Consider the following 70,625-nt stretch of genomic DNA (forward strand, 5'->3'; position numbering starts at 1 on the left):
ATTCCACGATTCAACACACTAAGTATTGAATGTACATGATCTAGCTCCAATTGCTTATCAAACAAACGGTTTATTAAGTCATTAGTGAAGTGGATTATGTGTGTTGAGCTATGTGAATTACCACAAGTAGGATTAAGAGACACTGCTCTAGGAATGAATATATTGGCAAAACAGAGTCCCCAGAGTCAGTCCTGTCAACACTATACTTTGCAGTTTTTTTGTGTTCCTCCAATATGACAGTTTTTTACTTAGTTAATGAACTGAATCTGGTATTATAAATGAGGAAAAGCACTAAAATATGCATGACATGGGGTCTCAGTGACTGGGTTGGAGTCTCTGTTTGTCGTTAAGTTCAGATGTTCACTGTTTTTGACTAACAAAAGTTAAGGGGTTTGTTGACAGGTTAGACAGATACATGTCTCAGGATTATGTATAACTTGAGCATTATTTTAATGTCAGTGATAGCCTATCCATGTTCTGTATGCAAAATCTATTGTCATAAACTAAGCAAACGGGTCCAGGTTCCATTCTTGGGGTTCTTATGCCATGCACATTTTTTTTCTCCATTTTAAAACACTTTTTTTACTCAGCCCCACTCACATTGATCTTAATTTGCTAAATAGGTCAATCAGGTTTTAGAAAAGGTAAAACACAATGTGTGATATAGGATCCCCAGGACTGGTATACGGAACCCCTGAATTAAACAAAGTCATTACTAATTTTGCTTACCCTCTTACAGATTGGACTTTCTGATTCAACTCCTGTTGTGCTGAGACACGCATGCTGTTCACATGTCGCAGACACTGCCCTATGCAAACGTATAGTGGCTTTGCTTTTTCAAACTGCACATTTTTCTCAGCTCAGTGTGCCAGTTGTTCCCCCTGTACACAGCTGTACTGAAACTGAACAGTGCTGGCACAAACCTTGGACAATCGTAAGTTTATAATAATCACACTAGATGAATGATCTAATTTAATGCACTTCTTCTTTCGGCTATTCTCTTTCAGGGGTCACCACAGCGGATCAAACTCCTCCATCTGGCCCTGTCCTGAGTGTCCTCCACTGACACCCCAGCCACTCTGATATCCTCTACCACTGCATCCATAAACCTCCTCTTAGGTCAAGAACTCCACTGCTGTCTCTCCCAAACATTTCCATGCCTCCACTGGAATATCATCAGGTCCAACTGCCTTACCACACTTCATTCTCTGAATTGCAGCCCTTACTTCCTCCTTGCTCACCTGAGGCACTTCCTGATTCACAACCTCTACCTCTTCTAACCTTCTTTCCCTTTCATTCTCTTGATTCATCAGCTCCTCAAAATACTCCTTTCACCTTCCCAAGACACTCTCCTCACCAGACAACACATTTCCATCTTTATCCTTTATCATCCTAACCTGCTGCACATCCTGCCCATCACAGTTTCTCTGTCTGGCCAATCTGTACAGATCCTTTTCCCCTTCCTTAGTGTCCAACTTCTCATACAGCTTGCTATATGCCTTCTCTTTAGCTTCTGCCACTGCTCTCTTTGCCTTGCGACACATCTCCTTGTACCTCTGTCTACTTTCTTCATCTCGCTGAAAATCCCAATTCTTTTTAGCCAACCGCTTTCCTCTCAAACTTTCCTGAACTTCCTCATTCCACCACCACGACTCCTTGTCTATCTTCCTCTGTCCTGAGGTCAAGTACCTTCCTAGCCACATCCCTCACTGCATTTGAAGTTTCATCCCAGGTATCCAGAACACCACTACCATTACCCAGTACCTGCCTCACCTCATCCCTGAATTTTACACCACAGTCCTCATCCTTTAACTTCCACCACCTGATCTTAGGTTCCGCTCTCACTCTCTTCCTCTTCTTCACCTCCAACATCATCCTACATATCACCATCCTATGCTGTTTAGCTACGCTCTCCCCGGGTAACACCTTGCAATCACTAACCTCTTTCAGGTTTCGTCTCCTACGGAGGATATAGTCGACCTGTGTGCATCTTCCACCATTCTTATGTTACCCTGTGCTCTTCCTTTATCTTAAAGTAAGTGTTAACTACAGCCATCCTTTTAGCAAAATCTACCACCATTTGTCCTTCCATATTCCTTACATTAACACCATATCTACCCAACACCTCCTCATCATCACTGTTCCCTCCACCAACATGTCCATTTGAATCTGCTCCAATAACCACTCTCTTCATTAGGAACCTGCAAAACAACTTCATCTAACTCTCTCCAGAATTCTTCTTTCTCCTCCACATCACAACCTACCTGAGGAGCATAAGTACTGATGACCTTCATCATCACCCCATCGATCTCCAACTTTACACAGATCACCCTGTCACTTACTCGCTTTACCTCCACTACACTCTTACTAAATTCATCCTTCAGGATTAACCCTACTCCATTTCTCTTCCTGTCTACACCATGATAGAAGAGTTTGAAGCCACCACCAATGCTCCTGGCCTTGCTCCCCTTCCACTTGGTCTCCCGTACACACAGTATATCTATCTTCCTTCTGTCCATCGCATCAGCTAGCTCTCTCCCTTGACCTGTCATAGAGCCCACATTCAACGTACCAACTCTAACCTCCACTTTCCTGCTCTGCCTCCTCTCCTTCAGCTTCAGAACCCTCTTCCCCCCTCTCCTCCTCGTCCCAACAGTAGTCCAATTTCCGCTAATGCCCTGCCTCGACCGACCCGGTATGGAATTTCTGTTTTTGATCCGCATCATTTGATTTGGCGCAGTTTTTACACCGGATGCCCTTCCTGACGCAACCCTCCCTATTTATCCAGGCTTAGGACCGGCACTAAAATACACTGGTGTGTGCACCCTAGTGGCTAGGTTATCTAATTTAATGCACTGCCTGAATTAAATTACAGCAACTTTTGTCCATATTATTAGGGTGTAAAGCCAGGAGCAATCAACAACATGGTGATCACAAAACCTGTGCCAAATGGAACATCTCAAGGTGGAGTTAGGTATGATGCTTAATTACTTCTAATTAGACATGCAATTGTGCAGTTTAGCTGCTCTATCACAAATGTATAGTTACAATTAACTTTAATTTAAATATTCTAATTTAATATTAAACTAAATGCTTATAGTTTGGGATATTGTCTGTACTTGAATTTGTAGGAGTGGACTCTACAGGGGCATGGTGACCACTGTAGGCATGGCATCCCACAAGCCAGCTGTGCAGTGTGCATTTGGTATGGTGCAGGAAGGCATTGGTCTGTCATATCAGCAGCCTGTTTTACCATCACGACACATCACTCTCCACCCTGATGTGCCATCAACCCCACTTCTTCCTCTAAAAGACCACCACCTTGATGCACCCACCTGTGCTTTTGTGTGCACTGAACAGGAACTCTTTCACCTGAAGTCTTTGGAGGTGTCACTTGATATGGCTCACAGAATTGAGATGTCAACTCTGGCACAAGCCTAGAGTAACAGCGTCACGTTTTCGTGAGGTGTGCCATGTCAGAGGGCATAGCTCTGCAGAGTCCCTTGCTGAACGCATCATCAGAGGTACCAGACGGACGGCTGAAATGAAGAGAGGTCTAGAGATGGAGTCCGGAGCAGCATCTGAGTATTGCAGGATACTCAATGTAAATCACACACCATGTGGCCTCATCATCCACCCAGATGCTCCCTGGCTTGGTGCAGCCCCTGATGGTGTCGTATTTGACCCCACTGAATACCCCCAGTTTGGCTTGGTCGAGATTAAATGCCCTAATGTGAAGAATTACATTGACTGTAAGTATCTGTATATGGAGTACGGATGTTCAAAACTAAAAAAAGACATGCGTATTACTGGCAGATTCAAATGTCAGTTACTAATCAGCCGGCTTCACTGGTGTGATTGTGGTGTGGGCTAAGGAGGATTTTTTTTTTTGTGGAGCGTGTTTATATGAATGCAGATGTACAGAGACAAATTCGTGAGAAGACAGATTTATTTTACTTCTACACATATATGACAAAATATCAGTCATTGAAATGTTAACATGTTCTATACAGAATCTTTTTTAAATCAAATGTTCCCTTATTTAACAGTATTTGAGCTTTTCTTAAACAGCACAATGTGTTTTTGATGTAAAGAACCTGGAAATATGAAAAAAGTTTATGAAAAAAATATTTACAGTTACAAATGAAACTGAACAGTGCTGGCACAAACCTTGGACAATCGTAAGTTTATAATAATCACACTAGATGAATGATCTAATTTAATGCACTTCTTCTTTCGGCTATTCTCTTTCAGGGGTCACCACAGCGGATCAAACTCCTCCATCTGGCCCTGTCCTGAGTGTCCTCCACTGACACCCCAGCCACTCTGATATCCTCTACCACTGCATCCATAAACCTCCTCTTAGGTCAAGAACTCCACTGCTGTCTCTCCCAAACATTTCCATGCCTCCACTGGAATATCATCAGGTCCAACTGCCTTACCACACTTCATTCTCTGAATTGCAGCCCTTACTTCCTCCTTGCTCACCTGAGGCACTTCCTGATTCACAACCTCTACCTCTTCTAACCTTCTTTCCCTTTCATTCTCTTGATTCATCAGCTCCTCAAAATACTCCTTTCACCTTCCCAAGACACTCTCCTCACCAGACAACACATTTCCATCTTTATCCTTTATCATCCTAACCTGCTGCACATCCTGCCCATCACAGTTTCTCTGTCTGGCCAATCTGTACAGATCCTTTTCCCCTTCCTTAGTGTCCAACTTCTCATACAGCTTGCTATATGCCTTCTCTTTAGCTTCTGCCACTGCTCTCTTTGCCTTGCGACACATCTCCTTGTACCTCTGTCTACTTTCTTCATCTCGCTGAAAATCCCAATTCTTTTTAGCCAACCGCTTTCCTCTCAAACTTTCCTGAACTTCCTCATTCCACCACCACGACTCCTTGTCTATCTTCCTCTGTCCTGAGGTCAAGTACCTTCCTAGCCACATCCCTCACTGCATTTGAAGTTTCATCCCAGGTATCCAGAACACCACCACCATTACCCAGTACCTGCCTCACCTCATCCCTGAATTTTACACCACAGTCCTCATCCTTTAACTTCCACCACCTGATCTTAGGTTCCGCTCTCACTCTCTTCCTCTTCTTCACCTCCAACATCATCCTACATATCACCATCCTATGCTGTTTAGCTACGCTCTCCCCGGGTAACACCTTGCAATCACTAACCTCTTTCAGGTTTCGTCTCCTACGGAGGATATAGTCGACCTGTGTGCATCTTCCACCACTCTTATGTTACCCTGTGCTCTTCCTTTATCTTAAAGTAAGTGTTAACTACAGCCATCCTTTTAGCAAAATCTACCACCATTTGTCCTTCCATATTCCTTACATTAACACCATATCTACCCAACACCTCCTCATCATCACTGTTCCCTCCACCAACATGTCCATTTGAATCTGCTCCAATAACCACTCTCTTCATTAGGAACCTGCAAAACAACTTCATCTAACTCTCTCCAGAATTCTTCTTTCTCCTCCACATCACAACCTACCTGAGGAGCATAAGTACTGATGACCTTCATCATCACCCCATCGATCTCCAACTTTACACAGATCACCCTGTCACTTACTCGCTTTACCTCCACTACACTCTTACTAAATTCATCCTTCAGGATTACCCCTACTCCATTTCTCTTCCTGTCTACACCATGATAGAAGAGTTTGAAGCCACCACCAATGCTCCTGGCCTTGCTCCCCTTCCACTTGGTCTCCCGTACACACAGTATATCTATCTTCCTTCTGTCCATCGCATCAGCTAGCTCTCTCCCTTGACCTGTCATAGAGCCCACATTCAACGTACCAACTCTAACCTCCACTTTCCTGCTCTGCCTCCTCTCCTTCAGCTTCAGAACCCTCTTCCCCCCTCTCCTCCTCGTCCCAACAGTAGTCCAATTTCCGCTAATGCCCTGCCTCGACCGACCCGGTATGGAATTTCTGTTTTTGATCCGCATCATTTGATTTGGCGCAGTTTTTACACCGGATGCCCTTCCTGACGCAACCCTCCCTATTTATCCAGGCTTAGGACCAGCACTAAAATACACTGGTGTGTGCACCCTAGTGGCTAGGTTATCTAATTTAATGCACTGCCTGAATTAAATTACAGCAACTTTTGTCCATATTATTAGGGTGTAAAGCCAGGAGCAATCAACAACATGGTGATCACAAAACCTGTGCCAAATGGAACATCTCAAGGTGGAGTTAGGTATGATGCTTAATTACTTCTAATTAGACATGCAATTGTGCAGTTTAGCTGCTCTATCACAAATGTATAGTTACAATTAACTTTAATTTAAATATTCTAATTTAATATTAAACTAAATGCTTATAGTTTGGGATATTGTCTGTACTTGAATTTGTAGGAGTGGACTCTACAGGGGCATGGTGACCACTGTAGGCATGGCATCCCACAAGCCAGCTGTGCAGTGTGCATTTGGTATGGTGCAGGAAGGCATTGGTCTGTCATATCAGCAGCCTGTTTTACCATCACGACACATCACTCTCCACCCTGATGTGCCATCAACCCCACTTCTTCCTCTAAAAGACCACCACCTTGATGCACCCACCTGTGCTTTTGTGTGCACTGAACAGGAACTCTTTCACCTGAAGTCTTTGGAGGTATCACTTGATATGGCTCACAGAATTGAGATGTCAACTCTGGCACAAGCCTAGAGTAACAGCGTCACGTTTTCGTGAGGTGTGCCATGTCAGAGGGCATAGCTCTGCAGAGTCCCTTGCTGAACGCATCATCAGAGGTACCAGACGGACGGCTGAAATGAAGAGAGGTCTAGAGATGGAGTCCGGAGCAGCATCTGAGTATTGCAGGATACTCAATGTAAATCACACACCATGTGGCCTCATCATCCACCCAGATGCTCCCTGGCTTGGTGCAGCCCCTGATGGTGTCGTATTTGACCCCACTGAATACCCCCAGTTTGGCTTGGTCGAGATTAAATGCCCTAATGTGAAGAATTACATTGACTGTAAGTATCTGTATATGGAGTACGGATGTTCAAAACTAAAAAAAGACATGCGTATTACTGGCAGATTCAAATGTCAGTTACTAATCAGCGGGCGTCACTGGTGTGATTGTGGTGTGGGCTAAGGAGGATTTTTTTTTTTGTGGAGCGTGTTTATATGAATGCAGATGTACAGAGACAAATTCGTGAGAAGACAGATTTATTTTACTTCTACACATATATGACAAAATATCAGTCATTGAAATGTTAACATGTTCTATACAGAATCTTTTTTAAATCAAATGTTCCCTTATTTAACAGTATTTGAGCTTTTCTTAAACAGCACAATGTGTTTTTGATGTAAAGAACCTGGAAATATGAAAAAAGTTTATGAAAAAAATATTTACAGTTACAAATGAAACTGAACAGTGCTGGCACAAACCTTGGACAATCGTAAGTTTATAATAATCACACTAGATGAATGATCTAATTTAATGCACTTCTTCTTTCGGCTATTCTCTTTCAGGGGTCACCACAGCGGATCAAACTCCTCCATCTGGCCCTGTCCTGAGTGTCCTCCACTGACACCCCAGTCACTCTGATATCCTCTACCACTGCATCCATAAACCTCCTCTTAGGTCAAGAACTCCACTGCTGTCTCTCCCAAACATTTCCATGCCTCCACTGGAATATCATCAGGTCCAACTGCCTTACCACACTTCATTCTCTGAATTGCAGCCCTTACTTCCTCCTTGCTCACCTGAGGCACTTCCTGATTCACAACCTCTACCTCTTCTAACCTTTCCCTTTCATTCTCTTGATTCATCAGCTCCTCAAAATACTCCTTTCACCTTCCCAAGACACTCTCCTCACCAGACAACACATTTCCATCTTTATCCTTTATCATCCTAACCTGCTGCACATCCTGCCCATCACAGTTTCTCTGTCTGGCCAATCTGTACAGATCCTTTTCCCCTTCCTTAGTGTCCAACTTCTCATACAGCTTGCTATATGCCTTCTCTTTAGCTTCTGCCACTGCTCTCTTTGCCTTGCGACACATCTCCTTGTACCTCTGTCTACTTTCTTCATCTCGCTGAAAATCCCAATTCTTTTTAGCCAACCGCTTTCCTCTCAAACTTTCCTGAACTTCCTCATTCCACCACCACGACTCCTTGTCTATCTTCCTCTGTCCTGAGGTCAAGTACCTTCCTAGCCACATCCCTCACTGCATTTGAAGTTTCATCCCAGGTATCCAGAACACCATCACCATTACCCAGTACCTGCCTCACCTCATCCCTGAATTTTACACCACAGTCCTCATCCTTTAACTTCCACCACCTGATCTTAGGTTCCGCTCTCACTCTCTTCCTCTTCTTCACCTCCAACATCATCCTACATATCACCATCCTATGCTGTTTAGCTACGCTCTCCCCGGGTAACACCTTGCAATCACTAACCTCTTTCAGGTTTCGTCTCCTACAGAGGATATAGTCGACCTGTGTGCATCTTCCACCACTCTTATGTTACCCTGTGCATGTAACCCATGTAGCCTATCTGTTGACCTGGTGTGCTAAACCTTAAGCACATTCTCTGCCTTACACTCATTTAGAAATTCTAAAACACACTTTTTGCAAAACATTAAACACAGTTGTTCACATAAGACATTCAAACATTCAAAACTGAAAATCATGTGTTTCTTTTGGAAAACACTGCCACGCAACTGCTACACTCACCTACCAAAATCCATACCCAGTCCTCCTCACACGTTACAACACTTGAGCTATGTATGTTTAAATCAATAGTGGTTTAAATTGATGTCCACACACTCAGTCTGTATTGTCTATCTTTTTGCAGGCTTCTACCCAAGACGATTGCATGCAAGCACCTACAAGCACCTGGGAGATGGTCTGACTTGCCAGTGGATGTACTGATGCCGGGGTTGGATGTGCCATTGCCACAAGAGGACGTGCTGATGCTCCTACCTGAGGCCCAACATCTACACCGAAGGGACTGTGGGAACTAGAACCATAAATGTAGAACCACCTTTTGTCCACAAATACGGACTTGTGCCAACAGGCTGCCCAATGGAGGATGGGTTCCCTTTTCAGTCTTGGTCCTCCCAAGGTTTTCTTCCTAATTTTTTATTTATTTATTTAAACTTTATTTTACCAGGGAAAAATCCCATTAAGAACCTCTTTTTCAAGGGAGCCCTGGCCAAGATGCAACAACAGCAATACAGTTACAGCCAACAAATAAAATTACAAAGTTAATTAAAACAGGTGCATGTGAGGGAGGCTGTCTCTCCCTCACTTCCTAATCCCCACCATCATCGTGGGTTTTTCCTCGCCACTGTTGCCTTTGGCTTGCTCATTAGGGATCTGGAGCCATACGATTGTAAGGCTGCTTTGTGACAACATGTGTTGTAAAAAGTGCTATATAAATAAATTTGACTTTGACTTTATGATCACAGTGTACCCTTCTTCTGATGGCTACTTCCAGCAGGATAACTCGCCATGTTATAATTCATGATTCATCTCAGACAGATTTATTGAACACAACAATGAGTTCCCTGTACTCCAGTGGCCTACATAGTCAGATCTCAATCCAATAGAGCACCTTTGGGATGTGGTGGAACGGGAGATTCGCATCATTGATGTGCAGCCGACAAATCTGCAGCAACTGCGTAGCAATCACATGATGCTATCATGTCAACATGGACCAGACTCTCTGAGGAATGTTTCCAGTACCTTGTTGAATCTATGCCACAAAGGATTAAGGCAGTTCTGAATGCAAAATGGGGTCCAACCTGGTACTAGCTGTAATGGTGGTGAACCCGAGGGTAGAGAAGGATCCATTAGCAGGTGTAAAGATGTTGAATTTTAATATAGAAAAACAATGAACTGAAGTCCCAAAAGGGGACGACCCCAAAGGGTAGACAGGCAGCAGCACAAAAGGGCAAGACAAAAACGGGAGAGTCAAAAACCAGAGAAGACTAAGAGCAGCAGACAAAGGTAACAAAAGGGCCAAACAGGCAGGAGGATCAAAAACACAGAGCAAGGATCAGAAACCAGAACATCAATCAGAGAAATACACAGGATCACAGCTTGGTAAAGACACTCAGAGAGGCAATACTTCGCACTGGCGACTTGTGAACAGAGTCCTTAAGTAGGGTGTGGTGAATAGTAAATTAGAGTCAGGTGTTCTGGTCAATATTCCAGCGATGGCGCCCTCTGGCGGTCACGGGCGTGATTGCCATTCCTGACACTAGCAAGGTGTGCCTAATAACGTGGCCGGTGAGTGTATATAGCCTACTATATATACTATATTATATAGTGTATATGATTGTGATGGAAATTGTGTTATACTGATTACAAGAGAATTGTGAAGTGTGATTCAGTATGAAATCATGTGCTCATGTGTATGTGTGTATTATGACCTATGTTAAAGGAATGTGCAGAGGTAGAAAACACTCTTATCTGCCTTGACCCGCGGACCCATCAGCTGTTTCTATAAGCTGCTGCTTATGCTAAAACATGAAAACTACTGTCAGGAGAGAATGCACATGTAAGGCAAAAACTGTCTACTGTGCATTCTGCCTTGTTTCTCAGTGTGCCCAAATGTAGTGTAAACATGTGATAAGAACCCCGCCTACTAAACGGTATAAAGGAGGGGGACGGTTCTCTCTCCTCTCAGCTTCTGTTCTAGACTGAACTTTCATGCTTATTTTGTCTATTAATAAATTTCTCTTTTAACCACGCCTGAGTCCTCGTATATTTCAGAAATTTCCACGACAATGATAATGAATTACATGAATGGTTTATACCTATTATTTTTACATTTTAATTATGACCAAAACTGCTATATTTATTTAAAATATCATGGGTATACATTCAACATAATACTAATGCTACTCCCACCACTAATAATAAAACTACTGTAAATGTTTTGTTAATTTTCCTTAGCTCAAGGACAGTAACGTTTCACTGGGGGCCATCCCGTTATTTACCACTAGGTGGAGTATGGATGCCATGCAGGGCTAAATGATCACTTAATTCTACATATTTTAAATCTATTTTAATTATCTAACAATAAAAATGAATTATTGTAATAATTTAACCATCAAGCTAAAAAAAGTCTAGATCTGGTACCATGGAAATGTCTTCAGAAGGTACAAGGTGTGTGGAGCACAATGCTAATAAATCTTTTTTTCTTTTAAACTTTAGATAATTCTCCAGTGGTCTGTTTCTGTATTCATACAAGTGCTAGAGCCATCATAAGCTCTTTTTTGAGGTTCTAATTTCTGTAATCCATGTTAAATTAACTTATTCCGACAGATGCACATGAAGTCAGAATCACATGCCCACTCAACAGGCAAACAGACCATCTTTAGTACAATTAACAGCCTTTAAAATAACTTGGATGCTGGCTGCAGTCAGCTTCTAGGAATACTCATGAATTATCATTTGTGTAAGTCAGATCATATGGTGGTCTGAATGCCACCCTCACCACACAGTCCATAAACCACATACAGTGAATTAAGTGTAAATGGAGTTTGTCACCATACTGGACCAGTAAGATAACACAATGCAACATAATGTAAGCATATTTTATTCATTCTGCTTTAACTGGAGACTGGAGTGACTCTGGAGTGTAACTGGAATCTTGGAGGTTAAGCAACAGCTGAGCTGGAAGACAAGAGACAAAAAGGTCATTCACTCACTCAAACACTAGCTTTCACCTTCAGTGCTGTAAACCACCTAATAGGTTTACCTGGTAGGTTCTGCAGATGCATCCTGGTATCCAGGATGTCCTGGAGTCTGTTCATCAGCACAAAGTAACGTAGGAGAAGCTCCTTGGGCCACAACACCTTCTCATCCTCCATCTGGAGCTGCATCACCTGCATGTTCGCATACTGGGAGAAAAACTTGATGTTTTTCATCCACTCCCACAATCAGAATTAGAGAAAATAATTTCTTCCTTAAATTGTGCTACCTGCACACTAGACTCGGTTCCATCAAAGTTATTAAAAGAGGTATTACCAGCGGTAACTGAACCTCTTCTAACTATAGTTAACTCATCCATTACAATAGGTCACATGCCCAAATCATGTAAATTAGCAGTTATTAAACCTCTGATTAAGAAACCAAATCTTGATCCTACTGTACTATCTAATTATAGACCCATTTCAAACACATCATTTATATCTAAGATCATAGAAAAAGCTGTTGCCCAGCAATTATGCCTATATCTGCATAGGCATCACATATTTGAAAAGTTCCAATCTGGTTTTAGGCCCCATCACAGTACTGAAACAGCATTAGTTAAAGTAACAAATGACCTCCTCCTTGCTTCAGATCAAGGTTATGTATCGCTGTTAGTGCTTCTTGATCTTAGTGCAGCTTTCGACACAATTGATCATAGGATCTTGCTAGAAAGGTTAGAACGCTGGGTTGGAGTCTCTGGCACAGCCCTTTCATGGTTTCATTCTTACTTAACAAATCGCTATCAGTTTGTAGAGCTCAATAATATTCCATCCAAACGTACAAAAGTTAAATATGGGGTCCCGCAAGGCTCCATTCTAGGACCACTATTATTTACATTATATATGCTACCATTGGGCACAGTTATAAACAAACATGGTGTCGATTTTCACTGCTATGCAGATGACACTCAACTTTACATATCAGCCAAACCTGATGACAAACTCAGTTTAAGAAAAATTGAGGCCTGTGTAAGAGATATTAAATGCTGGATGTCTCTAAACTTCCTCCAACTTAATGAGGACAAAACAGAAGTTCTCCTTCTGGGCCCTAAGGCCTCAAAACAGAAAATTCCAGATCTAATGCTTAATCTCGCAGGCTACCTCATTACACCTGGCACAGTAGCCAAAAACCTAGGCGTCATACTCGACTCTGACCGATCATTTGATAAATACATAGATAATACTACAAGGATAGCTTTTCTACATCTCCGTAACATTGCTAAATTAAGAAATGCATTATCACAGGATGATGTGGAAAAATTGGTGCACGCCTTTGTTAGCTCTAGATTAGACTACTGCAATGCACTACTGTCAGGATGTTCAAATAGGAATCTAAATAAACTTCAAATAGTTCAAAATGCCGCAGCCAGGGTTCTGACCAGAACTAGAAAATTTCAGCATATCAGTCCAGTCCTATCAGCCCTGCATTGGCTCCCAGTTAAATTCCGTATTGACTTTAAAATTCTTTTATTAACTTATAAAGCATTTCACGGGCTTGCTCCTGAGTACCTTCAAGAACTTATTTCCTATTACGAACCCCCACGCTCACTAAGATCACAGGGTGCTGGTCTTTTATTAGTTCCAAAAATTAATAAGGTAACAGCAGGGGGAAGAGCCTTTTCTTGTAAGGCCCCCCAGCTTTGGAATAATCTTCCTAAATGCGTCCGGGACTCCGACACAGTCACAATCTTTAAGTCTAGGTTGAAAACCCACTTATTAAGTTTAGCGTTTGATAATTAATATCCCCCCTTAGATAAAGGTACAGATCCAGGGGTTCACAGGCGAAGGGTTTTATGGTAGACTGGGGCGCTGGTGCTGTCGTCCTGTCACTGCTCGTGGTCACTCAAGTTTGTTGACAGTGCAGTGGACGGATGCCATTGTCTCAGAATGCCCCCAAGCCTATGTTACCTTCTGGTTCTGCCTTTTTAGCTAGGCTGTAATAATTTAACTAAATGCCGGAGATGCTGCCACACTCCGGAAATGTTTATAATTTCACCTGTTCTGTATATGTCCTCATACAGAGCTAATTTTCCCTGTTTCATTTCTCCACATGGCTGCCCGCCTGCTTGAGGAATAATGAGATGAGGAGACCAGCGATCCATCCTGGGCCAGCCACCTCCTGCCTAACCGGATGCATACATCATGATGGACATTATTACATATTTTTCCTTTTCTTTCTCTTCTTTCTGTCTAAATTGTTGTTGTTGTTGTCATGGTGACCGGTGTCGGCCAGAGGAGGATGGGTTCCCCCCCTGAGTCTTGGATCCTCTCAAGGTTTCTTCCTCATGCAAAAAACTAGGGAGTTTTTCCTTGCCACTGTCGCCTTTGGCTTGCTCACTGGGGGCTAGGACTCGGCACTTGTAAAGCTGCTTTGTGACAACAACTGTTGTAAAAAGCGCTATATAAATAAAATTTGATTGATTGATTGATGTTCTCCTCCACATACGTCTCCCAGTCTAAAATATCTTCTTCATATACAGTGGAGTCTCCTGGGTGGAAATAGACTCCTCATCCTCCTCAAGTGTAGTAGGAAGTCTGGACAAAGAGCAAAATGCAGTAACCAAAAAATACCTATATAGTAACCAAAAAGTTGTACATTGTATTTTGGACTAGGGCTTGTCATGGTATGCCAGCCCTGTAGCCCAAGGGAGACGCCCACACACATCTGCACACACCCTTCACTTATTCTACACAAGTGACTGTAAGGAAGGAGTGAAGCTACACAAGCCTCCCGCTCTTCTGAAGTCACAGCGCCAGGGTCTCAACTTCTCGAAACATGCATGTTCAATCTCCTGAATACTAATGACCTCCACCTGTCCCTGTGTGTCCCCACCCTCCTCCACCTTTCTTACACTACTCACTCACCACTTTACATTGTGAAGTTTTGCCTCTGACGTTGCATAGTGAGCGTTCCTTGCTCGTTTTTGCCTACCGTTGTTGTGACCTTTGCTTCTCCCTTACACCTCATTCTCAGCCCGACCCCTGGATTTGTAATGGACTCTGGACTGTATGGACCATGCTGCCCTGTGTTCGCTTCTTTTTGTACTGTGTGTTTTGTGTGTGTCTTGTGCTGCTAGCTACAGTAGATTGTGTCTGGAGGATAAAGAAGCACTACGCTGCATTTAGATCCTTTTGTGGTTTTTCCAGCACATATTACAGTCACAAATGTTACAGGTTTTGCTTCCCATCTACATGGGACCATTACTTACCCACTAACTAGAGACTGGCTTAATCTGCTAAAATCAGAACAAAAAACAAACAAAACTTGGCTATTAATTTGTCTATTTGCATGCATAAAGATTGCCTGAGCAAATTAAGTAAAAAAACTACAGCATGAAAGAACTACTCACCTGCATTTCAATTCGTTGTTGCACTTGAGAGTTCGCTCCTTACAGAACCGAATGTATTTTCATGTGTGGGTATGCAACATGGATTTGGCTTATTAATATTGTTCATTAAATGACAATGAATGAATTCTTCTGCCCTTGCACAACTTTACCATCTGCATATTTCATTCAGCACAACTAATGACTTGTAGTGTAACCTACCAAAAATGCCAATTACAATGTTCAGGAATATGAAGGAGCGAATACAAATCCACAGAACGATGTAAATGCTGCAGGTGATGCTGTCCAGCTCTGGAACCCTTTGTACTTCTGACAGCAGGACACACCAGTGAGTCATGGTGAGCAGCGTGAACAGTGTGATAAATGCATTGTGCAGATCTCTGGAGAACACAACCAGCACGCTCACTTTCAAAGCAAACACTGGCAATTATCAAATACAATGTAAAAACTGAGGAGTCCAAAATGACTGAGGAGCGACATTAGGCAAACAGCCAGAGAAAAGAACCAAGAACTATTTACTACTAATGTCACGGCCTTTCCCGACAAAGGGCAAAATTTTATATTTCCCTTAGCCCAATCCCAACCACTACACCTTGGGGAGTCGCAAGTTGACAAATGCAGAGAGAAGATGGGAATTTGCACAATATATTTATTCAACAAAAGAATTTTATATATAAAAAAAAAAAAAAAAAATCCATCAACTCCAAGTGCACCCAGTCCCAGTCCAGAACCTCGGCAGCCAGTTCAAGGAGGGACACGCAACAGTCCACTTAGTGTTCTGGATAGCAATGCTGCAGACAAAGGACAGAACAAAAACAAAACGCAGTCACCACTCAAAATAACTGAAATTGTAACAAAGAAACACACAAACCCACAAAGACGCAACACAAAAATGGAGCCCAAAGAATATAGAATATTTTAGCCAAACAAAATGTTCCCTAATAGGCTAGCACTGGAAAAAAAAACTACTTAACACCACAGCAAACCCTCCAAATTATAAACCCCAAAATAAATCAAACCAAACAAATCCAAATCCCTTACACACAACCAAAAATCAAATAATGAAATAAACCTATAGCAGTACCCAGCCTAATAGAAAGCAACTTAGCTATTTATAGCAACGGACTCCAACAAACTAAAACAAAAATGAAAAATTAAAATGTACTGCCCTAAAACTACGACTGGTGGATGGCAGAAGGTTAAAATTCTTCTAAAAAGGTAGGGGGTTGCACTTAGCTTTTTATCAGCGCGCTTCTCGTGCACAGACAGCACCAGCAGCAGAGTCTCTCACGTTCTCGCTTTCACCAGCAGCTCAGCTGTATTTACTCCGGCACGTCCCAACTTCTCAGATCAGTCGGACAAAACAGACACCGCTTGGTTCACTCGGTTCACCCTTCAAACAACGGAAGTCTTTCCGCTTTGTTGCGTACTTGCCAGAGTCGGGAGCAGTGTCCGCCTGTGTCACGCCTTTTCTGGCCTTTAACACATGAATGGTGGAGAAAATCAAGCGTTGACAGGTCATCTAGGCTACATGCTGTCTAAAGTGACGTCATTCATGAATAGTCATTTTTTATTAGAAAGCCTTTTATCTACTAAGATTTGGAAGAAAAGCAAGGGGCTATTTACACAATTCCCATAGAAACGCAACCCATTAACAGATATAACGGATATAGCATTGAAGTGATGATCACCTTTACAGCTTGTTATTTAGCAGTTGCCTGTAGTCTGCTGGTCTGAATCATGTTTAACTAATTAATTGTAATGAAAATACCATCTAAGCATTAATCATTTTAAAATGGTAGTCTGTAGCCTTATCACACAAGGGGGGAGGAGTGTTAATGTTGAACAAATAATAACTCACTTGAAACTTACCAGTAATATAAAAAGATGTAATATACCACACATACCAGTGTGAGCGGTAATTTAGGAAGGAAGTTTCTAATTGTGTCTAGCCTTATAATTTTGATTGTAAGGGCAGGGTAAAGGTTAGGTTTCTGCCAACATGTAAAATCTTATGGAATTTGTATCTGTCCCCATGGACCGAGGTATTTATGTTCCCAAATCTGAAAGGCAGAAGCCGTTCTTAATGAATTATCTCCTACGATTGGACGACAGGAACAGACAGAAATAGACCTGAACTGAACTGAGCAGATGTGTAGCCTGTCTTGTTAAGTGTGGATGTAGGTGCTTACATGTGTATCCTGACTTAGTCATGGCATGGAGTTGGGTTTAGGGGGATACTGCTGCTTCTCCCTGGTCCACCATCCACGGGACCACGTTCTTCTCTCCAGCCCCACTGGAGACAACAGCAAAACAGGAGCAGCTGGAATTCAGCCAGTTCTCTATGTGTTTCAGCAGATGTACCTGAGTTAGAAGGTGAGCTACTACCTTTGCATGTAGAAAAGCAGGTAGGCTGTTTTTGCCCTGCTCTTAAGGACGGCTGGCTCTGTCTTTTTTGAAACCTTTGAATCGTTGAATTTTAACCAGCACTCTCCTTTCTCCTCAGCTACGTCGCTGATGTAGTGCCCTGTCAGGGTAGCAAGATGTCATTAGTCACTTTATAGTTTCTACTGCATGTTTGTGGATATTATCAGACTGCTCACCACTGTCCATGCTGCCACCCAAATGAGACACCACAGCGTGGAGTCTGTAGATGTCTGTGTGAACAGTTTCCTGCAAACAACAAGTACATCTGTTTTTTCATATGATTAAGTAAGAATGCATCTTAGATCGTTGATATGGGTCTCTCTCATATCTATCTATCTCTCTCAGCCTGTCTTTCTCAGTCTCTCTCAGCATCTTTCAATCTTCTTTTTCATCTCTCTCTCTATTTCCTCACCAGTGGGCTGACGTGCTGTACTTTCTCTCCCTGTCCTTCTCTGCTCTCATTTACTACTAATGGGTTGAGAGAACTACATCATTATGGCAGGTACGTATAAACGTAGACAGGTTGTAAATCCAAAATTTAATTGATCACTGTAGGAAAATGGCTGATGTTTACCTTGTTCTGGCACAGAGCTTTTCTCCAGATTATCCTCCTCATGTCCTTTGTCCTGGGTGTATGCTGGTCCACTGTGGACACATCACAAAGCCATTCAGTTAGCGTCTCATTGCTAATTGTGAAAGGGTGGACAGAGGTGAGAGAGCGTATGCTCAGGCCGTTGTACAAGCTGACCTTAACGGTTGCCCGAGTGAAGCCACTCCAGGGAGGACAGAGAGGTCCAGCTCTGAGGGGATGTCCATTAGGTTTGTTAGTTTCTTGCCCAGCATGTCAAACCTCTTAATGTGGAGGATCAGAACTCTGTTCCAAAAGGAAAAATGATGTAAGAATTGGAAGAGTGTGAGATGACTGCTTTAAAACTCATTGTTTGTGGTAATTCACATAATGCGAGACTCACCGTGGGAGTGTGAAGAACTCCACCACTTCACATGCCTCGGTGCCTTGACCACATTCACATTTGAACTCCAAAACCGTTGACTGAAAAAAAGTTTTCATTGAGAGTGACAATGGTTAGGATGGCTCCCTAACTTAACAAACTGGCAAAAAAGTGTTGTCCAGTAGGGGTGTGTGAGGTGACAGACCTTGAAGTAATTGTGTAGGCTGTCAGTCAAGGTAGAGCTCAGGTTAACAGAGAGGTGGTTGAAGTCCTCCACTCTGGAGCTCTGCAGTCCACAGCTTTCAAACAACAGAAATCAACAGAGAGGTTACAACATTCACACAGAAATAACCCACATTATCCCATACCAAGTGTGTGCATACTTTGTGACAATGCACACTCTGAAGAAACACATGTTAAGAACAGTTGATTTACAAGAAGGAGATGTGGTGATATAGCACAGAATTACCTGCTGCAGGTGCGCACAGATTTGAGGTGAAACTCAAAATTTGCCACAGGGCAGATGTAAGAGAAGGAGGAAACCCTGAGTGTCTCTCCCTCCTCCTTCAGCTGAAGCAAACACATCATCAGGAACTCATGAGCATCCTGTGGAAGACAGTACATCAGAAGGGCAATGCTCCTGGACTTCAGCAGCAACAGAGTGAGAAAACAAAGAAGGTTGTGTGCAGTTCCTGCAGGCTACTGCATGTGGTTCTGATGTGTTCTGAATGGCTCAGAGGGTTGTTTAGCTGAACCTGTCCGTAGTCCTCTCCAAACGCTGGGCATCTGACTGAAATACAGGCATTCAGGGCTCTCAGGAGCTTCTTCTTCTGTGAAGAGCTACGACTAGTGAGCCTGCCTTGCTGCAAATCTGCAAAACATCTACGCAAGGTAACAGGGAGACCAAAGTGGTTTATTTCTCTCAGCATCACAACACCTCCCTAAGCACTCATATTTGAACAGTTCATTTAGACAAGTGAATCCTCTGTTCCTGATTGGCTACCTGAGCATCTGGCAGCTGGATGGATCCGTCCAGCTGGAGCACTGAGCTCTGATGGGGCTCCAGAAGCAGGAGAGACTCAGTAGACACTGCAGAGTGGCGTTCTGGAGGCGGGAAGGGAAACTGCAGGTGTTCTCAATACACACCTTGACTAGCTAGCCAGGTATTTTAAAATGAAATGAAATGTGCAATGTGAAATGAGCACACATTTCATTTCATTTTACCTGGCTAGCAGAGGAGTCAATTCCAGGTTCAGAAAGTAAAAGTCCTCACCAGGATTTTGCTCAGGCTTCCTGGATTGTGTTGATTCCACTAATTTTAATTGGAATTGACAACCTGCTGGCTAGCGAGTCAACATGTGTATGAACACCTGCAATTCTCCTTCCCTTAATAGTTTTAGTAAACAATTCAGTAATGTGTAGTGTCTCCACCAAATTTCTCATGGATTTTCGTGACTGGATATGGTGACGGATTAAATCTGGTGGCTTGAAGAATCCCGTTCACCACTGTTAACGACACACTACTATAATTTACCCAGCTACAGTTTATGTATTATGCATTGATGTGCATTTACAGCACACTTGTAATATAGTAATATAATTTTCCCAGCTACATTTGATTGTCACGTAGGGCTACTCCCCCCTCTCCTAGCTGTCACTCCGGTGTCCTGCTCTTCGTGTCTTTGTTGTTCCTTGCTTGTTAATCCCGCCTTGCTTGTCTGTTACCATAGTTTCCCTCTGTCTGCCATGCCCATGTTGTCATTGTCTTCACCTGTGTCTAGTCTAGTTCTGTGTATTTATATCCCTGTGTCTCCCTAGCCCGTTTTCGGTTGTTCTGTTCATTTGCTCCGTCGGTATTTGCCAATGTGCTCCGCGATCCTTGTTATTTGATTTCGTGAGTATTGTTCCTGTTCCATTGTTCATTCCTTTTAGTGTTCTCCCCATTGCCCTGTTCGTTCTCTTTGTGTGTCTGATTATGCCGATCAACTTGTCAAACCTGGATGGCTCACCTGTTACGACCCCTGCCTGTTGTTACGACTATGATTATGGAATTCCTTCTAATAAATCTCGCTCTCCTCAGCGTTTGTCTGCCTCCTAGCTGAGGAGGTGCCTGCGTTACATTTGTACTTTTATTTTATGTTGTGCATTTGTAGCACACTTGTACTATTTAAAAGCTAGTCATTTAAAATGTTTATTTTAAAAAATGAAAATTTCCACCAGGGAAATTTTAGTAAGCACCAATGCAAACTGTCTATAAGAAACTATTTCTACTTTCTTTTGTTTCCCCTCTCTTGAAGCTACATTTTATTTATTTGTAATAATTTAGGCTGTGTGTTTCCAGTGTAATATTCCTCTCTCACTATAGTTTACTAAATTCAGGTATCGCATGGTTAGTGTTGCTAGCTGGGAAAATAGTGAATCACTCAAATATCATAACTGGATACATTCAACCTAAAACATAATTAGTCTATAACTCACTAATGATTAAGTCAAGTCAAGTTTATTTGTATAGTGCTTTTCACAATCTTTACAAGATTAACAATCTTATGGGTCCAAATCCCTAATGAGCAAGCCAATGGCGACAGTGGCGAGGAAAAACTCCCTATGATGGAGGGGAATAGGAAGAAACCTCGGGAGGACCAAGACTCAAAAGGGAACCCATCCTCCATTGGGCGGCCCGTTAGCACAAGTCCGTGGTGCGCAGGGTGGTTCTACAGTTCTACAGTAGTAGTCACAGTTCTCGTTCCCCGGCCAAGTAGTCACAGTCCATTCAGTGTAGATGGTGAGCCTCTGATAGGAACTAGCATCCGCACGACCTCTTGTGGCAATGGCACGTCCAACCCTGGCATCAGTACATCCACCGGCAGGTGCTTGTATCCGGATAGGTGCGTGTATCCAGCAGGGACCAGTCCCCTTCGGGTGGCCTGGTTAAATACACAAATCACACAAAAACACAAAATCAAATTATACAGACTAATACACAAGTCACACACAAACCACACAATCAGACTAAGCATACTGATGATTACATGAGTAACACCAAAGGTAAAATACAAGACAGTATGACTCCTTTGCAATTAAAACACAATCACATTACTGATAAATATTTATAAAACAATAATAACTATTTCACTAACAATTTACAAAATCATTTACATTTACGGCATTTAGCAGACGCTCTTATCCAGAGCGACTTACAAAGTGCTTTGCATTCAATCACAGAATTCATCCTAGGAAATAGTACGAATAGGCCAGAATTCAAGATACCATTGAGTCAGACTACTACTAAACTACAGGAGTCAATGTCATTACCTAGTGTTTTTGCAAGTTAGACATTTGCCAAGAAGCACAAATAACCACAGACAGACATACCATTTAAAGAACCACGGCAAGTGGTATCAGCTGAGTTAGTGCTCTGGTAAGAACTCAACAAACAGGTGGGTCTTCAGTCTACGCTTGAAGATAGCAATAGACTCTGCAGTCCTAGCAGCTAATGGAAGATCGTTCCACCATCTTGGAGCCAGGACGGAGAATAGTTTGGAGCTTTGTCTTCCATGAGACTTTAAACATGGAGTTTCGAGTCGAGCCAAGCTTGAGTTTCTGAGTGTTCGCTGTACGGATTGGCTTTTGACCATGGACATCATGTAGGGAGGGGCCAGTCCATTTTTGGCTTTGTAAGCAAGCATCAATGTTTTATATCTGATGCGTGCCGCTACTGGAAGCCAGTGAAGAGAGCGTAGCAGAGGAGTCACATGTGAGAACTTAGGGAGATTGAAGACCAGTCGTGCTGCAGCATTCTGAGTTAGTTGTAGAGGTCTGATGAGGATGACAGGAGCACTGATAATCTGCTGTTGATAACCAAAAATCCCAAAATGGTCGAATCTGTAATCCTGATGGTTGTCCACGGTGATGATGAATAGTCCACGAATGGTGATTCTTTCGGGCTTTCCTCACAGTTCCTTGCACACTGACGATGGTGATTGTTCTAATAATCCCGACGATCGGTTCTTGATGCCGTTCAGTCCTCTGGTCTTGTCTCTGTTCTCTGGCGTGGATCATAAAGTCTCTCATCATCCTGATGCACATCTTGTCAAGGCTTATTATTCTGTCCTGGTCCACAAACTGCAGTAGTCCTCTTGTCCTGGGAGCCTGCGTGAAATTCAGGTTGCACAGCTGTCGGTAGTCTCTAATCCAGGAAGAAGCACAGGAGACCCACATGATGGACAGAACGAAAGAGACAGAAAAGCAGAATAAAGACTACACACAGCTTTATGTTTTCATGAGAAATCTGGAAGATGAGTTAGGGTTACACAAACCTCAAAAGATGAAACAGAGTGTTGGGGGAAAGAGAAGGGGCAGATGTAAAACGCTCCAGGTGGGTGATCAGTCCATGTGATGTTCTACCTCTGTGTCCCAAAAGACCAACATCTAGTCCTCATGTGGTTATGGGAAAACCTTCAGCATCTGAAAAACACACATGCAAGCAAAAATATTAAATTACGTAGAAAAATAAAACGCATGCCACACAGTGAAATTATGAATTTATATAAGAATTCAATTCATGTGTAGGTGTTTAAAAGCCTGGAGGTGGTCGTTGAGGGGGTGCTCTCGGTGGGGATGGACTGCTGGAAAAAACAGCTGGGTTCGGTGTCTCCAGGGTCTGGGTGTGACTAGATTCGGATGACCTGAAAATGTCATCCGAACCAATGGAGACACCCTTAAACCAAGTGGACACCACCGTTTGCTACAAAACACACACAATAAAAATGCCTTTAGATATCATTTTCTAAAAACCTCACCACAAATAATTCTAAATGCAATCAGAAAGGAGGAAGCACTAACCAGAAAAATATTCTGCACCGACGTTGTTGTTGAACAGGTGCGCAGGTAGATGGTGGCGTCTGTGATGCTGGATCCCCTCCGCTGAATTAACAGAGGACATGCTGATGAGTGTAATTCAGAATGGGACAAGCTAGTGAAAGATGCTTATAGTCAAGACTCTTTGTTACCTTGATGCAGGCCACGGCACTAGCGCTGGCAAAGTGGTGGAGGGTAAGCTACAAATACAAGGAAAAGATTAGGTTGAAGGGACATTTACAGTAGCATGTCCATTCTTACTGAAATTGTGAACCTGTTCCCATGACTCACCTCTGCACCTATCCAGTAGAATTCATTGTTGAGCACCCACCAGTGCTCACTCTCCAGCCCACTGTAGATGGACTTGTGCTGGAGCTTCACCTCCACCACCTGCAGTCAAGCAGAAAAATAACTTTACCACTGAAATGGACAAACCCCTTATAAACCCTCAGGTAACAAAATATTTTTGTGCCTGTGATACACATTAAAAACTTAAGGGAACCTGTGTAGCTGAAGAACCCATTCGTGAGAAGGTGAAGGCAAACATCCTATGTGCTCTGTCCAATCCTTGGCGAGTCTGTATAAGCCTCAACTATGGAGAAAACCAAATACGTGTTACTTTGCGACTAGACAAGTATGTGCAAGACCTGCATTTTACAATTATTGTGACCAGCATGCAAATAAACAATGCATGCTACAGTTCTGCACAGAAACTTCCCTAAATCCTGTACATGTTGTGACAACGTGTTGTGAAAAGCGCTATACAAATATATTTGATTTGATTTGATTTAATCAGAATGAAGCTGGCTAAGAAGGATTTCACCAATAATAGCCAACTACCTCTCGGATCGGGGTATGGAGCGTCTCAAAGATGCCTTCGTCCAATGCAAAAGGCTCCCGATCATGTCCTAAGGAAGATGTTTAAAAAAACACTGAAATATTAAAAACTTTGATGCAACCTAGTTTAAATTTGCCGTTAAAGGGTAGCCAATTTAGTTAGGCTAAGTAACATAGTGATAAGTAGCTAGTTTAATGTAGCAAACCAGCTTGCGAATATAAGGGTGTGTTCGTCGCTAGCTCCCTAATTTACCGTCGCAGGTGTCGGTATGAGCTGCAGCTTCGACTTCCGTCTGTTGATCTCGGACCCGCCGCCTGTAAACGAGAAAAGACCAAACAACGGCCGAAACTCCAGTGGCACAAAGGAGCACTGGTCGCAGCCCAGTGAAAGGCAGGGAAAACAACATTTTAAACAGGTTAAACAAATTAATTCGAGATATTAACTCGTTGAATATGTTAATTCGAGATATTAATTCGGTAAATATATTAATTCAATATATTAATACGTTGAAGATATTAAATTGAGATATTAATTGTTTGAAGATATTAATTTGTAGATATTTGGAGATATTTGTTGATTTTTTTCCACAGCAAATGCAAAAGTGTCTTGTCTCTTTGGGGGGTCGGTAAACGACTGAGGGATTTTAGATATTTTGTTTGGAGTTTCACCTTGGCGATTTACCTTCATATCAAAACATGTTTTTCTCCATGACTCCGATATGCAGAAACACTTAGCAACGTAAAAGGGGGAAAGCAAACGCTAGCAAAATAATTACCTTTTGCGGAGTATTGGACTAAATGACCCATAATACCTTGTCGTTTTATTTAACTGCTGTCAAATAAATATTCTGCCACATGAATTAAATTAGCAGTAATGTATGCTTGTCAGAGTTAACCACAAAACGTGACATCTCTACTCATTGGACGGATAATTGTCTACAAACGAATGTTATTTACTTGTCAGTCTTAAAGTTCGTTTTATTTGAAGATTAGCGTATTGCCTGCAGTTCTTATTTCTGCCGTTAGGTGGCAACCGTAATGCACCAGTTTATAGCTCGCACATATGGAGTACATAGAGGCAGCGGCACGATGTGGCTGTTTTTCTAATTAATTGTGTGTCCATTGATCGTGAGTAACATTATTTGTTAGTGATGGGCACAGCAGTTCTTTTAGATGAACGGAATCATTAGAATCAGTTCACTAAAAATATTCGTTCAAAAGATTCGTTCACCGAATCGTTCAGTGCTTGGCATGACTCCAACCCACATGGGTCCACTATAATGATTCAAATTGGACTTTGACATTTTCAAATTTTTTGCTTAAATGTATCATTTCTCTGTGTACATCACAGCATTAAGGATATTTTTATCAATCACAAAATCATATTTTCTCATCTCAAGCATTAGCTCTTTATAATTATTGGTCATTTTTTCAAGATCTGGGCAATGTTTTTCTTCAACCCCATTACGTACACAGTGGCAGCTCTCTGAATATGATCATAAAATGCATTTCTGAAGAAATCAATATTTTCATATTAATCAGATGTCCTCAACATTAATACAATAATTGTGAATACAAATACTTTTTGCAATACTAAGGTCTGAAATGTCCCTTTTCATGAAAGTGCTGCTATCTACATTATTACTGCCGTTTGGCCTGAGTCTTGGTGTTTCTTTTTACCATGGATAATGAAGCTTTCAGTTTGCAGCCTCTGCCTCCTGCCACCTCTGTACATGCGTCACACCATGAAGGAATTCTCCACACAGGTGTACACACATCTGGAAGTGCCATTCTGATGGTGTATGTCTCCAAAATAATAAGGTGGTCTGCATGTAGAGACTACAACATAATGAACATAATCATACATTTTGATAAATGTCATATTATTCCGTTTTTATGTCATGTCAGACAAAATGTTTTCATAATGTAACATAGACTTGATATGCAGACCAGGAAGTGATGGCAGTACTTCACATGTACTGGGAGACACTGGAAGTGTTATATAGTGTGGTGATGAGGCTGTTGGAACACAGGTGAATGAGAGGAGTATCCATGGAGACCAACAGTATTCAGGGGATGAAGCTCACTAGTGGCCAGAATGGTGCATGCGGCCGCTTCCCACACAGCATCCCTGAAGCAAGCAGAGCCAGTACAGTTTGTTTGCTGTGCACAAGGAACGCAGGACTGCAGGTGGAGAAGGTAGACATTAACATTACCTTCTTTCCTTATTATCATTTATTAAAAACTGCTTTAATTACCTAAGCTTACCAAAGTCTTTAAAAATGTATCACTATATTTGCCAACTGCTGACTAATAGGTGTTTGAGGGAATGCATGAGATGGGCATGGGCGAGGATCTGTACTATGATTAGATCAAAGGAGTTGGGACGAGATCTCCACAGTGGCATGGGTCCTCCACAGGATCATCATAGCTATAGCATAACTACTGACATTTAGTTAATTAACGGTGTTCAGTGTGAGGTTGAAGCGTGTACAGACTAAACTCCTAAGAGTTCAAGAGGTATAAGTGTATATTCTAAACTTTGCAGCAGTACACGGGCATTAAAGAATGTTAAAGGGAACCCCGGCTGGTAACACTTGTAAGCCTTAATATGATGTCTTAATAATTTAGATTAATTACATGTAAAAAAAAAATCACAAAAGCAGCAAATTTATTTACAAATCAACACTTTTATTCGAATTATTTGACATATGGGCGCAGCCATGTTTTCTGACGCGCAATGCCTGCTGGGTAGATGACGTCAAATGGTTGCAGCGCGCTAAACTTGACTGCGGTTGGAAGGAGTTAATGTTAGTTAGCTGAGCTACCTTAAAAAAAACCATGCCACACTGTGTTGCCGTTGGATGTTATTTCCAGTCGAAAGGCAGTGGGAAGACTGATATTAGTCTTCACAGTTTTCCCAAAGATAAAAAGAGGAGAAAAATTTGGGAAGCAGCGTGTGGACGAACACAGCTACCAAAAGACCCGCGGCTCTGCTCTCTTCAGTCCCGATGCGTTTGAGTCATTCAGTAGAGCCCGACTGGTGAGAGTTGACGGGTGCTGTTGGTTTTAAACATAGACTAAAACACAATGCAGTGCCCACAGTTTTCCCACACAGAAAGTCCAAAAGCCCCAGAATGTGGAGCGAGAACCGCACGAAGAAACGTGAACATAAACATGCGCTGGATTCTCTCTGTCACTCACTTGGTGGGTGTTGTAGCCGCTGATGTCAGAAATGTTGCGTTCTGGCTCAAGCTGAAAAGGCTGAACAGTAGCCAGGTCTAGCTAGCTGTGCTCAAGCGCGACGGCCAGTCACTGCAACCATTTGACGTCACTACCTGCTGCGCCCGTCAGCAGTTATAAAAATGGCGACCTACGTGCAGCGGGATTTTACAGAAAATCTAATGAATCTGCTACTTTTTGTGAAATTTTACAACGTGTCTTAATAATTTAGAGTAATTACACGATATTAAGGCTTACATATGTTATCAGCCGGCGTTCCCTTTAAGACCTGGAAATACCTAGAACAAGCAAGCATCATATAAATAAAAGTTAAGATGATTCATGTGTGCGTTGCTCATGGGATAATGAGACATACAGCAATTTTTCCAGCTCTATTCACTCCTACAGAACAATGTTTACAGAGTCCCTTGGCCACACTGATTGGGAAGTTTGGTCTCTCAAATGGATCCCTTGACTAAGTTGTGGTATTGTTTTTATTTAATTTATTTTTTACTAAATAAACAACTAACCCTGACATACTAAATAAATGAACCATACTATAAAACAAATGTAAATTAATTATCTAGCCTGTTCTTGAGGTCATTGATGATCTGGGTTGTTATTAATATGCAGCATCTTGTCACTCACCCGGTTAACGTTTTCTAGGGTTCCTGTCCAAAAGGCCCCTGTATTTTTTTCCAGCAGGAAAGGTTTGGCTGGGTAGCTGATATCATGACCCTCAAAGGAGAAAGACACGTACAAACAGCTGATCCTGCCTTTCAGGCTCAAATGCAGTGGTGGACTCGTCCGATACCACATCACATGTAACGGATGTTGACGTGCAGCTTGTAACTGAAAGTGGACTGAGAGTGATGGTTGTGGGCTCAGCAGCAACCTGTCTTTCCTCCTCATTCTGCTTCTTAACAGCACCCACAGAACCTCCATCAGGACCATCACCAGATGCAAACATCTTGGTCCGTTCTCTCTTCCAGGCTTTAAGCGAACTGCCTCGGAAAATCTGGGTAAAGAACTGCCGTTTCTTGCTCCTGGTCTTTTTCTTCTCCAGTAGACACACAGTCCCATTGAAGATGTCAAACTCCCCACCACAGATTGGTGTGGACAGCGCACTACCCTTATTCCCAGGTTGGGAAATACATTTTGTCAACTGTCTCTGAATTATTGGATCTCAACTGACAGGATGTGGAATTGTCACCTAAGGAAAAAAAATATTGATTAGTGTAGTGTTATCTAAATTTGATAAGAACAAGCTCTTTAGGCCTGAACCAACATTCAACAATCATTCCTTTGGTTTTCATTACATTACATTACATGTGCATTTAGGGACTAATTAGGTTAATTAGGCTGTGAGCGTGAATACAACTAACAACTTCAGCAAAGGACTGCTGAAGTTGCTCGCCTTAAGTAGGCTGCAAACGCCTGCAGCCTATTGTGCCTGATTGCCCCCAGGTCTAGCTCGCGGGCTCCTCCTTGTGGCGACCGGAGGAACGGTCCTGGGTCCAACCCTGACAGTATGGACAAGGGAAGCGTGGATTAAAATCTATTATAGCTTCCTTATTAATATTTTACATGGTGAGCATATCTCGATAGGCTGATATCATACATCAAATAATGCTTTCCTTATCAAATCATGCTTTCAGTACATGTGTTTATGTACATGTGTTTCAGTACATGTGTTTCAGCTTTCAGCCGTGTGTTTATGTTGTCTACGTCTAGTCGTAGACAGGATCTCCGTCGGTGTGGTTGTGTCTGAGTGTGTTCATCAGTCTCACCTGTGGCTCATCTCGTGAACACTCGGCGCTTATGTGGTTTGTCTATTTAATGTGCGTTCGCGCATTGTCCCGTGCTCGTCTTTGTTAGTCATTTATGTCAGTCTTATACGTTCATGTGTGTAAGCTAGGCCTGGGCGATATGTCGAGATTTTGAGAAATATCGATATATTTTCATACGAGATATAAGATGAGACAATATCGTTATATCGATATAGTCTATGTCGCGTTAGTTACACGTGTTGTGGGTTGCGTACGAAACCGCTTACTTCCATACTGAATAGTCAGTGTTGTGCCAGTTCACAGCTTTTCTGAACTAGTTCAAGTTCAGTTCATACATGCTCAAAGTGAACAGTTCACGTTCAAAGTTCACAATTTTAATTATGAAATAGTTCAAAGTTCAGTTCATTTTACTTTTTTCGTGAGATATTCAAATGCTTTTTTTTCACGATTTGGCTGTTGCGCAATCAAGGGGCGGACACAAATGCGAAGTAGAGAGTACAATCTCATTCGATTTTATTTCACATCTTACATTTGCAGATGACACGCGAGTGGACCGCGAATGACGTGGCATGATGAATAGAGAACTAACGCTTAATATACTAAAAGGCAGCGGAAATGACAAGGGCACAAAACTAGACCAAACAAGAGTACAACTAATTGTTACATACACCGACATGAACAAACACACGGGAAGCAAGTAACGGCCATACATGAACATGAAGACTAACAGAACATACATGTATTGCCAGGCACGATACCACGTTAGAGAACACAGAGACCAAACATGAACTGAAAACCTAAAACACTACGAACCTGAAAATGGAACAGAGACTTTAACCACACACAAACACGAAGCTAATCAAAACCACGAATCACAGATAAGGCGTGAATACGGCCGTGCACATCCAACTAGGAAATAAAGAAACGACAGTGATCCCCGAAGGTATAGTCTGGACATAGGCTATATATACACACCAACTAGGAGATAAAGAAACGACAATGATCCCCGAAGGTATAGTCTTTACATAGGCAATACAAACACACACACACACACACACACACATTTGTAAAACTAAGACGAGCTAACACGGAACAGCTGAAACAGAGGGGCGTGACAAGAACAAGGAAAACATAAAAACGACGAGACTAGAAGGGGCGGAGCCAGACGTGACAACTACAAGCTAGAAATCACTATACGTACTATACGTGCTATGCCTACCCCGCTCTGCTGCAATTCATCACGGGTAACGTCGTGCGGAAGCCAGTATGTTATTAACTAGCCAGTATGTTAACTATTCTCAGCCGGACACTACGTTGCCCACAATGCATTGCGCACACAACGTCAAAACCATTTGTCTGGTGATACATGATTTAAGTGGCACCAGCGAGGGATGAACTTTCTCTCATTGCGTTTCAAAAGAGAAAACAGATGTCACTCAGTTTTCAATGGAAAACAAATTCCAACGTTCATTTACAGCAGTGGTTCTCAAACTTTTTCAATAATTCCCCACCTCAGAAGATGGGGAAATTCTATGCCCCACCACCAAAATGGCGCGCCCCACACTTTGAGAAACGCTGATTTACAGTGATGTCTACCGTTCATGACACAACGTGAACTAATTCACGTTCAAGTTATTAAAAAATGTGTTGCGTTCAGTTCAACGAACACAATGAGCGTGTTCAATGAACGCATCTTGACTTATTACTGCCTCTTTGTTATTACCTTTTGGGAAGAAAAAATATCGAGATATATATCGTATATCGCCATTCATCTTAAAAATATCGAGATATTATTTTTGCTCCATATCGCCCAGCCTTAGTGTAAGCTATACGTGCGCTGTCTGGACTATTTTTGTATTAAATAAAATAACATTTGTGGAAGACCATTGGACTCGTGCCTCGTCCGTCTCCCTGCGCCCAGCGTCACACCCATCTTTTTTTTTTTTTTTTTTTTTTTACATCGCTACTAACTCTGTGTGCACTGTATGGACAAGGGAAACATGGATATGCAGTTTATTAGAACTTCTTTATTAGAACTTGTATATAAACCAAGCACAACACTAACTTTTTACAACAGTAACATTTTTTGCACACATATGTAAGACTAGTGTCTTTGTTGTATTCGGCACATTCAACATGTGCCCACCTACTGCAGAAATCACACTACACCTACCCCCCAAAAAAAGCCATTAGGTACATATTAGTACTAATACTACTCCAGTTGTCTAATAATACAAAGTATGCTTATGTTATACATTACCATTTCAATCATGCTCTTGTCTGCATCAGATTCCAGCAAGGAGCACACCACACAGTAATCATCTGCATTCCCTAGAAACAATGATTTTAGTATGGTTTTAAACTGTAGCACTCATTCTCTAGAAATAATCATGTAGTAAAGAGTCTCTGCAGTAGCTTTATGGTACAGGACACAGATTGATAGTTTCGTTACCTTTGAGTCAGATGATGGAATATGGATTTATATGGGTTTTGACTAAAGAAAACTTTATGGCACTGCTTTCATGCAGTGTTTGATACCACTGAACTTTACACTGCAGCAGTGCACAGGCTACTTCAAGTCGTGCCTTGGTAACATCTTGTGGGGATGTCTGGACAGCGCTGATGTTTCTCCTCTGGAAATAATCTTCTGCAAACTGCAAAGTGGCATTTTACATGGTAAGAGTAATATCAGTTACTTATAAATGCCCATCACATTATTTTCAAAAGGTTTACCCTCAACACTAAAATCCCACAACTGCTGGAATCCTGCTGCTTGTTGTGCAGTATTGTTTGTACTGTCCATTTAGGCTCCTGGTCTCCATGGCCTGTCATCCTTAAGAAGTTCCTAATTATTGTTTTTAAAAAATGATAGAAGAACACAGTTTAACATCACACCAGTTCTTTTCAGAAAAAAGCTCCAAAATTAGCACTGTAAAATAGCAATGTTAAAATGTTATTACCGCCAGTTACGTAGCAGCTTGCGCTCGAGTGCACTTTCATTTGCCAGGGGATCGATCAACACAAGGACCTTGTCAGACATGTTGACAATCTAAAAGAAATTAGTTCATTCATGTTATTCTCTCGTCATATTATAACACTCTGCTGCATCATAGCACAATTAGAATATCTCTGTACGATTCATGCAAATAATGACTGATGTACACTACCAGTCAAATGTTTGAACACAAAAAAAGGCATTTTAATCTAAAGGATTATGCCTTAATTTGTTTATAAGACAATTTGGGAAGGTTGTTGTATATATTAATTAATTCTCAACATACTTCATTTTAAATGCACCCTTTATTTCAGAACTTTAGTTCTCTACAAGGTCTCTGCATGTGAGAATGTGTTCAGGACTGATGTTAAAGCATCATAGGTGCTGCTTCATGAACAGGACAGTTACTTCAAAGAATCTAATATTTGTTTATTAGAGCATAAATAGAGCACAGCATTCGTTCATTGCTTTAGCATCTTTCCAGTTTTTTTTATGTCAAAAATAATAAAAATAAACAAAGTAGGTCTGACCAAACATTTGACTTGTAGTGTAAACAAACCTGCTCTGAAAAATAAGGAAAGGTAAACTAACCACTAAAACCCAGTGAGCCCCAGTGTTTACAGGGCACATCCAGATTTCCTCCAGTGGAAACGTCATCTAAAGAATGTGTTGAATACAAAGTTGTCATTATTGTTACTGATAATCATTACTGCTAGACTGTAAATGTGATGAAAGTACCTTTCTGAGTCTCTGGAATTGTCCAGAAAACAACGATGTTGCAATAACGGCACAGAGCTGGTGAACAGCTTTCTGTTAAGAACAACTGAAATTTTAATTATGTTGCAAGAAATACCTAACACAGCTACATAAATATAATTGCCACTTACCTGCTGTTTTTCAATGAGTGTGTGCAAGTACGCATCAAAAACCTGCATTGTAAAATAAACAACCATTAAAGAATGTTATACTTCCTCTTGTAATACATTTTGACAGTGATTTAGTCTCTTACATCATCAGCCAGCCACTCGGTCCCATGCAGTGTACGGAAAGACGAATCAAACAGTTTATATGGTCCAACAACTGCCTCCACCCGACCACAGTCTTCTGCAGCCCACAACATTCCAACTGAAAGCACAGCATGAATGTCAAAGCATAGATATTTGTTTTTTCTAATCCCTGTACTATTACAGTTACATGGCCAAAAGCATGTGAATACATGAACACCATTCTCATTTGCCCTAGTTTAACGCCAGGGCCTTTCAAACCCAGGGCCATCTATACACAATTCCCTATGCCTTTGCATGATGTAGAATTAAGATTTCCCTCCCATACAATGACCATGCCTGGCCAGATCAGTTCATTAGAAGAAGTATGCACATACTTTTGGCAACATAGTGCATCTGACAAACGTCCAACAGGTCAAAATGGCCAACGGGCCAACATGTATAGTTTGAACAGGCCAAATCCCTTTCATGCAAACTATAAACAAGGGTAGGCTGAACAAATGACCAACAGGTCAAACTTGAACACAGAACTCATTAACAACCTCTTTCTTGTATGCTTTCCTGTATGGCTGATGAACCTGGGGGATGCTTCAACAGTCAACAGTGGTAATTGTCACATACACTGTTGACTGGTATACAGAAAACTGTGAAAGGCAAACTCATCATACTCTAATGATTGTGTAATTGAAAAAATGTCTGTATAAAGACTCATTGAATAATAAGGAATGGATCAAATAAACACTAAACAAGAAACAATATATTCAAGACGTATGTAGGCCTCAATTTACCTCTGTTGTTGCATCACAGACTTGAGTGTGTTTTTTAGGGGCAAAGTGGATAACTGATGGTCTCTGTGGCAGGTAAAGGTCTTCAGTTAGTCTTTCCAAATCTCCTCCCATGGTCAAAGAGTTGGGGCCATCAGAACATGTGCTGGTCTCATTCTCTTTGAGGATCTTGTGGGATTCTTGAGTGGTGACTTGCCTGTCATCATTTTGGCTTCTTCTGTATGGCTTGATGTGGTTGACACCCAGGTCTACTGACGCACCCATGCGTCAAAGATGGCCACCGTGCGAGTATATACATTAATGTTATTAATATCTCAGCGATACAACATCGCAGGCACACGGTTCGAACGTTTTTGAAAACTGGAAACTGTTTTAAAAAAAATCTTAATTCATGCTTGAGCAGACTGGCCACAAGATGGCAATACATGACCGAGTTGAAGCATGCCCGTATATGGCTAATCCTTTTATGGCTTGCACAAGGGGGGGTTATTGCTCCTGCCTGTGACTGCTGTGATTGGCGGATTCAAGTGTCAGTCATTACATGACCGCTGACATCACTCACATCGCCCTTTACGGATGTAGGAGGGTTTTAGGACGGCATTAGATCCGTTTCACCTCGGACAAACACGGAAATACAGACTTTGACGGCCGCTAGCTAGCGAGCTAGCGTCTACTTAGCTACATAGCGATGGTGAAGGTATGTTGATGATCGATGACTAAATGAATGTTATTTTGCAATATTGATCACTATAATAGCGGGCGATCACAGATAGGGTCGCGAATTTCGCGATGGTCCCGTGTAGTTAGTTCGCTAGCTAGCAGCTAGCTAGCATCTGGCTAGCTAGCGTCTACTGATGAACCTGTGTTGATTTCCTGAGGGGTTTATGAAAAATATAAACGATCGATGACTAAATGCAATATCGATCACTATAATAGCGGGCGATCACAGATAGGGTCGCGAATTTCGTGATGGTGTACTGTAGTCCTGTTTGTAGTTCTATGTAGCATCTAGCTAGCTAGCGTCTACTGATGACCCCATATTGTAGGCCTGAGGAGAGACTCGTGACCGATGACCCGATGACCTACGACCTCAGGAAACATATCGCCCTTTGCGGAAGTTTTGGCCGCTTTTTGACGCCTGAGGTAAACAAACCGGTTTTGCTCAGTAGTTTACTACTACTACTACTAGCCCTTACTACTACTACATAGCGGTTATGAACCTATGTTGATTTCCTGAAGGGTTTTATGAAAAGTATAACAGATCGAAGGCTAAATGAATGTTATTTTGCAATATTGCTCACTATAATAGCGGACGATCGCAGATCGGCTCGCGATGTGTTACTAGCTGTCTAGCTAGCCTCCTGGCTAGCTGGCTGGCTAGCTAGAAACTGCTTCTGTGCAAAATTCGTAATTTATTCTTTATAAAATTATTTTTACTTATTTTTTTATTATTTCGTATTTGTCTTTTGCCTATATGCTTGCTTTGTAGATGTGAAAGTATAGTATATAATAATCTAGATGAGTGGATATGGTTTTGGCTAAGCTGATTTAGCCTGTAGTTCAGGAGTTTGATGGGAGTTTCGTAGTTTGGTGTACACATTTTTGTACACTAATTTATACTTGTATACTACTATATATATTACATGTTTCACTATTTTTGTGAAGCAACCCCTTGAGCAAACATATTTCAAGCAACAATATTATTGATCTTTTAGTAAATGTGTAATTTCATATAAAATATGAAAGAATTTTTGAAAATATGCCTCATATTTCCAGGTTTAGGACCATATTATTTATTTATGCAATACTCTAAGTCAATGTAACCTCATTAGGAAGAGAGCTGAGATTGTTCTGAACATTTTGATATGAGACATGTGGGTAAAATGCTATAATTAAGTATGTTTAGAGACACATTTATGTAACCATGCTTAAACAGCAAAAATGCCCATAGTGTGTGTCTGTGTCTCTCTCTGTTCAATAAAACAAGTTGCTGTGCACAATTCGCTGCCGCTTCTCACCGCTGTGTGATTGGTTGTCTGAGAGGTAGCTGTCTTAACAATTGTAAAGCGCCTTGGGTATCCTGAAAATGCACTATATAAATTGAAACATTCTTTCATTCATTCATTCATTTATAACAAAAATTAGACATACTTCATTCACAAATTCTCTTCCCTGATCAGAGAGTATTCTATTTGGACAACCATGTCTATATATAATTGAGCAAATATTTCGTCCCACTTCAGCTGCTGATTTTGTCTTTAATGGGAAAGCTTCAACCCATTTGGAAAAGTAATCTGTGGCTGTCAGGATATACTGGAAGCCAGTTTTTGGAAGCGGTCCTGTCAAATCAATGCCAATGAGCTCCCAGACAGCAGATACCTATAAATTTAAAACATATATGTTTTATTTTACATTTCAACATTTTTCTTAAAAGCTGTTGTATATTATAGAGATACCACTGGACATTTACTTTTATACACTCCAATGGCTGGGCACCAGTCAAAGGTTTTCCAGTTCGCTGGCACTGATCACATTCCAAGACCTTTAAGAAAGTCACTGTTAATATTTATGCAGATTTATCAACAGCTCAAAACACACAAGAACGCACTTCAACACATACCCAGTTGTCAAGATCAATGGTCATGCCAAGCCAGTAAAATCTGGAGCACACTGCAGCTCGAGTTTTCAGGATGCCTGAATGTCCTCCAATCGGAGAGGCGTGAAATTCCTGAAAGCTTTCTTGCCTCTTCTTTGGATTTTATGGCTTTTCTACTTTTAAAGAAAACCTGTCCTTCTGCATTGAATATTCATTAACATTCATTAAAGTCGTATAATAATTAAAGAGCTACCTTACCAAGACACTGGCTACATTTAAACAAATAAATGCTCACCCTTTTCAGTAAATTTGGAAGCATACCTCCTCAAATGTAATTTTTGGGAGTTATTATACCCAGATGGGTATGATCCCTGATAGAGGAAGTTGAATACCTCATCCCACCTGTTCTCCATAGCTATATATGGATAGGGAGAGAGAAGAGATGGGATAACTTTTATAATTTTATTTGGATGTAAAATGGTACATTTCATAGTACATCTCTATTATATATAGAGTACTGAGTATAATGTGCTATATATCTTATCTTTTGTTTGTTTTTAAGGCATGGATTACAGTGAAGTAGAGAGCATGGAAAGAAATCTCTTAAATTTTGCGCTGACCATTCTAAACATTCTAGAATAGTGGAGGCACCACCACGAATTTGCCTCATGAAATCCTGCCTCATGTCATCTTTGCAAAGCCAGTATGTAAAACATTTACATGTTTATAGGTCAAAATGACAATAGAAACAAATGACAAGCCTGTGGGTCTGCGCATGTGCAAAACCGCAAACGAGCACAACTCGATGCTAAGCACAACTCGACAGAACACCGGCTGTCAGGGGAGGTCAGTGTGAGAGCCTGTGCTACAGGTCCATGAAGAAGGAGTCACCACACAGTTTACGAGTAGGGAGGAGGAAGTGTAGGGCTAAAGCAGGGGTTTCATATTTCAGTCCTGTGTCCACAACACTGCACAGTTTAGCATTAAATTATTTTTAATTTTATACAACTGTATTGTTCTAAAATTGGAATAACATTGAGCTGTTGGTATCCTGGAGCTGAGCTTGAAACTCTATGGCAGTGTTTCTCAGTCCTGTTCCTAACTGCTCCACACAGTTTTAAATATTCCACGATTCAACACACTAAGTATTGAATGTACATGATCTAGCTCCAACTGCTTATCAAACAAACGGTTTATTAAGTCATTAGTGAAGTGGATTATGTGTGTTGAGCTATGTGAATTACCACAAGTAGGATTAAGAGACACTGCTCTAGGAATGAATATATTGGCAAAACAGAGTCCCCAGAGTCAGTCCTGTCAACACTATACTTAGCAGTTTTTTTGTGTTCCTCCAATATGACAGTTTTTTACTTAGTTAATGAACTGAATCTGGTATTATAAATGAGGAAAAGCACTAAAATATGCATGACATGGGGTCTCAGTGACTGGGTTGGAGTCTCTGTTTGTCGTTAAGTTCAGATGTTCACTGTTTTTGACTAACAAAAGTTAAGGGGTTTGTTGACAGGTTAGACAGATACATGTCTCAGGATTATGTATAACTTGAGCATTATTTTAATGTCAGTGATAGCCTATCCATGTTCTGTATGCAAAATCTATTGTCATAAAATAAGCAAACGGGTCCAGGTTCCATTCTTGGGGTTCTTATGCCATGCACATTTTTTTTTCTCCATTTTAAAACACTTTTTTTACTCAGCCCCACCCACATTGATCTTAATTTGCTAAATAGGTCAATCAGGTTTTAGAAAAGGTAAAACACAACGTGTGATATAGGATCCCCAGGACTGGTATACGGAACCCCTGAATTAAACAAAGTCATTACTAATTTTGCTTACCCTCTTACAGATTGGACTTTCTGATTCAACTCCTGTTGTGCTGAGACACGCATGCTGTTCACGTGTCGCAGACACTGCCCTATGCAAACGTATAGTGGCTTTGCTTTTTCAAACTGCACATTTTTCTCAGCTCAGTGTGCCAGTTGTTCCCCCTGTGCACAGCTGTACTGAAACTGAACAGTGCTGGCACAAACCTTGGACAATCGTAAGTTTATAATAATCACACTAGATGAATGATCTAATTTAATGCACTTCTTCTTTCGGCTATTCTCTTTCAGGGGTCACCACAGCGGATCAAACTCCTCCATCTGGCCCTGTCCTGAGTGTCCTCCACTGACACCCCAGCCACTCTGATATCCTCTACCACTGCATCCATAAACCTCCTCTTAGGTCAAGAACTCCACTGCTGTCTCTCCCAAACATTTCCATGCCTCCACTGGAATATCATCAGGTCCAACTGCCTTACCACACTTCATTCTCTGAATTGCAGCCCTTACTTCCTCCTTGCTCACCTGAGGCACTTCCTGATTCACAACCTCTACCTCTTCTAACCTTCTTTCCCTTTCATTCTCTTGATTCATCAGCTCCTCAAAATACTCCTTTCACCTTCCCAAGACACTCTCCTCACCAGACAACACATTTCCATCTTTATCCTTTATCATCCTAACCTGCTGCACATCCTGCCCATCACAGTTTCTCTGTCTGGCCAATCTGTACAGATCCTTTTCCCCTTCCTTAGTGTCCAACTTCTCATACAGCTTGCTATATGCCTTCTCTTTAGCTTCTGCCACTGCTCTCTTTGCCTTGCGACACATCTCCTTGTACCTCTGTCTACTTTCTTCATCTCGCTGAAAATCCCAATTCTTTTTAGCCAACCGCTTTCCTCTCAAACTTTCCTGAACTTCCTCATTCCACCACCACGACTCCTTGTCTATCTTCCTCTGTCCTGAGGTCAAGTACCTTCCTAGCCACATCCCTCACTGCATTTGAAGTTTCATCCCAGGTATCCAGAACACCACCACCATTACCCAGTACCTGCCTCACCTCATCCCTGAATTTTACACCACAGTCCTCATCCTTTAACTTCCACCACCTGATCTTAGGTTCCGCTCTCACTCTCTTCCTCTTCTTCACCTCCAACATCATCCTACATATCACCATCCTATGCTGTTTAGCTACGCTCTCCCCGGGTAACACCTTGCAATCACTAACCTCTTTCAGGTTTCGTCTCCTACAGAGGATATAGTCGACCTGTGTGCATCTTCCACCACTCTTATGTTACCCTGTGCATGTAACCCATGTAGCCTATCTGTTGACCTGGTGTGCTAAACCTTAAGCACATTCTCTGCCTTACACTCATTTAGAAATTCTAAAACACACTTTTTGCAAAACATTAAACACAGTTGTTCACATAAGACATTCAAACATTCAAAACTGAAAATCATGTGTTTCTTTTGGAAAACACTGCCACGCAACTGCTACACTCACCTACCAAAATCCATACCCAGTCCTCCTCACACGTTACAACACTTGAGCTATGTATGTTTAAATCAATAGTGGTTTAAATTGATGTCCACACACTCAGTCTGTATTGTCTATCTTTTTGCAGGCTTCTACCCAAGACGATTGCATGCAAGCACCTACAAGCACCTGGGAGATGGTCTGACTTGCCAGTGGATGTACTGATGCCGGGGTTGGATGTGCCATTGCCACAAGAGGACGTGCTGATGCTCCTACCTGAGGCCCAACATCTACACCGAAGGGACTGTGGGAACTAGAACCATAAATGTAGAACCACCTTTTGTCCACAAATACGGACTTGTGCCAACAGGCTGCCCAATGGAGGATGGGTTCCCTTTTCAGTCTTGGTCCTCCCAAGGTTTTCTTCCTAATTTTTTATTTATTTATTTAAACTTTATTTTACCAGGGAAAAATCCCATTAAGAACCTCTTTTTCAAGGGAGCCCTGGCCAAGATGCAACAACAGCAATACAGTTACAGCCAACAAATAAAATTACAAAGTTAATTAAAACAGGTGCATGTGAGGGAGGCTGTCTCTCCCTCACTTCCTAATCCCCACCATCATCGTGGGTTTTTCCTCGCCACTGTTGCCTTTGGCTTGCTCATTAGGGATCTGGAGCCATACGATTGTAAGGCTGCTTTGTGACAACATGTGTTGTAAAAAGTGCTATATAAATAAATTTGACTTTGACTTTATGATCACAGTGTACCCTTCTTCTGATGGCTACTTCCAGCAGGATAACTCGCCATGTTATAATTCATGATTCATCTCAGACAGATTTATTGAACACAACAATGAGTTCCCTGTACTCCAGTGGCCTACATAGTCAGATCTCAATCCAATAGAGCACCTTTGGGATGTGGTGGAACGGGAGATTCGCATCATTGATGTGCAGCCGACAAATCTGCAGCAACTGCGTAGCAATCACATGATGCTATCATGTCAACATGGACCAGACTCTCTGAGGAATGTTTCCAGTACCTTGTTGAATCTATGCCACAAAGGATTAAGGCAGTTCTGAATGCAAAATGGGGTCCAACCTGGTACTAGCTGTAATGGTGGTGAACCCGAGGGTAGAGAAGGATCCATTAGCAGGTGTAAAGATGTTGAATTTTAATATAGAAAAACAATGAACTGAAGTCCCAAAAGGGGACGACCCCAAAGGGTAGACAGGCAGCAGCACAAAAGGGCAAGACAAAAACGGGAGAGTCAAAAACCAGAGAAGACTAAGAGCAGCAGACAAAGGTAACAAAAGGGCCAAACAGGCAGGAGGATCAAAAACACAGAGCAAGGATCAGAAACCAGAACATCAATCAGAGAAATACACAGGATCACAGCTTGGTAAAGACACTCAGAGAGGCAATACTTCGCACTGGCGACTTGTGAACAGAGTCCTTAAGTAGGGTGTGGTGAATAGTAAATTAGAGTCAGGTGTTCTGGTCAATATTCCAGCGATGGCGCCCTCTGGCGGTCACGGACGTGATTGCCATTCCTCACACTAGCAAGGTGTGCCTAATAACGTGGCCGGTGAGTGTATATACTATATATACTATATTATATAGTGTATATGATTGTGATGGAAATTGTGTTATACTGATTACAAGAGAATTGTGAAGTGTGATTCAGTATGAAATCATGTGCTCATGTGTATGTGTGTATTATGACCTATGTTAAAGGAATGTGCAGAGGTAGAAAACACTCTTATCTGCCTTGACCCGCGGACCCATCAGCTGTTTCTATAAGCTGCTGCTTATGCTAAAACATGAAAACTACTGTCAGGAGAGAATGCACATGTAAGGCAAAAACTGTCTACTGTGCATTCTGCCTTGTTTCTCAGTGTGCCCAAATGTACTGTAAACATGTGATAAGAACCCCGCCTACTAAACGGTATAAAGGAGGGGGACGGTTCTCTCTCCTCTCAGCTTCTGTTCTAGACTGAACTCTCATGCTTATTTTGTCTATTAATAAATTTCTCTTTTAACCACGCCTGAGTCCTCGTATATTTCAGAAATTTCCACGACAATGATAATGAATTACATGAATGGTTTATACCTATTATTTTTACATTTTAATTATGACCAAAACTGCTATATTTATTTAAAATATCATGGGTATACATTCAACATAATACTAATGCTACTCCCACCACTAATAATAAAACTACTGTAAATGTTTTGTTAATTTTCCTTAGCTCAAGGACAGTAACGTTTCACTGGGGGCCATCCCGTTATTTACCACTAGGTGGAGTATGGATGCCATGCAGGGCTAAATGATCACTTAATTCTACATATTTTAAATCTATTTTAATTATCTAACAATAAAAATGAATTATTGTAATAATTTAACCATCAAGCTAAAAAAAGTCTAGATCTGGTACCATGGAAATGTCTTCAGAAGGTACAAGGTGTGTGGAGCACAATGCTAATAAATCTTTTTTTCTTTTAAACTTTAGATAATTCTCCAGTGGTCTGTTTCTGTATTCATACAAGTGCTAGAGCCATCATAAGCTCTTTTTTGAGGTTCTAATTTCTGTAATCCATGTTAAATTAACTTATTCCGACAGATGCACATGAAGTCAGAATCACATGCCCACTCAACAGGCAAACAGACCATCTTTAGTACAATTAACAGCCTTTAAAATAACTTGGATGCTGGCTGCAGTCAGCTTCTAGGAATCCTCATGAATTATCATTTGTGTAAGTCAGATCATATGGTGGTCTGAATGCCACCCTCACCACACAGTCCATAAACCACATACAGTGAATTAAGTGTAAATGGAGTTTGTCACCATACTGGACCAGTAAGATAACACAATGCAACATAATGTAAGCATATTTTATTCATTCTGCTTTAACTGGAGACTGGAGTGACTCTGGAGTGTAACTGGAATCTTGGAGGTTAAGCAACAGCTGAGCTGGAAGACAAGAGACAAAAAGGTCATTCACTCACTCAAACACTAGCTTTCACCTTCAGTGCTGTAAACCACCTAATAGGTTTACCTGGTAGGTTCTGCAGATGCATCCTGGTATCCAGGATGTCCTGGAGTCTGTTCATCAGCACAAAGTAACGTAGGAGAAGCTCCTTGGGCCACAGCACCTTCTCATCCTCCATCTGGAGCTGCATCACCTGCATGTTCGCATACTGGGAGAAAAACTTGATGTTTTTCATCCACTCCCACAATCAGAATTAGAGAAAATAATTTCTTCCTTAAATTGTGCTACCTGCACACTAGACTCGGTTCCATCAAAGTTATTAAAAGAGGTATTACCAGCGGTAACTGAACCTCTTCTAACTATAGTTAACTCATCCATTACAATAGGTCACATGCCCAAATCATGTAAATTAGCAGTTATTAAACCTCTGATTAAGAAACCAAATCTTGATCCTACTGTACTATCTAATTATAGACCCATTTCAAACACATCATTTATATCTAAGATCATAGAAAAAGCTGTTGCCCAGCAATTATGCCTATATCTGCATAGGCATCACATATTTGAAAAGTTCCAATCTGGTTTTAGGCCCCATCACAGTACTGAAACAGCATTAGTTAAAGTGACAAATGACCTCCTCCTTGCTTCAGATCAAGGTTATGTATCGCTGTTAGTGCTTCTTGATCTTAGTGCAGCTTTCGACACAATTGATCATAGGATCTTGCTAGAAAGGTTAGAACGCTGGGTTGGAGTCTCTGGCACAGCCCTTTCATGGTTTCATTCTTACTTAACAAATCGCTATCTGTTTGTAGAGCTCAATAATATTCCATCCAAACGTACAAAAGTTAAATATGGGGTCCCGCAAGGCTCCATTCTAGGACCACTATTATTTACATTATATATGCTACCATTGGGCACAGTTATAAACAAACATGGTGTCAATTTTCACTGCTATGCAGATGACACTCAACTTTACATATCAGCCAAACCTGATGACAAACTCAGTTTAAGAAAAATTGAGGCCTGTGTAAGAGATATTAAATGCTGGATGTCTCTAAACTTCCTCCAACTTAATGAGGACAAAACAGAAGTTCTCCTTCTGGGCCCTAAGGCCTCAAAACAGAAAATTCCAGATCTAATGCTTAATCTCGCAGGCTACCCCATTACACCTGGCACAGTAGCCAAAAACCTAGGCGTCATACTCGACTCTGACCGATCATTTGATAAATACATAGATAATACTACTAGGATAGCTTTTCTACATCTCCGTAACATTGCTAAATTAAGAAATGCATTATCACAGGATGATGCGGAAAAATTGGTGCACGCCTTTGTTAGCTCTAGATTAGACTACTGCAATGCACTACTGTCAGGATGTTCAAATAGGAATCTAAATAAACTTCAAATAGTTCAAAATGCCGCAGCCAGGGTTCTGACAAGAACTAGAAAATTTCAGCATATCAGTCCAGTCCTATCAGCCCTGCATTGGCTCCCAGTTAAATTCCGTATTGACTTTAAAATTCTTTTATTAACTTATAAAGCATTTCACGGGCTTGCTCCTGAGTACCTTCAGGAACTTATTTCCTATTACGAACCCCCACGCCCACTAAGATCACAGGGTGCTGGTCTTTTATTAGTTCCAAAAATTAATAAGGTAACAGCAGGGGGAAGAGCCTTTTCTTGTAAGGCCCCCCAGCTTTGGAATAATCTTCCTAAATGCGTCCGGGACTCCGACACAGTCACAATCTTTAAGTCTAGGTTGAAAACCCACTTATTAAGTTTAGCGTTTGATAATTAATATCCCCCCTTAGATAAAGGTACAGATCCAGGGGTTCACAGGCGAAGGGTTTTATGGTAGACTGGGGCGCTGGTGCTGTCGTCCTGTCACTGCTCGTGGTCACTCAAGTTTGTTGACAGTGCAGTGGACGGATGCCATTGTCTCAGAATGCCCCCAAGCCTATGTTACCTTCTGGTTCTGCCTTTTTAGCTAGGCTGTAATAATTTAACTAAATGCCGGAGATGCTGCCACACTGTTTATAATTTCACCTGTCCTGTATATGTCCTCATACAGAGCTAATTTTCCCTGTTTCATTTCTCCACATGGCTGCCCGCCTGCTTGAGGAATAATGAGATGAGGAGACCAGCGATCCATCCTGGGCCAGCCACCTCCTGCCTAACCGGATGCATACATCATGATGGACATTATTACATATTTTTCCTTTTCTTTCTCTTCTTTCTGTCTAAATTGTTGTTGTTGTTGTCATGGTGACCGGTGTCGGCCAGAGGAGGATGGGTTCCCCCCCTGAGTCTTGGATCCTCTCAAGGTTTCTTCCTCATGCAAAAAACTAGGGAGTTTTTCCTTGCCACTGTCGCCTTTGGCTTGCTCACTGGGGGCTAGGACTCGGCACTTGTAAAGCTGCTTTGTGACAACAACTGTTGTAAAAAGCGCTATATAAATAAAATTTGATTGATTGATTGATGTTCTCCTCCACATACGTCTCCCAGTCTAAAATATCTTCTTCATATACAGTGGAGCCTCCTGGGTGGAAATAGACTCCTCATCCTCCTCAAGTGTAGTAGGAAGTCTGGACAAAGAGCAAAATGCAGTAACCAAAAAATACCTATATAGTAACCAAAAAGTTGTACATTGTATTTTGGACTAGGGCTTGTCATGGTATGCCAGCCCTGTAGCCCAAGGGAGACGCCCACTCACATCTGCACACACCCTTCACTTATTCTACACAAGTGACTGTAAGGAAGGAGTGAAGCTACACAAGCCTCCCGCTCTTCTGAAGTCACAGCGCCAGGGTCTCAACTTCTCGAAACATGCATGTTCAATCTCCTGAATACTAATGACCTCCACCTGTCCCTGTGTGTCCCCACCCTCCTCCACCTTTCTTACACTACTCACTCACCACTTTACATTGTGAAGTTTTGCCTCTGACGTTGCATAGTGAGCGTTCCTTGCTCGTTTTTGCCTACCGTTGTTGTGACCTTTGCTTCTCCCTTACACCTCATTCTCAGCCCGACCCCTGGATTTGTAATGGACTCTGGACTGTATGGACCATGCTGCCCTGTGTTCGCTTCTTTTTGTACTGTGTGTTTTGTGTGTGTCTTGTGCTGCTAGCTACAGTAGATTGTGTCTGGAGGATAAAGAAGCACTACGCTGCATTTAGATCCTTTTGTGGTTTTTCCAGCACATATTACAGTCACAAATGTTACAGGTTTTGCTTCCCATCTACGTGGGACCATTACTTACCCACTAACTAGAGACTGGCTTAATCTGCTAAAATCAGAACAAAAAACAAACAAACCTTGGGTATTAATTTGTCTATTTGCATGCATAAAGATTGTCTGAGCAAATTAAGTAAAAAAACTACAGCATGAAAGAACTACTCACCTGCATTTCAATTCGTTGTTGCACTTGAGAGTTCGCTCCTTACAGAACCGAATGTATTTTCATGTGTGGGTATGCAACATGGATTTGGCTTATTAATATTGTTCATTAAATGACAATGAATGAATTCTTCTGTCCTTGCACTACTTTACCATCTGCATATTTCATTCAGCACAACTAATGACTTGTAGTGTAACCTACCAAAAATGCCAATTACAATGTTCAGGAATATGAAGGAGCGAATACAAATCCACAGAACGATGTAAATGCTGCAGGTGATGCTGTCCAGCTCTGGAACCCTTTGTACTTCTGACAGCAGGACACACCAGTGAGTCATGGTGAGCAGCGTGAACAGTGTGATAAATGCATTGTGCAGATCTCTGGAGAACACAACCAGCACACTCACTTTCAAAGCAAACACTGGCAATTATCAAATACAATGTAAAAACTGAGGAGTCCAAAATGACTGAGGAGCGACATTAGGCAAACAGCCAGAGAAAAGAACTAAGAACTATTTACTACTAATGTCACGGCCTTTCCCGACAAAGGGCAACATTTTATATTTCCCTTAGCCCAATCCCAACCACTACACCTTGGGGAGTCGCAAGTTGACAAATGCAGAGAGAAGATGGGAATTTGCACAATATATTTATTCAACAAAAGAATTTTATATATATAAAAAAAAAAAAATCCATCAACTCCAAGTGCACCCAGTCCCAGTCCAGAACCTCGGCAGCCAGTTCAAGGAGGGACACGCAACAGTCCACTTAGTGTTCTGGATAGCAATGCTGCAGACAAAGGACAGAACAAAAACAAAACGCAGTCACCACTCAAAATAACTGAAATTGTAACAAAGAAACAAAAACCCACAAAGACGCAACACAAAAATGGAGCCCAAAGAATATAGAATATTTTAGCCAAACAAAATGTTCCCCAATAGGCTAGCACTGGAAAAAAAACTACTTAAAACACCACAGCAAACCCTCCAAATTATAAACCCCAAAATAAATCAAACCAAACAAATCCAAATCCCTTACACAACCAAAAATCAAATAATGAAATAAACCTATAGCAGTACCCAGCCTAATAGAAAGCAACTTCAGTATTTATAGCAACGGACTCCAACAAACTAAAACGATTAAAATGTACTGCCCTAAAACTACGACTGGTGGATGGCAGAAGGTTAAAATTCTTCTAAAAAGGTAGGGGGTTGCACGTAGCTTTTTATCAGCGCGCTTCTCGTGCACAGACAGCACCAGCAGCAGAGTCTCTCACGTTCTCGCTTTCACCAGCAGCTCAGCTGTATTTACTCCGGCACGTCCCAACTTCTCAGATCAGTCGGACAAAACAGACACCGCTTGGTTCACTCGGTTCACCCTTCAAACAACGGAAGTCTTTCCGCTTTGTTGCGTACTTGCCAGAGTCGGGAGCAGTGTCCGCCTGTGTCACGCCTTTTCTGGCCTTTAACACATGAATGGTGGAGAAAATCAAGCGTTGACAGGTCATCTAGGCTACATGCTGTCTAAAGTGACGTCATTCATAAATAGTCATTTTTTATTAGAAAGCCTTTTATCTACTAAGATTTGGAAGAAAAGCAAGGGGCTATTTACACAATTCCCATAGAAACGCAACCCATTAACAGATATAACGGATATAGCATTGAAGTGATGATCACCTTTACAGCTTGTTGTTTAGCAGTTGCCTGTAGTCTGCTGGTCTGAATCATATTTAACTAATTAATTGTAATGAAAATACCATCTAAGCATTAATCATTTTAAAATGGTAGTCTGTAGCCCTATCACACAAGGGGGGAGGAATGTTAATGTTGAGCAAATAATAACTCACTTGAAACTTACCAGTAATATAAAAAGATGTAATATACCACACATACCAGTGTGAGCGGTAATTTAGGAAGGAAGTTTCTAATTGTGTCTAGCCTTATAATTTTGATTGTAAGGGCAGGGTAAAGGTTAGGTTTCTGCCAACATGTAAAATCTTATGGAATTTGTATATGTCCCCATGGACAGAGGTATCTATGTTCCCAAATCTGAAAGGCAGAAGCCGTTCTTAATGAATTATCTCCTACGATTGGACGACAGGAACAGACAGAAATAGACCTGAACTGAACTGAGCAGATGTGTAGCCTGTCTTGTTAAGTGTGGATGTAGGTGCTTACATGTGTATCCTGACTTAGTCATGGCATGGAGTTGGGTTTAGGGGGATACTGCTGCTTCTCCCTGGTCCACCATCCACGGGACCACGTTCTTCTCTCCAGCCCCACTGGAGACAACAGCAAAACAGGAGCAGCTGGAATTCAGCCAGTTCTCTATGTGTTTCAGCAGATGTACCTGAGTTAGAAGGTGAGCTACTACCTTTGCATGTAGAAAAGCAGGTAGGCTGTTTTTGCCCTGCTCTTAAGGACGGCTGGCTCTGTCTTTTTTGAAACCTTTGAATCGTTGAATTTTAACCAGCACTCTCCTTTCTCCTCAGCTACGTCGCTGATGTAGTGCCCTGTCAGGGAAGCAAGATGTCATTAGTCACTTTATAGTTTCTACTGCATGTTTGTGGATATTATCAGACTGCTCACCACTGTCCATGCTGCCACCCAAATGAGACACCACAGCGTGGAGTCTGTAGATGTCTGTGTGAACAGTTTCCTGCAAACAACAAGTACATCTGTTTTTTCATATGATTAAGTAAGAATGCATCTTAGATCGTTGATATGGGTCTCTCTCATATCTATCTATCTCTCTCAGTCTGTCTTTCTCAATCTCTCTCAGCATCTTTCAATCTTCTTTTTCATCTCTCTCTCTATTTCCTCACCAGTGGGCTGACGTGCTGTACTTTCTCTCCCTGTCCTTCTCTGCTCTCATTTACTACTAATGGGTTGAGAGAACTACATCATTATGGCAGGTACGTATAAACGTAGACAGGTTGTAAATCCAAAATTTAATTGATCACTGTAGGAAAATGGCTGATGTTTACCTTGTTCTGGCACAGAGCTTTTCTCCAGATTATCCTCCTCATGTCCTTTGTCCTGGGTGTATGCTGGTCCACTGTGGACACATCACAAAGCCATTCAGTTAGCGTCTCATTGCTAATTGTGAAAGGGTGGACAGAGGTGAGAGAGCGTATGCTCAGGCCGTTGTACAAGCTGACCTTAACGGTTGCCCGAGTGAAGCCACTCCAGGGAGGACAGAGAGGTCCAGCTCTGAGGGGATGTCCATTAGGTTTGTTAGTTTCTTGCCCAGCATGTCAAACCTCTTAATGTGGAGGATCAGAACTCTGTTCCAAAAGGAAAAATGATGTAAGAATTGGAAGAGTGTGAGATGACTGCTTTAAAACTCATTGTTTGTGGTAATTCACATAATGCGAGACTCACCGTGGGAGTGTGAAGAACTCCACCACTTCACATGCCTCGGTGCCTTGACCACATTCACATTTGAACTCCAAAACCGTTGACTGAAAAAAAGTTTTGATTGAGAGTGACAATGGTTAGGATGGCTCCCTAACTTAACAAACTGGCAAAAAAAGTGTTGTCCAGTAGGGGTGTGTGAGGTGACAGACCTTGAAGTAATTGTGTAGGCTGTCAGTCAAGGTAGAGCTCAGGTTAACAGAGAGGTGGTTGAAGTCCTCCACTCTGGAGCTCTGCAGTCCACAGCTTTCAAACAACAGAAATCAACAGAGAGGTTACAACATTCACACAGAAATAACCCACATTATCCCATACCAAGTGTGTGCATACTTTGTGACAATGCACACTCTGAAGAAACACATGTTAAGAACAGTTGATTTACAAGAAGGAGATGTGGTGATATAGCACAGAATTACCTGCTGCAGGTGCGCACAGATTTGAGGTGAAACTCAAAATTTGCCACAGGGCAGATGTAAGAGAAGGAGGAAACCCTGAGTGTCTCTCCCTCCTCCTTCAGCTGAAGCAAACACATCATCAGGAACTCATGGGCATCCTGTGGAAGACAGTACATCAGAACGGCAATGCTCCTGGACTTCAGCAGCAACAGAGTTGAGAAAACAAAGAAGGTTGTGTGCAGTTCCTGCAGACTACTGCATGTGGTTCTGATGTGTTCTGAATGGCTCAGAGGGTTGTTTAGCCGAACCTGTTCGTAGTCCTCTCCAAACGCAGGGCATCTGACTGAAATACAGGCATTCAGGGCTCTCAGGAGCTTCTTCTTCTTTGAAGAGCTACGACTAGTGAGCCTGCCTTGCTGTAGATCTGCAAAACATCTACGCACAGTAACAGGGAGACCAATGTGGTTTATAACTCTCAGCATCACAACACCTCTCTAAGCACTCATAATTGAACAGTTCATTTAGACATGTGAATCCTCTGTTCCTGATTGGCTACCTGAGCATCTGGCAGCTGGATGGATCCGTCCAGCTGGAGCACTGAGCTCTGATGGGGCTCCAGAAGCAGGAGAGACTCAGAAGACACTGCAGAGTGGCGTTCATATAACATGTATTCCCAATGTTGGGAAACCTAACAGGACATTAATGTTTAGAATAGATTTAATACATAATCAGTAAAACTTCCAGGCCACTAGGTGTCAATGTCACGTAATTTCAGAATTTGAAGAAGAACTGCAAAAATACTTATTGCTCCTTTAATTGCTACGTGCCTTTATTTTGGTTCAGAGATAAAGACTGTGTACATTACATCTGTGTACACTGCAAAATCACGTAATGGTTGTGTGCTAAAACACAACGTGTTCTGTCTTTACCCGAGCTGTCGGATCTCTGTGTCTCTGCCAGCAGAAACAGTGGGGGCGTGTCCTTGGCCCTCACCCTGGCCACTCTCAGTCACCCTTTCACTACTGACGATGTGCGGTAACAGGTGCTGCAAATTCTGCACACGAAAGTCTCCCTCTACCACAACAGCCGGAAATCTGAAAGAGAGAGTAGAAGTGACAGATGAATATGGAGTTTGTGTAGTGCACAAAATGTTCACATACATACAAATGTTGTTTTTAATATTTTTCAGTTTCTCTTTATTTATGCCACAATGTCAATATATAACCATTATAGATTGTCCATACTTTACTGTGCCATGAAGATGACTTTAATAATGTACCCACCTATCCATGGGCACGGAGCACACATCTTTATCAGCAGCCCCTATGGAGAGAACAAAACCTTGGAGTAAGTGTCTTTGACTAAAACATACTATGCAAAGGGACAAAATCATAAAAGATTCTGAGCTCTGACCAGGAACAATCCCTTCCGTGTTCTTGGGTTCAGTAGGGAGTTTGTTGTTGGACCTGGGGGCAAATAATTCCAGGGAAAAATCATAGACAGAATAAATAATAACCAAATGTGCATGTGACTACACATGTGCATGTGACTACACAATTCATAAGGCTGGGACGGTTTTCATACCTGGTTAAGTGTCCCTCAGAGGAAGAGGAGCAAGAGATGGAGGAGGAGCTGACATTCAAGGACTGAGTGTCAGTTACTTGTGTCAGGGAGGATGACTCTATATGTCTCCACCATCTTTGCTTTTTCTTCTTTTTAACTTCACTATTCACACCCTCTTTGTTCTTTTTCTGTAGGAAAGCATTGGTTTGTCAAATCATGGGTATGGGAAACCTCAGTACACCCTAAAAAGCATCACATCTTAAATCGAGAAAATATCGGAGAAAATATCGGAGAATCGGAGAATAACCGGTATAAAAATGCCGGTTACTCCTTTTTAGACCACAACGTATAAAAACGTTAGATAGCTACCTTCATACACGAGTAAATGCAACCCATTTGTCCGATATACGCTCCTTCCTAACAGAATTAATGTAAACGTCGTCGCGTCGGGTTTGCAGGTACTTTAAATGTGATGTTCGCGATATATTGACCTGGTTCTATTGTGCAGCGCTGTCACGGCCTCGTTGTTAACGTCAGTAGCTATATGACGTAATAGTGCTGCGTTCTGTTGTCGTTAAGTGTGAAGCTGTAAGCTCCAGACTATTTAGCACAACTTCTATACCCTATATCCAAAACCAAACACTTAGGTCCTCAGACACAGGTCTTCTGGTGGTTCCAAAATACAAGCTTGTTACTGCTGGTGGGCGCTCATTCTGTGTAATGGCCCCAAAACTGTGGAATGGCCTCCCGCAACATCTCCGCCTCTGTTCATCCTTTTCCTCCTTCAAAACTCAGCTTAAAACTCACCTTTTCTCTCAGTATTTTCTCCCTTCCACATAGTCATAGTATGGTTTAATTAATTATATTTATTTATTTAATTTTTATTTGTTTTTTTCCCCATAGGATTTTTGTAAAGTGTCCTTGGGTACTAGAAAGGCGCTATATAAGTTTAACTTATATTAAATACGTTGTTTAAATATCTAAGTGACGCACTACCGCTACTAGTGGTGAGAAAGTGTACTGCATTTTATTCAAAATCAATGCGGTCCGGCGGCCCTCTGCGGCCCAAAGTTTAAAACTGTTGTTCTTTTGAGGCCCTCAAGGTGGCGTTCGCGGCCCACAGTTGGGTTAAGAATCTCATCTAGATGAGGTTTTGGGGCTAAATCATCTCTTGACTGTCATGATGATGCCCGATGTTGTGAGGGTTTTGTGTGTTTTTTTGTTTTTGTTTGCCCAATCTTTCCTTTGCAACCTTTCAGTGACTCTGCAATATACTCCGCAGGGGACGACCAAGTTCATGGTCATGGTTCATGGATCATGAAATCCCTTCACCCTTTAGTGCTAAGGTTTAGTGATTCATCTTATACATTATTATACTAGAAAAATCCACATACTAGAATGTAAGATACTGATTAGTGAAAGAAATCTGCACAATTACACACACAGCTTTGGCACCTTGCAGGGCTTTGAGCTTTTATGAAAAGTGCGGTTCAATTATACTTCACATGTACAGTATCAGCTACTCTTTTTGCATTTTAAAGTCCCCTCTAATTTATAACTGTCCAACAATATTTCAGGTTGTCCTAAAATATTTCCTGATTGCTTATAAATTGTTTCTTCACAGCTGATTGCCTGACTGAATCTATAGATTGCCTTTCCTGCATTTACACTGAATGTAGTTTGACAACATTATAAAGGATATATGTTTCCAAAACATGCATAGAAATTCAAGTCATGGAGTACAAATTTAATTTGATCAAATTACAACTTGACAGAAAAAGTAAAACTGCATTTTCATTAAATAAATATACAAAATTCAGATTCAAATTGTAGCTGTAGAGAGATGAATAAAATCCATTCAATTGTCATTAACAAAAAACAAGCAAAAACAAAACACACACACACACACACACACACACACACACACACACAACAGATTTGCCAGATTTCTATACGATGAAGATTTTTTAATCAGGTGTCAACAGCACGACATCTAACTTGGATAAAGCCACTTCTGTTACGTAAGGAAGTGTCTGATGGAAGTGTCTGATGGGAGGGTCTGATGGGAGTGGATCAGAACTCTGTTCCAAAAGGAAAAATTATGTAAGAACTGGAAGAGTGTGAGATGACTGCTTTAAAACTCATTGTTTGTGGTAATTCACATAATGCGAGACTCACCGTGGGAGTGTGAAGAACTCCACCACTTCACATGCCTTGGTACCTTGACCTTGACATTCACATTTGAACTCCAAAACCGTTGACTGAAAAAAAGTTTTCATTGAGAGTGACAATGGTTAGGATGGCTCCCTAACTTAACAAACTGGCAAAAAAGTGTTGTCCAGTAGGGGTGTGTGAGGTGACAGACCTTGAAGTAATTGTGTAGGCTGTCAGTCAAGGTAGAGCTCAGGTTAACAGAGAGGTGGTTGAAGTCCTCCACTCTGGAGCTCTGCAGTCCACAGCTTTCAAACAACAGAAATCAACAGAGAGGTTACAACATTCACACAGAAATAACCCACATTATCCCATACCAAGTGTGTGCATACTTTGTGACAATGCACACTCTGAAGAAACACATGTTAAGAACAGTTGATTTACAAGAAGGAGATGTGGTGATATAGCAAAGAATTACCTGCTGCAGGTGCGCACAGATTTGAGGTGAAACTCTAAATTTGCCACAGGGCAGATGTAAGAGAAGGAGGAAACCCTGAGTGTCTCTCCCTCCTCCTTCAGCTGAAGCAAACACATCATCAGGAACTCATGAGCATCCTGTGGAAGACAGTACATCAGAAGGGCAATGCTCCTGGACTTCAGCAGCAACAGAGTGAGAAAACAAAGAAGGTTGTGTGCAGTTCCTGCAGGCTACTGCATGTGGTTCTGATGTGTTCTGAATGGCTCAGAGGGTTGTTTAGCTGAACCTGTTTGTAGTCCTCTCCAAACGCTGGGCATCTGACTGAAATACAGGCATTCAGGGCTCTCAGGAGCTTCTTCTTCTGTGAAGAGCTACGACTAGTGAGCCTGCCTTGCTGCAAATCTGCAAAACATCTACGCAAGGTAACAGGGAGACCAAAGTGGTTTATTTCTCTCAGCATCACAACACCTCCCTAAGCCATCATATTTGAACAGTTCATTTAGACAAGTGAATCCTCTGTTCCTGATTGGCTACCTGAGCATCTGGCAGCTGGATGGATCCGTCCAGCTGGAGCACTGAGCTCTGATGGGGCTCCAGAAGCAGGAGAGACTCAGTAGACACTGCAGAGTGGCGTTCTGGAGGCGGGAAGGGAAACTGCAGGTGTTCTCAATACACACCTTGACTAGCTAGCCAGGTATTTTAAAATGAAATGAAATGTGCAATGTGAAATGAGCACACATTTCATTTCATTTTACCTGGCTAGCAGAGGAGACAATTCCAGGTTCAGAAAGTAAAAGTCCTCACCAGGATTTTGCTCAGGCTTCCTGGATTGTGTTGATTCCACTAATTTTACCTGGATTGCACTAATTAGAAAATCTAGCAAGCTTGAGCAAAATCCTGGTGAGGACTTTTACTTTCGGAACCTGGAATTGACACCTCTGCTGGCTAGCGAGTCAACATGTGTATGAACACCTGCAATTCTCCTTCCCTTAATAGTTTTAGTAAACAATTCAGTAATGTGTAGTGTCTCCACCAAATTTCTCATGGATTTTCGTGACTGGATATGGTGACGGATTAAATCTGGTGGCTTGAAGAATCCCGTTCACCACTGTTAACGACACACTACTATAATTTACCCAGCTACAGTTTATGTATTATGCATTGATGTGCATTTACAGCACACTTGTAATATAGTAATATAATTTTCCCAGCTACATTTGATTGTCACGTAGGGCTACTCCCCCCTCTCCTAGCTGTCACTCCGGTGTCCTGCTCTTCGTGTCTTTGTTGTTCCTTGCTTGTTAATCCCGCCTTGCTTGTCTGTTACCATAGTTTCCCTCTGTCTGCCATGCCCATGTTGTCATTGTCTTCACCTGTGTCTAGTCTAGTTCTGTGTATTTATATCCCTGTGTCTCCCTAGCCCGTTTTCGGTTGTTCTGTTCATTTGCTCCGTCGGTATTTGCCAATGTGCTCCGCGCTCCTTGTTATTTGATTTCGTGAGTATTGTTCCTGTTCCATTGTTCATTCCTTTTAGTGTTCTCCCCATTGCCCTGTTCGTTCTCTTTGTGTGTCTGATTATGCCGATCAACTTGTCAAACCTGGATGGCTCACCTGTTACGACCCCTGCCTGTTGTTACGACTATGATTATGGAATTCCTTCTAATAAATCTCGCTCTCCTCAGCGTTTGTCTGCCTCCTAGCTGAGGAGGTGCCTGCGTTACATTTGTACTTATATTTTATTTTATGTTGTGCATTTGTAGCACACTTGTACTATTTAAAAGCTAGTCATTTTAAATGTTTATTTAAAAAAATGAAAATTTCCACCAGGGAAATTTTAGTAAGCACCAATGCAAACTGTCTATAAGAAACTATTTCTACTTTCTTTTGTTTCCCCTCTCTTGAAGCTACATTTTATTTATTTGTAATAATTTAGGCTGTGTGTTTCCAGTGTAATATTCCTCTCTCACTATAGTTTACTAAATTCAGGTATCGCATGGTTAGTGTTGCTAGCTGGGAAAATAGTGAATCACTCAAATATCATAACTGGATACATTCAACCTAAAACATAATTAGCCTATAACTCACTAATGATTAAGTCAAGTCAAGTTTATTTGTATAGTGCTTTTCACAATCTTTACAAGATTAACAATCTTATGGGTCCAAATCCCTAATGAGCAAGCCAATGGCGACAGTGGCGAGGAAAAACTCCCTATGATGGAGGGGAATAGGAAGAAACCTCGGGAGGACCAAGACTCAAAAGGGAACCCATCCTCCATTGGGCGGCCCATTAGCACAAGTCCGTGGTGCGCAGGGTGGTTCTACAGTTCTACAGTAGTAGTCACAGTTCTCGTTCCCCGGCCAAGTAGTCACAGTCCCTTCAGTGTAGATGGTGAGCCTCTGATAGGAACTAGCATCCGCACGACCTCTTGTGGCAATGGCACGTCCAACCCTGGCATCAGTACATCCACAGGCAGGTGCTTGTATCCGGATAGGTGCGTGTATCCAGCAGGGACCAGTCCCCTTCGGGTGGCCTGGTTAAATACACAAATCACACAAAAACACAAAATCAAATTATACAGACTAATACACAAGTCACACACAAACCACACAATCAGACTAAGCATACTGATGATTACATGAGTAACACCAAAGGTAAAACACAAGACAGTATGACTCCTTTGCAATTAAAACACAATCACATTACTGATAAATATTTATAAAACAATAATACATATTTCACTAACAATTTACAAAATCATTTACATTTACGGCATTTAGCAGACGCTCTTATCCAGAGCGACTTACAAAGTGCTTTGCATTCAATCACAGAATTCATCCTAGGAAATAGTACGAATAGGCCAGAATTCAAGATACCATTGAGTCAGACTACTACTAAACCACAGGAGTCAATGTCATTACCTAGTGTTTTTGCAAGTTAGACATTTGCCAAGAAGCACAAATAACCACAGACAGACATACCATTTAAAGAACCACGGCAAGTGGTATCAGCTGAGTGCTCTGGTAAGAACTCAACAAACAGGTGGGTCTTCAGTCTATGCTTGAAGATAGCAATAGACTCTGCAGTCCTAGCAGCTAATGGAAGATCGTTCCACCATCTTGGAGCCAGGACGGAGAATAGTTTGGAGCTTTGTCTTCCATGAGACTTTAAGCATGGAGTTTCGAGTCGAGGCAAGCTTGAGTTTCTGAGTGTTCGCTGTACGGATTGGCTTTTGACCATGGACATCATGTAGGGAGGGGCCAGTCCATTTTTGGCTTTGTAAGCAAGCATCAATGTTTTATATCTGATGCGTGCCGCTACTGGAAGCCAGTGAAGAGAGCGTAGCAGAGGAGTCACATGTGAGAACTTAGGGAGATTGAAGACCAGTCGTGCTGCAGCATTCTGAGTTAGTTGTAGAGGTCTGATGAGGATGACAGGAGCACTGATAATCTGCTGTTGATAACCAAAAATCCCATAATGGTCGAATCTGTAATCCTGATGGTTGTCCACGGTGATGATGAATAGTCCACGAATGGTGATTCTTTCGGGCTTTCCTCACAGTTCCTTGCACACTGACGATGGTGATTGTTCTAATAATCCCGACGATCGGTTCTTGATGCCGTTCAGTCCTCTGGTCTTGTCTCTGTTCTCTGGCGTGGATCATAAAGTCTCATTATCTTGATGCACATCTTGTCAAGGCTTATTATTCTGTCCTGGTCCACAAACTGCAGTAGTCCTCTTGTCCTGGGAGCCTGCGTGAAATTCAGGTTGCACAGCTGTCGGTAGTCTCTAATCCAGGAAGAAGCACAGGAGACCCACATGATGGACAGAACGAAAGAGACAGAAAAGCAGAATAAAGACTACACACAGCTTTATGTTTTCATGAGAAATCTGGAAGATGAGTTAGGGTTACACAAACCTCAAAAGATGAAACAGAGTGTTGGGGGCAGTGTTAATTTCGTTGACGAATAATTTTCGTCATAGTTTTCGTCAACGAACCTTTTTTCATGACGAAAACGAGACGATAACTAAATTAAAACTATACGAAGGGATAAAAACGATGACGAAATTAAAGGACATTTTCGTCAACGAATAAAAACGAGACGAAAATATTGTCCAGCGACGACATTCAATCAGACCTGATTTAGTTTTGTGAAAGGTAGGGATAAGTTAAGAAGAGATCCAACCGTAACTACTTTAGCGTACACGGAGAGGCGGGACAAACCGGGTAACCATCCAATCAGAACTAACGTCTTCACATCGCGCAGAACCCGTTAGGACAAAACCAGCGCGTGAACTGTGGTCACTCATGAAATTAAACTCGAAGTTAACTCGACAATGTCAGCAGGGAGAAAGATGAGCGGCGATATATGGACACATTTCTCCTTTGACTTTGAGAAAAACAAGATGCTGTGTAAACCATGAGGAATGATGATGTCGGGACAAATACGACAAATGAAACGACATCTGCGGGCTATGGCATTGTTTTACGGCGCCCAGTTTTATATAGAATGTAATATGCATTGTTCATAAACTCCATATGTTTTCAGGTAGAGCGGACCTACTGGTCATCAATGTTTTGTTATTGTTATGCTCAATAACTATAAGTTCAGGTCAATAGAGTTGTTTGGAAATTTGTTTTTGTATATATTGCACATACAAAAAATAATATTCTGTAACTGGTTAATAAATGTTTCATTTTGTGCAAGTGTATATAATGACTACTACACCATTTATATTTTAGTCAACTAAATTATTTTGATATTATTCGACTAAATTCCAATGATAATTAGTCGACTAAAACTAGACTAAGACTAAAAACAAATCAATGACTAAATTATGACTAAAACTAAATTACATTTTAGTCAAAAGACTAAGACTAAAACTAAATCCAAAATTGCTGTCAAAATTAACACTGGTTGGGGGAAAGAGAAGGGGCAGATGTAAAATATGGAGTGATTTTTGTTTCAATAGTTCCACAAAAGCAAAAGTAAATCCAAGAGCAGAAAGTATATGTTATGAATGCAAAACAGAAAACAATATATCAAAAGTATATATTTTTATATAATTGGTTATTTGAAACTTATTTTCGTTTGCATTTTGACAAGTTTTTGGTTCCATTGTTTTTGTTTTTTTGGATTTTCCCAGTAAGGTCTTTTGCTTCTGGAATCTCTCTTTGCTTCTGGTTCGTTTTTTGCTTCTGACTTTTGGAACACATTTCACGTGTGGGAGGGTCTTAGATGAAGGCGTTCCTCTGCAATCTCCATTGGTCACTGATTCCGGACTGACACAGAGCTCTGAGACCGCCTCTGGGACCAAGCCACGCCCACCCCACCAGCTCCCTAGCGTTTTCAAACATGGCGGAACGCGGTGGTTCTGTTTCACAGTAGCATGTAAACTAAGTTTTACCATAAAAGTTTATACAAAGGTTATAATTAATTGGTAAATGGTCTGTAGATATTGCAAATGTACACTGTATAATAACTACATTAAGCATGGCAGTTAATATTTAGCACACTTCACCAGCGCGAGCTTTTTAAAATTTTAGTGAACTGGATGCAGGCATGAAAATCTGTCACCTTGCGGCGAAATTCGCCGTTTTGAAGTTTTCATATTTTGTGGTAAAACAAACTCTTATGAAAAATAGGTAGATAAAATAAGAAACAAGATTTTTTTGTAGTTTTAAATGATGAACCCTGGTATTTTTTACACTCATTTTTGCCGCTGATGTTATTTATTGGTTCATTAAGATATAATGGTTTTGACTGAGCCATCTGGAATGGCGAAAGCGGCTCGCGTTTACGGATCTGGCTCCATATATTGACAAGACAGGTCAATATTTTTCAGCGCGACATTACCGTGAGAGAAGTCAACAGGGAAGAGCGTGTTTAAAGCTAGCCTTTAAATTATTTTTAATTTAATCGCTGCTGTAGCTTCTGTCACCGTTTTGCTACATTCACAATAGTAGCGACTAGTTACTCGCTCCTCCTGGATCATTCGCTAGCGTCCCCGCGGGTCTAAAGTGAGAAGGAAACTAATCCGCACTCTGCGTTTCAATGGACTACTCTTCTTACTCCCACCCCTCCAAGTTAAAATCTTTTTGTTTTTATCTCTGAGTCGGACAGTGTCTGAATGTCATGTCTGACATGTATTGTGTTTAGTATCTCTATGTTCAATGGTTCAATGAATATTGTTCACTTCTTAATAAAATATGGACAGCACAAGATGCATGTGATGTGTGTTTGTGTGTGGTACCTGCAGAACACTGAAAAACAGTGTGAGTGAACAAAGCTGGTTGTATATAGGGTGGCCACTTTTCAGTATTGCTTTAATTTTGGTATTTTTTACTATTATGGATTTTACTATAATTTGGCATCACCTCTCGTACACCAGCTGCCCCCCACCCCCCGTCCGTCGCCATACCAGATATTGCAAATACTCATATTTCTTCCACACATCAATGTTCTCTCCATCCAGTTCACTAAAATTTTTAAAAGCTCGTGCTGGTGAGCATGCTTAATGTAGTTATTATACAGTGTACATTTGCAATATCTACAGACCATTTACCAATTAATTATAACCTTTGTATAAACTTTTATGGTAAAACTTAGTTTACATGCTACTGTGAAACAGAACCACCGCGTTCCGCCATGTTTGAAAACGCTAGGGAGCTGGTGGGGTGGGCGTGGCTTGGTCCCAGAGGCGGTCTCAGAGCTCTGTGTCAGTCCGGAATCAGTGACCAATGGAGATTGCAGAGGAACGCCTTCATCTAAGACCCTCCCACACGTGAAATGTGTTCCAAAAGTCAGAAGCAAAAAACGAACCAGAAGCAAAGAGAGATTCCAGAAGCAAAAGACCTTACTGGGAAAATCCAAAAAAACAAAAACAATGGAACCAAAAACTTGTCAAAATGCAAACGAAAATAAGTTTCAAATAACCAATTATATAAAAATATATACTTTTGATATATTGTTTTCTGTTTTGCATTCATAACATATACTTTCTGCTCTTGGATTTACTTTTGCTTTTGTGGAACTATTGAAACAAAAATCACACCATAGTAAAACGCTCCAGGTGGGTGATCAGTCCATGTGATGTTCTACCTCTGTGTCCCAAAAGACCAACATCTAGTCCTCATGTGGTTATGGGAAAACCTTCAGCATCTGAAACACACACATGCAAGCAAAAATATTAAATTACATAGGAAAAAAAAACGCATGCCACACTGTGAAATTATGAATTTATATAAGAATTCAATTCATGTGTAGGTGTTTAAAAGCCTGGAGGTGGTCGTTGAGGGGGTGCTCTCGGTGGGGATGGACTGCTGGAAAAAACAGCTGGGTTCGGTGTCTCCAGGGTCTGGGTGTGACTAGATTCGGATGACCTGAAAATGTCATCCGAACCAATGGAGACACCCTTAAACCAAGTGGACACCACCGTTTGCTACAAAACACACACAATAAAAATGCCTTTAGATATCATTTTCTAAAAACCTCACCACAAATAATTCTAAATGCAATCAGAAAGGAGGAAGCACTAACCAGAAAAATATTCTGCACCGACGTTGTTGTTGAACAGGTGCGCAGGTAGATGGTGGCATCTGTGATGCTGGATCCCCTCCGCTGAATTAACAGAGGACATGCTGATGAGTGTAATTCAGAATGGGACAAGCTAGTGAAATATGCTTATAGTCAAGACTCTGTTACCTTGATGCAGGCCACGGCACTAGCGCTGGCAAAGTGGTGGAGGGTAAGCTAAAAATACAAGGAAAAGATTAGGTTGAAGGGACATTTACAGTAGCATGTCCATTCTTACTGAAATTGTGAACCTGTTCCCATGACTCACCTCTGCACCTATCCAGTAGAATTCATTGTTGAGCACCCACCAGTGCTCACTCTCCAGCCCACTGTAGATGGACTTGTGCTGGAGCTTCACCTCCACCACCTGCAGTCAAGCAGAAAAATAACTTTACCACTGAAATGGACAAACCCCTTATAAACCCTCAGGTAACAAAATATTTTTGTGCCTGTGATACACATTAAAAACTTAAGGGAACCTGTGTAGCTGAAGAACCCATTCGTGAGAAGGTGAAGGCAAACATCCTATGTGCTCTGTCCAATCCTTGGCGAGTCTGTATAAGCCTCAACTATGGAGAAAACCAAATACGTGTTACTTTGCGACTAGACAAGTATGTGCAAGACCTGCATTTTACAATTATTGTGACCAGCATGCAAATAAACAATGCATGCTACAGTTCTGCACAGAAACTTCCCTAAATCCTGTACATGTTGTGACAACGTATTGTGAAAAGCGCTATACAAATATATTTGATTTGATTTGATTTAAACAGAATGAAGCTGGCTAAGAAAGATTTCACCAATAATAGCCAACTACCTCTCGGATCGGGTATGGAGCGTCTCAAAGATGCCTTCGTCCAATGCAAAAGGCTCCCGATCATGTCCTAAGGAAGATGTTTAAAAAAACACTGAAATATTAAAAACTTTGATGCAACCTAGTTTAAATTTGCCGTTAAAGGGTAGCCAATTTAGTTAGGCTAAGTAACATAGTGATAAGTAGCTAGTTTAATGTAGCAAACTAGCTTGCGAATATAAGGGTGTGTTCGTCGCTAGCTCCCTAATTTACCGTCGCAGGTGTCGGTATGAGCTGCAGCTTCGACTTCCGTCTGTTGATCTCGGACCCGCCGCCTGTAAACGAGAAAAGACCAAACAACGGCCGAAACTCCAGTGGCACAAAGGAGCACTGGTCGCAGCCCAGTGAAAGGCAGGGAAAACAACATTTTAAACAGGTTAAACAAATTAATTCGAGATATTAACTCGTTGAATATGTTAATTCGAGATATTAATTCGGTAAATATATTAATTCAATATATTAATACGTTGAAGATATTAAATTGAGATATTAATTGTTTGAAGATATTAATTTGTAGATATTTGGAGATATTTGTTGATTTTTTTCCACAGCAAATGCAAAAGTGTCTTGAAAATGGCCTTTTTCAATATTGAAAAGTGACGTACAAGTGCTTGAATTCCACCTTGTAAAGGTGTATGAACCCGGCATACATAACTTTGTTCATTGCGCTGAAGAGGTGCACGACCTCACTTCGCACGGGGGTCCTCACGCAGGGCGCACGGACCCTCGCGCTGGTATCAACTTAGCTTAAGCACCGACTGAGGAAATAAACTCTCGGCTCTCTACCACTGGCAGAAGCAGAGCAATACGTGCAAGGAGAGGGAGAGACAGCGAGGCACCGGAGGACAAATAAAAACCATGTTGGGAAAAAAACTGTGGCACTTGCAGAGCACAAGCGCAATACTGAAGGGAAAAGCGGCTCCCAAATAGGATCCTAAAACGGCTCCCATTGTGGAGCCGGTTCCAATCGTTCACTTCAAAGCGCCGGCTCTTAGAGCCGGATCGTTCGCGACCGACATCACTAGAGTTAATGTTAGTTAGCTGAGCTACCTTAAAAAAAACCATGCCACACTGTGTTGCCGTTGGATGTTATTTCCAGTCGAAAGGCAGTGGGAAGACTGATATTAGTCTTCACAGTTTTCCCAAAGATAAAAAGAGGAGAAAAATTTGGGAAGCAGCGTGTGGACGAACACAGCTACCAAAAGACCCGCGGCTCTGCTCTCTCAGTAGAGTCATTCAGTAGAGCCCGACTGGTGAGAGTTGACGGGTGCTGTTGGTTTTAAACATAGACTAAAACACAATGCAGTGCCCACAGTTTTCCCACACAGAAAGTCCAAAAGCCCCAGAATGTGGAGCGAGAACCGCACGAAGAAACGTGAACATAAACATGCGCTGGATTCTCTCTGTCACTCACTTGGTGGGTGTTGTAGCCGCTGATGTCAGAAATGTTGCGTTCTGGCTCAAGCTGAAAAGGCTGAACAGTAGCCAGGTCTAGCTAGCTGTGCTCAAGCGCGACGGCCAGTCACTGCAACCATTTGACGTCACTACCTGCTGCGCCCGTCAGCAGTTATAAAAATGGAGACCTACGTGCAGCGGGATTTTACAGAAAATCTAATAAATCTGCTACTTTTTGTGAATTTTTACAACGTGTCTTAATAATTTAGAGTAATTACACGATATTAAGGCTTACATATGTTATCAGCCGGCGTTCCCTTTAAGACCTGGAAATACCTAGAACAAGCAAGCATCATATAAATAAAAGTTAAGATGATTCATGTGTGCGTTGCTCATGGGATAATGAGACATACAGCAATTTTTCCAGCTCTATTCACTCCTACAGAACAATGTTTACAGAGTCCCTTGGCCACACTGATTGGGAAGTTTGGTCTCTCAAATGGATCCCTTGACTAAGTTGTGGTATTGTTTTTATTTAATTTATTTTTTACTAAATAAAAAACTAACCCTGACATACTAAATAAATGAACCATACTATAAAACATAAATGTAAATTAATTATCTACCCTGTTCTTGAGGTCATTGATGATCTGGGTTGTTATTAATATGCAGCATCTTGTCACTCACCCGGTTAACGTTTTCTAGGGTTCCTGTCCAAAAGGCCCCTGTATTTTTTTCCAGCAGGAAAGGTTTGGCTGGGTAGCTGATATCATGACCCTCAAAGGAGAAAGACACGTACAAACAGCTGATCCTGCCTTTCAGGCTCAAATGCAGTGGTGGACTCGTCCGATACCACATCACATGTAACGGATGTTGACGTGCAGCTTGTAACTGAAAGTGGACTGAGAGTGATGGTTGTGGGCTCAGCAGCAACCTGTCTTTCCTCCTCATTCTGCTTCTTAACAGCACCCACAGAACCTCCATCAGGACCATCACCAGATGCAAACATCTTGGTCCGTTCTCTCTTCCAGGCTTTAAGCGAACTGCCTCGGAAAATCTGGGTAAAGAACTGCCGTTTCTTGCTCCTGGTCTTTTTCTTCTCCAGTAGACACACAGTCCCATTGAAGATGTCAAACTCCCCACCACAGATTGGTGTGGACAGCGCACTACCCTTATTCCCAGGTTGGGAAATACATTTTGTCAACTGTCTCTGAATTATTGGATCTCAACTGACAGGATGTGGAATTGTCACCTAAGGAAAAAAAATATTGATTAGTGTAGTGTTATCTAAATTTGATAAGAACAAGCTCTTTAGGCCTGAACCAACATTCAACAATCATTCCTTTGGTTTTCATTACATTACATGTGCATTTAGGGACTAATTAGGTTAATTAGGCTGCGAGCGTGAATACAACTAACAACTTCAGCAAAGGACTGCTGAAGTTGCTCGCCTTAAGTAGGCTGCAAACACCTGCAGCCTATTGTGCCTGATTGCCCCCAGGTCTAGCTCGCGGGCTCCTCCTTGTGGCGACCGGAGGAACGGTCCTGGGTCCAACCCTGACAGTATGGACAAGGGAAGCGTGGATTAAAATCTATTATAGCTTCCTTATTAATATTTTACATGGTGAGCATATCTCGATAGGCTGATATCATACATCAAATAATGCTTTCCTTATCAAATCATGCTTTCAGTACATGTGTTTATGTACATGTGTTTCAGTACATGTGTTTCAGCTTTCAGCCGTGTGTTTATGTTGTCTACGTCTAGTCGTAGACAGGATCTCCGTCGGTGTGGTTGTGTCTGAGTGTGTTCATCAGTCTCACCTGTGGCTCATCTCGTGAACACTCGGCGCTTATGTGGTTTGTCTATTTAATGTGCGTTCGCGCAGTGTCCCGTGCTCGTCTTTGTTAGTCATTTATGTCAGTCTTATACGTTCATGTGTGTAAGCTAGGCCTGGGCGATATGTCGAGATTTTGAGAAATATCGATATATTTTCATATGAGATATAAGATGAGACAATATCGTTATATCGATATAGTCTATGTCGCGTTAGTTACACGTGTTATGGGTTGCGTACGAAACCGCTTACTTCCATACTGAATAGTCAGTGTTGTGCCAGTTCACAGCTTTTCTGAACTAGTTCAAGTTCAGTTCATACATGCTCAAAGTGAACAGTTCACGTTCAAAGTTCACAATTTTAATTATGAAATAGTTCAAAGTTCAGTTCATTTTACTTTTTTCGTGAGATATTCAAATGCTTTTTTTCACGATTTGGCTGTTGCGCAATCAAGGGGCGGACACAAATGCGAAGTAGAGAGTACAATCTCATTCGATTTTATTTCACATCTTACATTTGCAGACGACACGCGAGTGGACCGCGAATGACGTGGCATGATGAATAGAGAACTAACGCTTAATATACTAAAAGGCAGCGGAAATGACAAGGGCACAAAACTAGACCAAACAAGAGTACAACTAATTGTTACATACACCGACATGAACAAACACACGGGAAGCAAGTAACGGCCATACATGAACATGAAGACTAACAGAACATACATGTATTGCCAGGCACGATACCACGTTAGAGAACACAGAGACCAAACATGAACTGAAAACCTAAAACACTACGAACCTGAAAATGGAACAGAGACTTTAACCACACACAAACACGAAGCTAATCAAAACCACGAATCACAGATAAGGCGTGAATACGGCCGTGCACATCCAACTAGGAAATAAAGAAACGACAGTGATCCCCGAAGGTATAGTCTGGACATAGGCTATATATACACACCAACTAGGAGATAAAGAAACGACAATGATCCCCGAAGGTATAGTCTTTACATAGGCAATACACACACACACACACATTTGTAAAACTAAGACGAGCTAACACGGAACAGCTGAAACAGAGGGGCGTGACAAGAACAAGGAAAACATAAAAACGACGAGACTAGAAGGGGCGGAGCCAGACGTGACAACTACAAGCTAGAAATCACTATACGTACTATACGTGCTATGCCTACCCCGCTCTGCTGCAATTCATCACGGGTAACGTCGTGCGGAAGCCAGTATGTTATTAACACTAGAAGTCCCAGAGAAGGGTCTTTCAACACTTCTACTATCGGAACCCAGAGAAGGGTCGAGAGAACTGAAGGATTTTAGCTAACACCCTATTATCAGCTGTAAGCAGGCACTTTTGTTCTGTAAATAAGGCCATTACTGGCGCACCACAGGAGGGGGCATGCTTCAGCTCACAACTAATTGTTGTTTTTCATTGAGTTTGGCCATTTAGTTTCTAGTTAGTTCTATTCAGTTTATTGTATTTTATAATATAAAGGTTATATATATTGTATTTAGTTTAGTTTTATCTGAGCAACAAAGCACAAACAATAAATTATTTTTTTATATTTTAAATAGAAAATTAGAAATTTTATAGCCAGGTACATGTGAGTAATGACCAGAAGCATTTGTGTCTAAGTCAGGAGGACTGAAATTTCAGCATGAGAAACATACAAAAGAACAACTGTTATGTTTCCATGCTTTTTTATGTTCCATGCTTTTTATTATTGCCATAAAATTATACAAAAAATACAAGGAATAAAACAATTTCACACATATTTACAATAGGCTGCAGTGCAGGGCTGTGTGTGTGTGTGTGTGTGTGTGTGTGTGTGTGTGTGTGTGTGGCATGTCCTTCTTGTGTGACTAGCACTTTAGCAGTCACTCAGCAGTCTGTCAGAACATGCCTGGCACTGCCAGGGTATCTCCCTGGTACATTTGCCACACGTGTATCTGTAGCAGTCCACACATCTCACATTTGCACAATTGTTCATGAGTGTTCTCATCAGAGCATTCACATACAACTATCTACCCAGTCTGCCAGTCCCTCATTTGGGGAGAAAGCTACAGTATTGTGGCTATTCCCACTTTAGTGACCCCATTTTGTTTCTCTTTCACTCAGACAATAAAATATTCCAATACAGTGAGGACATGCACCTAAGATAGAAATTTCAGACCCCTCCATGATTAAAAATTGTCTAAATTGTCTAAAGTAGGGAATAGCCACAATAGTGTAGGTTTCTCCCCAAATGAGGGAGTGGCAGACAGAGTGGATAATTGTATGTGAGTGCTCTGTTGAGAACATTTCAACTTTATTGTATATATTTCTAAACTTACATCATGTCCTCTGTAGCTTCTGCTCTCAGCCAGGCCCTCTGACTGCCTCTCTCACATTATGCATGTCCCCTGCACAACAATGCAGCTGGGGGATGGGCAGACACACTCAGGACCAGCTTACAGACTTTTGCATGACCTTTTTTGAGGTGGATCAACACAATTAATTTGGTAATTTTTTTCAAAATTGTTATTTTGAACCCACTTATCTTTTTTAGAAGAAAAACATTACTAACATTACTACATTTCTACCTGAGCCTGCCAAAAGCCAGTGCTGAGGTATTTTGGATCATGAGGCCATGAGGCCATCCTTTGTCATGCAGCCACTTCTAGGTAGACGGGGGGATGGGTGATAGTGTGAGCTATGTTGATCCATTGACTCAGACGTAGAAGAAAAGACCCTTTCAGAGAAATCTGAACTTTAGCTATTTTGACCAATAATCATGTCACCTTTTGCAGTGAGAAAAAAATCCAAAATTAGTACAAAGGAGGCAGACTTGAGATGTTTTGGAATTATAGTTCAAATAATGTCTGTCAGTTTTATAATAAAGAGAAAGATGACTGTAGCCACCTACATGTGGATGAAAATTCATGTCACCACACATTTCACTTACTCTGTTGACTGAGAAGCAAGGATAGCAAAGGTTTCCAGTACACAGCAGGCTTTGGACATGATCCTGGAGGGGCCGTGGGCGGGTGGGGTTCCCTGGTCTTTCTCTGCCTGCCTCTGGCCTCTGGGGCCTTGCTAATAAGTACATTCTGTACATTTATCCTATGTTGCACTTACATAAACACACACACTCACACACACATACATCAGTCATTTGTGCTGTATGTCTTACTTTCTGCTCTTCATTTAGTAGCAGCAGTTGGTGAATCATTTGAGCTGTTTTTTCTGCTCTTCTGTCTTTTCCCTTTTTAGTTTCTCCCCCCCTCTTTTCTCTCCTGTCCTGTATGGTTCACCTAACCCCAATTGTTTTTATCACTATTGTACTGTATTATACAGAATTGTTTTCTTTTGATCCTTACATGAAAACAAAGTTGTCCTCCAAAGGTGAAAGGGTGGAGGTGGGCCAAAAAAAGGTTTGAAAAGCCCATATGAAGCAATTTTCAAGCCTAGGGTCACAAACGTCACACACAACACATTGTTAGTTTTCAAAGAGTAGTGAAAATCTGTAGTAGTGATATCTCTTTTGGTAAGATTTCCTAAATTTCCTATTTTTGTTTGCTGGTTATGGCTGTATTTGGAAGAGACACACATGCGAAATCTTGATCTTGAAGTTAAAATTGCTCAATAATATTATTCTATTTCAAGTAGCTGAGGGTTTTTTGTATACATTGATGTAAAAACATTTTTACCTATTAGCAGTTTTTCAAAAGACAAAACTACTTAAAATAAGGTTAAAAATATCAGAGCCATTTTGACTAATCAATATGCCACTTATATGCCATTATAATTCAAATATTATGTTTGTGTCAATTTCACATTATTTCAACCTTTCACAAATCAAATCTCAAACATATGGTTCTGTAGATGAGGAGACTTCTTGCAAGAGATCTTGCACAGTCTCATATGGCAGCCAAGGAGGTGCAAGCTTTCAGCAGCAACCACCCATACCTGACACACGCCTCATTTACATAACACTGAAGGCAAGTTCAGCTCTTCTCCCCCCTGCTGATTCCTCAGGCAATGGGCACTTTTGCAAATGAATGGATGTTAATTGGAGCCACCAGAGGTGTCAGTTTGGACTAAGGTTCTTTGGACCCTCTTTTGGGACTTCAGGGGGGTGGTTAAAATTTCAGGGACTTCTAGTGTTAACTAGCCAGTATGTTAACTATTCTCAGCCGGACACTACGTTGCCCACAATGCATTGCGCACACAACGTCAAAACCATTTGTCTGGTGATACATGATTTAAGTGGCACCAGCGAGGGATGAACTTTCTCTCATTGCGTTTCAAAAGAGAAAACAGATGTCACTCAGTTTTCAATGGAAAACAAATTCCAACGTTCATTTACAGCAGTGGTTCTCAAACTTTTTCAATAATTCCCCACCTCAGAAGATGGGGAAATTCTATGCCCCACCACCAAAATGGCGCGCCCCACACTTTGAGAAACGCTGATTTACAGTGATGTCTACCGTTCATGACACAACGTGAACTAATTCACGTTCAAGTTATTAAAAAATGTGTTGCGTTCAGTTCAACGAACACAATGAGCGTGTTCAATGAACGCATCATTCACGCACAACACTATGAATAGTGAATTTACTTGAGTTTCTTTTTTAACAACTTCCGCCCTGCCCCGCCTCTCTTCCTCGCTCAAATCATTTGGGACGTAGATTTGACTTATTACTGCCTCTTTGTTATT

The 70,625-nt window shown here is 41.5% G+C and overlaps 4 protein-coding genes and 4 long non-coding RNA genes across 18 annotated transcripts in view; 2 read left to right on the forward strand and 6 right to left on the reverse strand.

The window, feature by feature from the left end:
• Positions 1-667: 667 nt before the first annotated feature.
• On the forward strand, positions 668-7,084 carry LOC143501925 (uncharacterized). Of its 3 annotated transcripts, XR_013127018.1 has the most exons (4): positions 668-2,974; positions 3,132-4,427; positions 6,145-6,221; positions 6,379-7,084. It is a non-coding gene; the product is annotated as an uncharacterized LOC143501925 (long non-coding RNA). The 3 variants fall into 3 exon arrangements; XR_013127017.1 differs by lacking the exons at positions 6,145-6,221; positions 6,379-7,084 and adding an exon at positions 5,198-6,089; XR_013127016.1 differs by lacking the exons at positions 6,145-6,221; positions 6,379-7,084 and having other exon boundaries at positions 672-2,974; positions 3,132-3,752; positions 4,255-5,191.
• Positions 7,085-15,745: 8,661 nt separating this feature from the next.
• On the reverse strand, positions 15,746-18,405 carry LOC143501935 (uncharacterized). Of its 2 annotated transcripts, none has more exons than XR_013127027.1 (5): positions 18,260-18,405; positions 17,691-18,156; positions 17,473-17,611; positions 17,277-17,380; positions 15,746-16,561 (listed from the first exon to the last, which is right to left on the reverse strand). It is a non-coding gene; the product is annotated as an uncharacterized LOC143501935 (long non-coding RNA). The 2 variants fall into 2 exon arrangements; XR_013127026.1 differs by having other exon boundaries at positions 17,688-18,156; positions 18,260-18,404.
• Positions 18,406-20,945: 2,540 nt separating this feature from the next.
• Positions 20,946-24,785, reverse strand: LOC143501916 (uncharacterized). The gene is made up of 9 exons (XM_076995077.1): positions 24,409-24,785; positions 24,159-24,226; positions 23,821-23,910; positions 23,610-23,708; positions 23,471-23,518; positions 23,304-23,384; positions 22,778-23,205; positions 21,834-22,647; positions 20,946-21,385 (listed from the first exon to the last, which is right to left on the reverse strand). Exons 1-7 carry the CDS (start codon positions 24,560-24,562, stop codon positions 23,035-23,037), a joined length of 711 nt encoding a protein of 236 aa, XP_076851192.1. The 5' UTR covers positions 24,563-24,785; the 3' UTR covers positions 20,946-21,385; positions 21,834-22,647; positions 22,778-23,034.
• Positions 24,786-26,000: 1,215 nt separating this feature from the next.
• LOC143501917 (uncharacterized) lies at positions 26,001-30,852 on the reverse strand. Its single transcript, XR_013127005.1, has 3 exons — positions 30,387-30,852; positions 28,026-28,590; positions 26,001-26,339 (listed from the first exon to the last, which is right to left on the reverse strand). It is a non-coding gene; the product is annotated as an uncharacterized LOC143501917 (long non-coding RNA).
• A 3,653-nt stretch (positions 30,853-34,505) lies between these two features.
• LOC143501918 (uncharacterized) lies at positions 34,506-40,616 on the forward strand. Its single transcript, XR_013127006.1, has 2 exons — positions 34,506-34,648; positions 34,998-40,616. It is a non-coding gene; the product is annotated as an uncharacterized LOC143501918 (long non-coding RNA).
• A 6,323-nt stretch (positions 40,617-46,939) lies between these two features.
• On the reverse strand, positions 46,940-49,555 carry LOC143501927 (ubiquitin carboxyl-terminal hydrolase 37-like). 2 transcript variants are annotated; one of them, XM_076995087.1, is made up of 6 exons: positions 49,411-49,555; positions 49,237-49,307; positions 48,842-48,908; positions 48,624-48,762; positions 48,428-48,531; positions 46,940-47,712 (listed from the first exon to the last, which is right to left on the reverse strand). In XM_076995087.1, the coding sequence occupies exons 2-5, from the start codon at positions 49,276-49,278 to the stop codon at positions 48,465-48,467; spliced, it is 315 nt and encodes a 104-aa protein (XP_076851202.1). In that variant the 5' UTR covers positions 49,279-49,307; positions 49,411-49,555; the 3' UTR covers positions 46,940-47,712; positions 48,428-48,464. The 2 variants fall into 2 exon arrangements, with proteins under 2 accessions (XP_076851202.1, XP_076851201.1); XM_076995086.1 differs by having other exon boundaries at positions 48,839-48,908.
• LOC143501923 (uncharacterized) lies at positions 49,389-52,563 on the reverse strand. The gene is made up of 7 exons (XM_076995083.1): positions 51,994-52,563; positions 51,646-51,812; positions 51,345-51,527; positions 50,991-51,155; positions 50,618-50,749; positions 50,370-50,496; positions 49,389-49,514 (listed from the first exon to the last, which is right to left on the reverse strand). The coding sequence occupies exons 1-7, from the start codon at positions 52,018-52,020 to the stop codon at positions 49,389-49,391; spliced, it is 927 nt and encodes a 308-aa protein (XP_076851198.1). The 5' UTR covers positions 52,021-52,563.
• A 3,781-nt stretch (positions 52,564-56,344) lies between these two features.
• LOC143501919 (uncharacterized) overlaps positions 56,345-70,625 on the reverse strand; it is a 15,533-nt gene continuing 1,252 nt past the window's right edge. Inside the window, exons 1-12 of one of the 7 annotated variants that reach the window (XR_013127007.1) lie at positions 67,107-67,194; positions 64,372-65,328; positions 64,096-64,264; positions 62,895-62,956; positions 62,646-62,712; positions 62,308-62,397; positions 62,097-62,195; positions 61,958-62,005; positions 61,793-61,873; positions 61,355-61,694; positions 57,233-58,040; positions 56,345-56,784 (exon numbers count right to left, since the gene is read on the reverse strand). Coding sequence is in view for 1 of the 7 variants with exons in the window: in XM_076995078.1 (XP_076851193.1) it covers positions 61,524-61,694; positions 61,793-61,873; positions 61,958-62,005; positions 62,097-62,195; positions 62,308-62,352 (444 nt within the window). In the remaining 6 variants the exon portion in view is untranslated. Of the gene's footprint in view, positions 56,785-57,232; positions 58,041-61,097; positions 61,113-61,307; positions 61,695-61,792; positions 61,874-61,957; positions 62,006-62,096; positions 62,196-62,307; positions 62,398-62,645; positions 62,713-62,894; positions 62,957-64,095; positions 64,265-64,371; positions 65,507-65,547; positions 65,648-67,106; positions 67,195-70,625 lie in introns of those variants that run through there. The other 6 variants (XR_013127010.1, XR_013127008.1, XR_013127009.1 and 3 more) reach the window with 6 other exon arrangements.

Source organism: Brachyhypopomus gauderio, unplaced genomic scaffold (assembly GCF_052324685.1).
Source record: "Brachyhypopomus gauderio isolate BG-103 unplaced genomic scaffold, BGAUD_0.2 sc179, whole genome shotgun sequence".
NCBI lineage: Eukaryota > Metazoa > Chordata > Actinopteri > Gymnotiformes > Hypopomidae > Brachyhypopomus > Brachyhypopomus gauderio.

Excerpts from the sequence above, each read along its gene's own strand:
- LOC143501923 (XM_076995083.1), bottom strand. The coding sequence starts at position 52,020 with ATGGGTTGCATTTACTCGTGTATGAAG. Across the intron at positions 50,750-50,990 it reads ACAGAGATCCGACAGCTCGG|GTTTCCCAACATTGGGAATA; the intron begins GTAAAGACAGAA and ends ATGTCCTGTTAG. Across the intron at positions 50,497-50,617 it reads TCCAGCTGCCAGATGCTCAG|ATGTTTTGCAGATCTACAGC; the intron begins GTAGCCAATCAG and ends TACTGTGCGTAG.
- LOC143501927 (XM_076995086.1), bottom strand. The coding sequence starts at position 49,278 with ATGAGGAGGATAATCTGGAGAAAAGCTCTGTGCCAGAACAAG. Across the intron at positions 48,909-49,236 it reads AAGCTCTGTGCCAGAACAAG|GAAACTGTTCACACAGACAT; the intron begins GTAAACATCAGC and ends TGTTGTTTGCAG. Across the intron at positions 48,532-48,623 it reads CTGCTTTTCTACATGCAAAG|TGGGGCTGGAGAGAAGAACG; the intron begins GTAGTAGCTCAC and ends TGTTGTCTCCAG.
- LOC143501916 (XM_076995077.1), bottom strand. The coding sequence starts at position 24,562 with ATGTTGTTTTCCCTGCCTTTCACTGGGCTGCGACCAGTGCTCCTTTGT. Across the intron at positions 23,709-23,820 it reads TGGGTTCTTCAGCTACACAG|GTGGTGGAGGTGAAGCTCCA; the intron begins GTTCCCTTAAGT and ends GCTTGACTGCAG. Across the intron at positions 23,519-23,609 it reads TCTACTGGATAGGTGCAGAG|CTTACCCTCCACCACTTTGC; the intron begins GTGAGTCATGGG and ends TTGTATTTGTAG.